The sequence below is a fragment of the Dermacentor albipictus genome, chromosome 8, assembly GCF_038994185.2.
Source record: "Dermacentor albipictus isolate Rhodes 1998 colony chromosome 8, USDA_Dalb.pri_finalv2, whole genome shotgun sequence".
Lineage (NCBI taxonomy): Eukaryota > Metazoa > Arthropoda > Arachnida > Ixodida > Ixodidae > Dermacentor > Dermacentor albipictus.
In genome coordinates this window covers 97,521,999-97,594,087 of record NC_091828.1, presented here as the reverse complement: position 1 = coordinate 97,594,087, position 72,089 = coordinate 97,521,999, and the positions used below count along the sequence as shown (strand labels likewise).

The window sequence follows — 72,089 nt, the reverse complement described above, 5'->3', positions numbered from 1 at the left end:
CCAAATTATTTTACAAACTGAATTGGTGAATTTTTAAATGGAAGAACATTTTACTGCAGTCTGAGAGGCGTTTCCTCGAGTATATATTGTTACGTAGGAAGACGCAGACGACAAGCTATGTACAAATATATTTACAAGGAAAATACGCTGCGCTTGGCCAAGAGGCAACAGCCCGCGCTAGCTTCTAAATCGTCGTCGTCGTCTTCACACTGCTGGCCTTTCGTGATCGCACATATTGTGCCGTAGCACTACCCCCGGCTGCAAAAGCGCCGTCCCGGAGCGACTAAAGATCGGACTCGGAAGCAGTGTAGTAGGCCTTGAGCCTACTGACGTGTACGACATCACTAGATGCCACAGGAGAGGACGAGCTTGAGCCCACAGGAGCAATTTCGTAAGTCACAGGCGTCACCTGGCGCAGCACGCGGTAGGGCCCTGTGTATCGCGAAAGAAGCTTCTCGAAAAGTCCGACGTGACGAGAGGGCGACCACAGGAGCACGAGCGCACCAGGTGAAAACTGTACGTCACGATGGCAGGCGTTGTACTGACACAGCTGCGTGGTCTGTGAGGCCGTAAGTCGAGCACGGGCAAGCTGGCGTGCATGGTCGGCGAGGGCGATGGCGTCGCGCGCATACTCGCTTGTTGAGACCGCAGCAGGAGGAAGTGCCGTGTCTAGGGGCAAGGTAGGTTCGCGACCGTACAGTAGATAAAAGGGAGAAAATCCGGCGGTGTCGTGCCGGGAAGAATTGTACGCAAATGTTACGTAAGGAAGGGCAATGTCCCAGTCGTGGTGGTCCTTGGAAACGTACTTGGCCAGCATATCGGTAAGAGTACGGTTTAACCGCTCTGTCAGGCCATTGGTTTGAGGATGGTATGAAGTAGTCAGTTTGTGTTGAATGGAGCAGGAATGCACAATGTCAGCGATAACTTTCGAGAGGAAGTTTCGACCACGGTCAGTAAGCAGCTGTCGCGGGGCGCCATGAAGCAAGATAATGTCACGCAAGAGAAAGTCCGCGACGTCAGTGGCGCAGCTGGTAGGGAGAGCCCGAGTGATAGCGTATCGGGTGGCGTAATCAGTCGCGACGGCTACCCATTTGTTCCCAGAGGATGACGTGGGAAAGGGACCGAGCAGGTCTAATCCAACACGAAAGAACGGTTCCACAGGGACGGTGATCGGCTGGAGATGACCGGCAGGTAGCACCTGAGGTGTCTTCCGACGCTGGCAGGGATCACAGGCAGCAACATAGCGTCGAACGGAGCGAGCGAGACCAGGCCAATAGAAGCGGCGGCGGACGCGGTCGTACGTGCGGGTTACCCCAAGATGTCCTGCAGTGGGTGCGTCATGCATCTCAAAGAGCGCAGTCTGTCGTAGATGTTTTGGCACGACAAGAAGAAGATCAGGGCCATCAGGGAGGAAGCTCCTTCGGTACAGAATGCCGCCCTGGAGGACATATCGGCGAACGGATGCGTCGGTAGGTGTAGAGCGCAGACGCTCGATGAGTACTCGCAGCGATAGGTCTCGGTACTGCTCATCGGCGATGTTAGCGAAGGCAGACACAGAGAAAATGCCGTCGGCGGTACTACTGTCGGCGTCGTCAGGCTCGTCTACCGGGTAGCGAGACAGGCAGTCAGCGTCCTTGTGTAGTCGGCCAGATTTGTAGGTGACAGAGAACGAATATTCTTGGAGGCGTAAGGCCCAGCGACCAAATCTTCCTGAAGGGTCTTTCAATGAGCATAACCAACAAAGCGCGTGATGGTCTGTGACAACGGAAAAGGATCGGCCATATAAGTATGGGCGGAATTTTGCAACCGCCCAAACTAGGGCCAGACGCTCACGCTGAGTGATGGAATAGTTGCGCTCCGCGGGTGAGAGGAGCCTGCTGGCGTAAGCGATAACACGGTCGTGGCCACGCTGGCGTTGTGCCAGTACTGCGCCAATTCCGTGACCGCTGGCATCAGTACGGACTTCGGTAGGCGCAGAAGGATCGAAATGGGCCAGAACGGGAGGCGTTGTGAGAATGTCGATTAGATGAAAGAATGCAGAGGCCTCGTTATCGCCCCACTGGAAAGGAGCGTCTTTTTTCAAAAGGTCGGTTAGTGGTCGTGCTATGGCGGCGAAATTCTTCACGAAACGGCGGAAGTACGAACAAAGGCCGATGAAGCTGCGCACATCCTTGACACACGTCGGAACAGGGAAGTGCGTAACAGCATGGATCTTGCCTGGGTCCGGTTGCACTCCGTTCGCGTCAACGAGATGTCCAAGGACGGTAATCTGGCGACGGCCGAATTTGCACTTCGATGCGTTGAGTTGCAGACCGGCTCGCCGAAAAACGTCCAGGACTGCTGAGAGGCGCTCGAGGTGCGTAGCGAACGTTGGGGAGAATACGATAACGTCGTCCAAGTAGCACAAGCACGTGGACCATTTGAAACCGTGAAGAAGGGAGTCCATCATGCGTTCAAAAGTGGCAGGAGCGTTACATAGGCCGAACGGCATCACCTTGAATTGATAAAGACCGTCGGGTGTCACAAAGGCAGTCTTCTCGCGGTCGAGATCGTCCACGGCAATCTGCCAATAGCCGGAGCGAAGGTCAATAGAGGAGAAATAGCGAGCACCGTGGAGGCAGTCAAGGGCGTCATCAATCCGAGGTAGGGGATACACGTCCTTTTTGGTAACCCTGTTAAGGTGCCGATAATCCACGCAAAAGCGCCATGAGCCATCCTTCTTTTTTACCAGCACAACCGGTGACGCCCAAGGACTACATGACGGTTCAATAATGTTCTTGGCAAGCATTTTGCGAACTTCTGCGTGAATAACTTGACGCTCAGCTGGTGACACTCGATACGGGCGGCGATGAATAGGAGGGGCATCGCCGGTATTAATGCGATGTTTGACAGCTGTATTTGGGCTAAAGGACGATCGTTAAAGTCAAAAATATCGTGGTAGGAAAACAGAACGCGGTAGAGTTCACGAGCGTGCTCGGAGGGCAAGTCGGGGGCAATCATTTTCCGTAAGTCAGCGATGGTACAATTTGTCAACTGCGATGGGAGAGGAGTATCGGATGAAGTGTCGTCTACTGCAATGGATGCTACTGAGTGATCCTCGAATGAACAAAGCTGGGCCAAAGACATCCCACGTGGCAGCACTTGTGTCGTCAAGCCAAAGTTGACCACTGGCAGGCAGACGCAATTCGCCGTTATAGATAAAACTGTATGGGGTACTGTGATCCCGTGTGTAAGGAGGACGTCTGGCATAGAAGCCGCGATGTAGTGACCGTCGGGGACTGGTGGGGATGACACTAGGTCAACGTAGGTCAGTGCCGAAGGTGGCAAGCGAACGAAGTCGGCGGAACTGAGGCGACTGGGGTGTGGTTCAGCAGGGTCCAGAACAGGCAGGTCAAGGCGGAGAGTACTGGCGGAACAATCGATGAGAGCAGAATGTGCGGAGAGGAAGTCTAAGCCGAGGATGATGTCGTGGGGACAGTGGGCGATGACTGTGAATAGCACGATTGCTGAGCGATCGGCGAAGGAGACGCGGGCGGTACACATACCAATGACGGGGGCTGTTCCGCCATCGGCGACACGGACAACAGGCGTCGTGGCGGGCGTGATAATTTTCCGGAGCCGGTTACGAAGGTCAGCGCTCATTACGGACAAATGCGCCCCAGTGTTTATGAGAGCAGACACAGAAACACCGTCGACTTGCACGGCAAGAAGGTTCAGATGAGTGGGCAAAGTCAGTAGAGGATTTGGCGGCGTAGGGGGCAATGCAGCGCCACCTCGAGGCGCTGCATCGTCTAGTTTTCCGGCTGGGAGCGGTGTCCGAAGGGAGTCGGCGAATAGGAGCGACGGGGCTGGGGAGAGCGAGATTGTCGTCGTTGGGGCGAAGGCGAACGAGAATAGGGGCGGTTCGTTGCAGGAGAATCAGTAGCGGCATTATCGGAGCGTGCGGCATAGGTACGAGAAGGGCCACCTGAGGGGCGAGAGTAGGCAGTATAAGTAGACCGGATCGGGGAACTCCAGCGACTACGACAGTGCCGAGAAATGTGCCCGATGCGATGGCAGTGGAAACAAATAGGCTTGTCGTCAGCAGTGCGCCATTCAGATGGGTTGCGGAAACGTGGTGGGTAAGAAGACGCGGGACGGGGCGAAATCGAAGAAGCCGGGCGGGTATCAGGGCGATGGGCCGAGCAGATGGTGTGAAGACCCATGTTTTCAAACTCCTGGCGGACAACTGCCTGGATCAGTGAGACCGTGACTGCAGATGTGGTGGTGGGACTGGAGTCGAAGGCAGCCGGATAGGCGGCCTCGATCTCACGCCGGACGATCCTGGTAACATCGGCAGTGTTGTTGGGACGAGGAGCGTCGGCACAGGAAGATGTCGCTGGGGTGTTGGGCAGACGGGCAAACTGCTGGTCAATACGTCGGCTTTTGTCGAGTTCCAGGCGGCGGCACTCTTTTATAACAGCATCCACCGTGGCTACGTTGTTGCAAACGAGCAAGTTGAAGGCGTCATCGGCAATGCCTTTGAGGATGTGGGAAACCTTGTCTGATTCAGTCATGTGGGTGTCAACTTTGCGGCATAGAGCCAAGACGTCCTGAATGTATGTGACGTAGGGCTCCGTTGACGTCTGCACACGACCGGAAAGCGCCTTCTGCGCGGCAAGTTGGTGACCGTAGGGGTTGCCGAACAAGTCTCGAAGCTTTTGCTTAAGCGAATCCCAACTGGTCAGCTCATCTTCGTGCGTCCGATACCAAACTCGAGGTGTGCCACCGAGGTAAAAGACGACGTTGGCGAGCATGATAGTTGGGTCCCACCGGTTATTGCGGCTGACGTGTTCGTAAAGGCTGATCCAGTCCTCGACGTCTTCCCCATCTTTTGCCGAGAATACGCCAGGATCACGGGGAGCGGAGAGGGTGATGTAGGTCGTCGAAGTGGCAGCAGGTGTCGGAGCCGGTGGAGTCGGGTTGGCGTCGCCGGGAGCCATGAAGGTAGGCTCGACGTATCGTCCACTGCGAAGCTCCGTGACGAGGTGCAGGGAACGTCCACCTCCACCAAATATGTTACGTAGGAAGACGCAGACGACAAGCTATGTACAAATATATTTACAAGGAAAATACGCTGCGCTTGGCCAAGAGGCAACAGCCCGCGCTAGCTTCTAAATCGTCGTCGTCGTCTTCACACTGCTGGCCTTTCGTGATCGCACATATTGTGCCGTAGCAATATAATCAATCACGAGGTGTTCCTCAAGGAGCTGTCACTTCACCATTACTATTTAATATTCTGATGTGTTCCATTCCTCTTCATCAAGATGTACAAGCATACGTATACGCGGATGACATTGCTTTCTTCGCATCAGAAGGTGATATTCACTCTCTATATTACCGACTACAAAACTACCTCAACGCCATAGAAACCTGGTTAAACAAAATTCGCCTTTCACTTAACGTTAGAAAATCCTCGATATTGGTTTTCCCTCTTAATAATCCCGTTAATATATCGATATCCTATCGCCTCGAGACTATACCCCAAGTGGAGTCGGTGAAATACTTAGGTGTAGTATATGACGGTTCCCTGGCGGTGTAGTATATGACGGCACGGGGGTCAGGCGAGGGAGGAGGGGAGTTCTCCGGCAGCTACCACACTCCGTTTCAATCAGGGGGGTATTCTGTAAGAGTCTACCTAGTGGACTGTCCATTTCGGTCGCTTCTGATTGCGTAGGGCCGTTTGTCTCCTCCGCGCTCGTACCACTGCATCCAATCAGCAATGGCAGAAATGGATAGTCCTCTAGGTGGACTCTTACAGAATACCCCCCCCCCCCTACAAGGTGCAACGCTCTGGAAGGTACGGAAGAAGTTCGGTGACCAAAATGTATCACTACGCGCGTTCTGTCCATGCCTCGCTGGACGCCAAAGGCGTATGCTCGAGCGAGCGTGCACATGAGGGTGCCGCATGGGGTTGGCAATAAAAAAACCCGAAAAGAAACGCAGTTAAAGACAAATTGATCTAGAACAATGCATTAGATAACCGTATACCACGGTTTTTTTTTGTAAGTATTAAAACGTTTTTCATTCAATGCTGAGCCACATTAAAGAACAGTTTCGCAGAATTACAATCAAGAACGTCAAATTATTTCTCAGTGGGCCTCCACAGCATTGCACGTGATGTCTCAAACGGAGTAGAGTGTGCCTTGCCGGCACTCCGTACAGAGTGGAGACAACCACGGCGTTTACAGCGGTGTTGGCCACGCGAATCGCGGATGCCGTAGGGACGCGTCGCCGGGGCCCGGGTGTCTTATGTTTGGTTTGGCACTACTTTACTGGCCTTCGCCCAGCTCCGCTCGTCTCTGGTGCCTGCAATAGCACAGCCACATAATTTTTTTTTTGCAAATCTAAAGAAAGACCATTGGGGGGGATAAAATGGTAGTTTTCCCAGAAGCGCGTTGCACCACGCATCGCCTTTGCTATTATGTCGGCCGGAAGGTTATGGCACGTTGCAACCGTTATCATACGTTGCACATATTTTTGATAAGTGAGCGAAACACTTATCCATTAGGAATAGTTAGGAATAAAGAAAAGAACGCAATAGGCAGTTCGCCGCTTTGATTTAGCGCGCTAGAAGACTTCTGAATTGGCTAGGCTTCGCTAGGGTGGATTTCGATGACAAACCGGCGACGTGTCAATGCAAGGACATCGCTCTTAGGGCTCGACTCGGTGGCTGAATCAGCACGAGGTCGTAATGGTGGAGCCGAAATTATCGAACGGCGCACTGTGAGGTGTCCGAAATTTCAGCCTTTGTTATTTTGGGCTGCATAAGATAGTAGCGGTGTTGCCAAGCTATCGGCACTGCACGAACGTTCTGTGCATTAAATATTTACGAACTTCTTGCTTGCTCGAATCTTTCCCGCTGCTTTTTAGAGGCGGTTTCCTGCTTACAATACAGGTGATATAAAATGAAAAATCAAAGTTTAGCCTTCCCTGAAAAAAAGACAAAAAACTTGAGCTTCCTTTTGTTGTTCCTCTTACTGAGAGATCCCACCTTTTTGGTTCTCATTAACGGGAACTTCTTTTTCAAATTGTTTGCATTATCCAAATACAAAAGCAAACAATATAAAAACTGCCGTTCCGTTTAACCGGCAATTCAGTTTGAGTTATTTCCGCTTACTTATATTCTACTTACGTGGAACGAATGTCATTAAGCCTTGTCTCTTCCTCGTTCGTAGTATCTTGCTTCTGCTGTTATAGTATAGTATCTTGCCCATATACCATCTCAGATCGCATTCCATATAGGTTCCACTGTATGTGTAGTATACTCCTCCAAAAATGTGCCACCCACATAGCCGCACCTATGTGTACCTAGGACAGCAGTGTTTTACGAGGCTTACGCCAAGGTTAAAGTGGCTAGAGACCTGAAGAATTAATTTTTTTCATTTGAATCCATAATTACAAAGACATGCAGGATGCCGTAAACAGATACTTGTGACAAAACAGCTCACAGTCTACGCTTACTTCACCTAAATATAATCAATCAGGGGGGGGGGAGGGGGGCACGGCGGTGCACTGAGACGATGTCGCTGCAATAACCACTAACATCATCTAATGTTTTGTAACCTAACTGCCGTAGTAGGAACGCACGCACGACGGTGTATTGCAGAATTTGCAGTATGCACAACTTTGTAACAGTGCGGAAAGCGGACCATTCACGTGTTTTCTTGCGATTGGTCAGAATATGGTTTTTGTCATCAAGAACGCGATTTTGACCAATCACGTGAGGGCAAACAAACGTTTCGGCTTCTGAACCATCACAAGATCGAACCGCACGTTTCTTCGCCTACTGATGTCAACAGCGTCGTGTTGCTTTGTTTTAGACTGGAGCTTTGCTCGCTCATCTCTAGACTTAATAAGCACGCACTCGGCAGTCCTCTCAACAAACGTTCGCCATTAGTAGCATCGCCCTTCACTTTGGACATCTGATCTTGTGGTTATAGGCAAGGGTGCTTGTTTGTAAGCTGTAAACTGAGTTTCCCACTTAATAGTTCTTTCTGACTGTAACTCAGACCATTACACCCTTTACGGGAGTAAGAGCGGGATATATAGGCCGAATTGCCCCCTTGAGGACCCTTAAAGATGAGAATAGGTGTGCCAGTGTAGTCTTCCATTTGTCTCCTCCTACCTCATGACATCGTACCTGACTTGAGTCGCTGTCCGCTGTCAATAATGCTTGGAGCGTATACACATACATCCTTCAGGCATAATAACGGTTCACGTTGCATTGCGAACGGTTTGTCGAATTGCGAGTATTGATTGTTTACCTAACCACTTCCGTGGCAACTCATACATAAATTCTGGGTCCCAGTGCTAGACCTGGTAGCTTCGCAAAAGCTGCCAAAATATTCCTTATTCCACTGTGGCAGATAAGACAATTCCAGTCCTGGAGCTGCATTTTTCGTAGAGGTGGACATTACTTGCACCCGAAGTCGAAATACATATTGCACGGATTAGCACAGTTTCACTAACTAAGCTTTTGACTAATTACTTTACGGTGCATATTGGGATTTACGAAAGGTATCAGGTGATATCGCAAGGCGTACAAACTTGGAATGAATTCCGACGATGATACCTGCTTCTGTATATGCCCCACTGCTGGGAATTTCGCATTCCTTATTAAAGCGCCACTTATACCCGCCGCGGTTGCTCAATGGCAATGGTGTTGGGCTGCTGAGCACGAGGTCGCGGGATCGAATCCCGACCACGGCGGCCGCATTTCGATGGGCGCGAAATGCGAAAGCACCCGCGTACTTAAACACCCGCTGCACGTTAAAGAACCCCAGGTGGTCAAAATTTCCGGAGTCCTCAACTACGGCATGCCTCATAATCATGAGGTGGTTTTGGCACTTAAAACCCCATAATTCAGAGCGCCACTTAGGCATTGAAGCACAAAGAAAGAAATATTCAGGTGAACCCATCTCACGATCGCTGTCGACACTATTCAGTTTAGCATTGAAGCAACCTAGCAATACACTGTATTGGCAGATTCGTCCCATCAATGTCACCGTTTGGTTCGGTTTTCTGTCACCACCATTTTTTTTTTGTTCACACTCTTTAGCAGCTCTACACAGTCCGATCCCACTTCAATCCGCTTCGTTCACCACACTTGGCTGCTGCTTGTCGTGTACGCTTTCATAGTCTTTTGGAACCCTCCCGCATTTTCGTGGCTGCCGTCGCTGTCTTGACGAATAGCTAGCTCACGCTTAAAACAAACTGAACTGAGGCAATTACGTGCGCAGAAGTGGTTTTGAACATCTGCCGCAATCGCTCGTATACTTCTGTCCTGCCAAGGCCAACCAGATCCTATAAGGTGATCGCCGCATGCGTCACATGCGCCGCATGGGTCCGCGAGAAAACATACGCGAGAGTTTTCTTAACGCCTTCGACACCGGAATGAAATGGGCATATTTGTGACATTCAATTACCCGTTTTACGAAAGCGTTGGTTCACGTAGATTTCACGACTGAATGTTTTGACATTGCTGCCTTGGTTCGTCGTACTCCAAATTGGTTCCTATAGTGGATACGACTCGCGAACTTGCCAGGAACAATTGGTTAATTGCAATATATGCCATGCAGTGTTTAGCTAAAACCGTATATTATACAAATGAGCAGTGCTTTCTTCTCGTGCAATTTCCGCCTTTCTTTTCGAGTATAACCAAGCACAAGGAGTAAACTTCTGTTACACAGGAGATAAACAAGTACTGACTTCATCTCATGTTTTCCCTACATACAAAGGGTCACGGAAAGCGACTTTCTGCGTCCATGGGCCCCGGGCAAGTTGCGCACTTTCGCTGTTTTCTAATTACGACAACAACAACAACAACAACAACAACAACAACAACAATGACGACGACGACGACTACTACTACTACTACTACTACTACTACTACTACTACTACTACTACTACTACTACTACTGCCACTACTACTACCACTACTACTTTACTACTACTACTACTACTACTACTACTACTACTACTACTACTACTACTACTACTACTACTACTACCACCACTACTACTTTACTACTACTACTACTACTACTACTACTACCACTACCACTACCACTACTTTACTACTACTACTACTACTACTACCACTACTACTTTACTACTACTACTACTACTACTACTACCACTACTACTTTACTACTACTACTACTACTACTACTACTACTACTACTACTACTACTACTACTACTACTGCTACTTTACTACTACTACTACTACTACTACTACTAATACTACTACTACAACAACAACAACGCGTGCAACTCCTGCAGGTACTGCGCCGGAGCCCTGGAACGCGTGCACAGCCACCCCGCGCTGCTCGGACAGGTCGCCCAGCTGTCGTCCGTCGGCGAGGTCGACGCAGCCGCCTTGGTGCGCGAGGCCCTCGAGAGCATCCAGGACATGCACACGTTCATGAGGCTCGCCGGTGTGGTCAAGGAGCGGGTGCGCTGCCGCCCCGGCACGGAAGCCGGCGGCGCACAGCTGGACGGCCTCGACGACAGCTGCTGGAGGCTCGTGAGGCGATACCTGAGGCTGGACGACGTCGTGGACTCTGCGCCGTTGCCGTCGAGTTCGCAGGCTATCGTTCAAAGCCCTGCGGCGAGCGTCCGAGCTGGCAGGTCAACCGGGCGCGTATATTCTATTGGCTTACAGCTCTCACGCCCCTTCGTGTCTTTGTTTGTTGGTTTGTAATGAAAGGTAGACGCTTTGATCGACATTTACGAGTGTTATGTGTGTCGCGTACGGAGAACGCCTCGGCTAATGAAGGCCTGTAGTCTCCGATTGTAGGGAACCCTTTAAATATGACACCCAAGGGGCACGCAACCCGCAATCCGCCCCATTTCAAAGGAGATGCCAAGCAACCGCCATCATCATCATCGCTGTGGAGAGCATACGAGGAATTGCGGGTCTGTGTGACAGACGCGGGAGCCTGCACCATCTCGCACCCTTTTCATCATGCCACCAGTGAATGGCCACATCTTCACGGCAGATTGAAAAATCCTGATAAAAATCGTCGACCCTTCCAGACCAGAAAGATGATCGAGCAGCGAAGCTGTGTTAGTTACACCGAGTGTTACACCCTGCAAGTCAAACTTCGCAAGCAGTCTACGTTGTAAATCTTTTGTTTCACCATTCTTTCACCTCATTTTCGCTTCTGCGGTAGGCAGATTCTTTGTCAGGAGCATGCACTACTCGAGGTGTGCACATAGTTGTAGCTTCGATGAAATGTTCGGATGCATTATTATTCAAAGCTCCATATTTTGGGTGCAAGGCCCACCACTACCACCGTATATGCGGGGTGCTGCAATCGTTTTGACGATTGGTTGGATTGGTTTGACGATTGACGTGGCTACCAGGGCTTCTTCGGCCAGCAAAAAGTGCCGTTCCATGCAGAGAACAGACGTCACAAGCACAGAACAGACGTCACAAGCAAAGAACAGACGTCACAAGCAAAGAACAGACGTCGCGAACCTGCACGGTATGCAGCGAGGCATCGAACACAAAAGTAAAGGACGCGAACGCGGTCGCGGACGCTGATTTGATCTCGATCGTGCAACGGCGCTGTTTTTTGCCTGTTCATCAATATGCGCTTTCCCTGTGGCACACCAGGCGTCGCATCATCGATTCCAACGTATATATATGTGCTTACAAGTTGACATAGGCGGCTTTACGCTCCCGGCACCGCTGAGTCCGCTACCTTGTATTTTAGTACACTGTAGCTTGCTGCTAGCAACAAACAAATTTCGCCGCCGTCTATAATTTCTGCACCGCCAAAGCATCCGGACGCTTTGACGAAAATCAAAGCATGCATCACCTGCTTCCTCGTGCTGCGTTACTTCACCAGCTTGGAGCAAGCCTAGGTGTCATCGTTTTTATTCCGACCAACATTGTAGGAACAAGCAATGGCGCCGCTTCAAGCCAAGTTTTGTCAAGAGGAACTGCCTTCGATGCTCTGAAGAAAGCAAGTACAACTTGGAACCAGACTGCGGCTTCCCTCTGACGTCCTGTGTTGATCGATTCGAGTATGTAGTGCCTGTGACACCTTGGTCTTGTGAGTAAGTGTTGACCTTTCTTCTGATTCTTCTTGCCTTGGTTTCAGTGACAGGAATACTGCTCCTGTAAAGAACTTTCTACGTAAAGCGACAAGTAGCTCATGTAACCATTTTTTCTTTTGCGGGTAACTTTTATAAAGAAAACGGTCACAGGTTGTCGCTCGCGAAAAAACAATGTCACGAAAACGTGTCATAGCATTATTCGCGCATATCTTTGCAATCGTACTGCCCACGTACCTTTCTTAGGTCGGTACCTAAGATATTTACCTTTTCGATCCTTTATTTATGATTTAAGATTTATTTAGGTATAAGATCTTTACCTTGAGACCTTTTCGATCCTTTATTTCCATCTCGCCGCCCATACCGCAAATCACGCGATGCGGCTGCATGCATCGTATATGTTGGTCACGGGGCGGTCCCGTTCGAAGAAATAGCGTATCATCAGCAGGAAGCGCAACCGAGTCCAACGACCGCTTATCCACCTGGAGTGGCACATTGAGGACCTTCGGTCGTAGTTGACGTCGTACACGGCCAGGCTCAATCTAATATCCCTAGCTTCGGGAGTCCAGGTGTGGCAGATCTGCGCAAGGTATGTGCACGTGGTTCTCTTGAAGCACTTTTATCCCTCATACGTCGCCAATGATGCTGTCAGAGCTGATTGCTCTGTACGCAGATGGCTGCGTGCTCCTGTTGCGCTTCTGTGAAGAGCAATATTTAATCATGCACAGACTTCTCCTTCGCTTCTGTTGGATAGTTTTGTTATTATTATTATTATTTTGTTGGCGTCGCCGACAGCACTGTTCCCTAGTTTCAATATGATTGAACCGGTTCAACGTCACAAATCAACACAGGAGCTGTCAGCGACGCCCTCCATTTATATAGCAGCTTTCCGCTTTATAGCCAAAAAGTGCTTATGGTTGTTGACCTGGCCTAGCTTCTTAACAAGCACTGAAATAATAATGAAGGGAAAATCAGACATCCACCCATTCGTAGGATTTGCTACAAGGGAAACCCATACAAGTTCCTCGAAAGAAAAGCCTCGCAAGAAAAATTCGTCCTGGTCAGGGACTCGAACCCGGGACAACCGCCTTTCCGGGGCAGCCGCTCTAGCATCTTAGCTAACCAGGCGGTTAGCAGACAGCAGGGCCAAGTCGAATTTTTCAACAACTCGACGAAAAGGCAAGAGTTTGACGTAATAGTTCTGCGGAAGCCCGCAAGGTGGAGTCCAGGACCAGGACGAATTTCTCTTCAACTGCGAGACTTTCTTTCAAGGAACCCGTATAGGTTTACTTTGTAGCAATTGCTACGAAGGGGTGGATGTCTGGTTTTCCCTTTAATAATTACTTCCCTCCACCTTGCGGGTTTCCGCAGAACTATTATTACGTCAACCACTGAAATATCTGCGCGTATGTCCTTTTACTTCAAGTTGTACTCAGTGTTCGCGCTGGTGCCTCAAGTTGCTTTTGCCTGTCGTTTGTACACTCGATAAATCTATGGTCAGGGAAAACTTTACGTACAGCAGGAAGTCGTATTTAGTGTTGGTACTCGCTTCATAACCTAACCATTTCTGACGCCTCTCATGTACGACATACTATGGAGGCTTCGGAAACAGACGTTGCCAGCGAGAGCTCTCACAAAGTACAACTTCCTGTCTAATCTGCACAAATGGCTTAATCAGTGAAAAAATAAAAGCCGAATACATGCCAACTGAAATATCGGAGGCAACAGCCGTCATTCACCGACTGTGTACGAGATGGCCCTACAGTGCAGGCTCTCTAAATGCAGCATATATTAGCCTGCACAGTAACCCTAAAGCCGCGGTAATCACAGAAGCATTAAGGTCAACTGTAACAAAGTTGCGGACCGTGTAAGAAGCGAAACTTAATACCGATACTGAATAAAACTCCGCCATCACTGCTCGCCGGAAGTGACGCACGACCGAGAAGGTTGAGAACCAGCGCGGCTTCTCTCTACGACTTCGGAGGTTGGTTTGACCGTGGTGCTCTGACAAAAAATTTCGGTGGGGTGGGGACACTGGGTGGGGAGGGCACTCGCTGGGGCTAACGTAACATTCACTAACCACCAGGTGCACGGGCCGTTCGCTTAGGCGTTGTTTAAAGGTAGTTAGTAAAGAATTTGACAATAACCACGCCCTGCAGATTTGGCAAGATCTCTTTAACACGCTATACTGCTCCACTCATTCATAACCAATTTAGTGACGTGCAATTGGCTTCGCCGTCTAACACAAGTTCGTAAACTTGCACATACCGCGGTTACTGATGAGCAAGAGCAATTGCGTTCGGCGGTATCGTGTGCAAAAAGGTACCTCAACTTCCTTAGACGTGAACTTTCTTTCTGATAAGAGTTCGGTTTTTGCTCCTCTGCACTAAGTTTTTTTTATCGAATATAACTTGGGCATTTAGTGTTACGTGACCGTTGTGTAACGCAAAGCGAGATAAAGGGATTTACTTCCTGTTCAGTAGTCGTAAAGATTGATCTTCGTTGAATTTCTCAAAGCTTGTAGTAATTGCAAATTTCATTCCAAGTTTATCTGCTTCGGAAACTCCTCCTGGCCTAACCAGTGCAGAAATTCACATTCAAACAAGAACGCAAAGAAAACGTACAAAGGACGATTTTTAAGTCCTCATATGAATGTGAATTTCCGCCCTGATTAGCTGATTTTGAAAATTCCATCTCACACTGCTCAATACTTGATAACCCACCGGCATGAATTCGTTAGTCCCAACAGATGTGTCATGAGGCGATTAGCCGAAGGCTAATGGAATACTTCTTATTAGCTAAACCTTAAGAGCTACTTTTTCGTGCAAGCGATATCCGCTTTCTCTTTGCGTCCACATCATGCGCTAGAATTGCGCTGTCTGCCACAGGCTAGATTTAAAATTATGCGGGTGACGTCGCCTACGACTGCTGAGCTGACTACAGGCTGGCTGTGATAAATCCTGCGTAAGTCATAACATCCAACTCGGTGGGAAATTAAAAGTAAGCAACTGTCATTCTCAAACATCCAGATGTAGGGCGTGCCGTGAATGCCCCGTGAACCATACCACAGAGCAGAAGAACATATAGGGTGAGAGCGCGGAATAGCCTGCACACTTTTGACACGACTAGCATATATCGGTGCCAATCTTCGACGATGTGTAGCGCATTCTAGATGGTCCACTACACATGGCGTCGCTGTACTCACCTTCTCACGTAAGGACAGTCGGTCCTCAAACGTTACGGCGAAACCACCAGCATGGTCGTAAGCGATCGCGGACTGGAACTTGTCGTCGTGGTTTATGTTCGTAATGTACCCAGAATTCGGGTTGTCGCACATCTAGATTTAAGAATGAAAAGAAAGTATGTGGACAAGATAAGTAGTCACCCATAGACCTGAAATGATTAAAGTCAAGCATTGTTCTACTCGCGCATTGCATAATTGTTACTCAACTCTGTGGATGAGTCACGCGCTATTACACGCCGGCACTTGTTTTGCCTGACTGGGGTCGACGGGACATTGAGTGAATGAGAGTGAATGTTGACTTGGTGCTGGCGGTTACAGCATCGCGTATCGCTGGTAGTTAAGTGTTGCGAGGGATTCCTTCGCGGTATACTATGGTCTAACAAGTGACGAATTAACCCGAAGCCTAGCACGTGACAAGTGATGAGTCTCCTTCTCGAAACGTTGGTTCCGAGCTGCCTATTGCGTGTGGTACAGACTATATATATATATATTGCGAGCATTATATTCCCCTTCATCTTCTTAATCTATATATATTCATCATCACGGCCAGCGTCATCGTCTTCAGCGCGCGAGCTGCGAAATAAGCCGTCCAGGCTTAACAGCTGTCTCGCAAGTGGAGGAGGCTGCTTTCGATCCCCTTGGTCCTCTACGCCTTCGAGTTTCCCTGGAGCTTAGTTCAGGCCGCCGCTTGCTCAGCCTTTCCGCCAGCATGCCCCAAGAGGATCCTCCAGGAGCCTCCGGCGTCATCGTCTCTTCCCCACCGGCCGTTCCTTCATGGACCGTTAGCACGCGGCAGCGCGATCCCACCATGTTTGCTGGCCTTCGAAGTGACGACGTTGATGACTGGCTGGATAATTATGACCGCGTGAGTGAGTCGAACCGGTAGGATGACACGCACAAGCTTCGCAACGTCGCATTCCACCTCACTTACGTTGCCAGGACATGGTTTCTCAACCACGAGAGCACCTTGCCTGACTGGGCGGCATTCAAACACCAGCTTCGGCAGATTTTTGGCGCTCCCAACGTTCGCTCTGAGGTCGCCAAGAAAAAGCTTGATGGACTCACGCAACTTCCCGGGGAAACATACACCTCTTATATCGAGGACGTCCTCGCCCTTTGTCGCCGTGTTGACACCACAATGACAGAATTTGATCGTGTTCATGACATGCTAAAGGGCATTGCCTACGTCGCGTTCAACGTACTGGCGATCAAGAATCCAAATACCGTAAACGATGTGATCGCGACTTGTCAACACCTGGACGCATGGCAGGCCATCCATTTACAACCTCTCGCCGGTGACGCGCCTCCTTCATCGGATACCGACCTGCGTCTACTGATTCAGACTCTCATACGCAAAGAGTTCCAAGCGTGTGGCCTTTCTCAGTCCTCCCGTTCTCCAGTCTCAGCCTTCGGTTGCTGGCCTGCGCGACATCATCAAAGAGGAGATGTCCTCCATGACCTGCGCTGCGAGCTGTGGCCCTCCTTCGCCATCCACCTCGTATGCTCAGATTGCGGCTATGCAACCAGCGTCCGTTCGGACAGCGCCTCCTGCTCCTTTTACTGGCCCCAACCATCTGGTGACGCTACCACCCCGTCCGCCTGCCACATGATTTTGCACTACCCGGCCTACGCCCTTCCCCATTTGTTGTTGCAGTATCCGGGGGCACATATCGCGTTTTTGCCGAAGACGACAAGACGAACGCCGTGGCTACGATATTTATGAGAGAGACCCTTTGCTTAATCCGAGTCCTTACCAGCACCGGCTCTCCCCACGCTCACTTTCTACACCTCGCGAGCCGCCTCGCCACTACTGTCCAGGTCGCCCCAGCTCGCCCTCCCCTCTACGACGCTCGACATCAGCCCTGCAACTAGCCACCCGCACTCCTGACTACCGTTCGGAAAACTGCAGGTTTTCCCGCTCAATTTAATCCAAACGCCATTGAAAATAATCCAGGTGCCAGCCAATTTAATCTGAGCGCCAGCATTTTTACTCCAAGTGCCAATAATTTATACCAGGCGCCACCACATTTAATCCCAGTGTCATCCGAATTAATCCACGTGCCAACTCATTTAATCCTTGCGCCAGTCATTTTAATCCAAGTGCCACACATTTTAATCCCAGTGCCAGTCAATTTAATCCTGTTGGAAATTGATTGAGAAACAAACAATTCTTGCAGAATTGGTCGTAATAGGCGTCATGGATGCCGTCTATTCATTGATGTGATCACTATATAGGAGTCAGCACTATAGGAGCACAGTTTCCTCGCTACCGGTGTCGTCAGGGCTGCTTAAGAAACACTTCCGTGTCTTACACCGCTCGCTCATTTCCTCATTTTCGAGTCGCATTTCCGAGTGACAAGAGTGACTCACATAAGTGGGTCAGAATCGTGACGGATATTATGCGACCTGGGTTGCAATCACGACATGCGATTTCCTTCCCTATTGTCTTGCATATCGATCGACATCGTTCGCAAGGGTAAAAACTTTCTCACCATTACTCAGGCACTTGACATAATCACTAAGCGATTCAATATAGCTCACTAAGCTTGTATCTTTCATGCACTCTTATGCTTCCAACATGCATATCAAACAAAATGGTTCTGAGACTAACAGCTTATTCTTGAGGGACATGATTAGGTCACTAGTGACCTACTTGCCATCGCACCTCTCCTAACCTGCCAACATATTGACACGTGTACTTATCTTTATCTTTATAACAAATGTTATCGTGCAGCGCAGGACGCGCCTGCATGTAAAAGAAATTTCTGGAATGTTATCGATGGTTCCGTCCACTGTCTTTCACCGCAACTTGTGTAATCTGATTGCATGTATGCGCGACGCGAATAGTGTAGAACTTTGTGGAAGACACGTGGGTCCCATCGGTTAATCTAGAACATTCGACGACTGCTCTGTAAAAGCCGACGCGCTTGACCCGCTGATCAGATTTTCGACGATCGCCGAGCGTGTTCGCCGCTATCGTTGTGCTATAAGTGTAGCCTTTTCTGTTGGCACAGCTTCGCCCAATAAAAGTTAGTTTTGTCGTTCACAGTACTGCTACTGTGTTATTCAACGTCACGACCACGTGACATCTGGTGGAGGTGCTTGTGTGTTCATGTACCGAACGCCCCCGCAAAGTCGCGATCCAAGCCCGAAGCCCGAGGACAAAACCAACGTCGCCCAAGACCAGCGAGCTAGCCGCCGGCTGCAAGGACTGCCCCCAGAGCACGGACTCCTACCTGAGACGAGCAGGAAGATTGCCACCAAGTCCTCCCCAATGGCAGCCCCAGCATCCCCCATCGTGCTGCAGCAGCCCAGGGAGCCCCCCACGTTCCGCGGTTCAACATTCGAGGACCCAGAAACCTGGCTCGAGACGTACGAGAGGGTCGCTGCATTTAACAGCTGTAACAGCGACGACAAACTGCGACATGTCTTCTTCGCATTGGAAGACGCTGCCAGGACGTGGTTCGAGAACAAAGAAGCCACGTTAACGACCTGGGACCTTTTCCGAAGCGGCTTCCTGCAGACATTCACAAGCGTCGTACGCCGAGAACGAGCCCAAGCACTACTGGAAACCCGAGTGCAGCTACCCAACGAGACCACCGCGATTTTTACAGAAGAAATGAGCCGCCTAATTCGCCACGCCGACCCGGAAATGTCAGAGGAAAAGAAAGTCCAGCTACTAATGCGTGGTGTTAAGGAGCAACTTTTCGCCGGTATGGTACGAAACCCAACGAAGACTGTCGACGAGTTTCTTCGCGAGGCCACTAGCATCGAGAAGACTCTCGAGATGCGGAACCGGCAATTCGACCGCCGCTCCAACGCTACAAACTATGCCGGAGTTCAATCACTGGCCTCCGAAGACCTGCGCGAGGCTATCAGGGCAGTCGTACGAGAGGAGCTTCAGAAGATCTTCCCGTCGTCGCAGCCTCAAGTGGCCTCGATCGCTGACATCGTCAAAGATGAGGTTCAGCGGTCGCTTGGAGTTCCGGAGGTGCAACCTCAATTACCGCAACCCCAATCCGCAGCGATGACCTACGCCGCCGTCGTACGCCGTCAAGGCCCTCCTCCGCGACCGCGCCAGGGCCCTGTAACGCCGCAATTCCGTCGACCACCGCCGCAGCCGCCGACAGTGCGCCCACCCATCGCCCAGCGGAGCTACCCGAGGAAGACCGACGTTTGGCGCGCTCCTGACCACCGCCCGCTCTGCTACCACAGCGGGGAAGCGGGTCACGTCTACCGACGATGTCCATACCGGGAAATGGGACTGCGAGGTTTCGCCGTCAACGCTCCGCGCCCGCAGCAAGGTGAACGCCCTCGCGATATCGCTGACTACCTCGCGGCTACTCAGTGGAGCTCTCGACGACCGTCGCATTCACCATCACCAGGCCGCTACCTCTCGCCGCAGCGCCGACCATACACTGGCCCAGCTCGGGGCCGGTCAGCGAGCCCATATCCGGAAAAATAAAAGCAGCAACCGATAGAGGTGCGGTTGCTGTCCGTCGAACTGTCGAAGATCCTCCGCCGCCGACGAAGACGCCGAAGAAACTACCTCGACGACATAACGACACGCCGCCGTCCCGATGAAGTCTGGAAGGAAAGAATGCGACGACGAAAGACGACCTGACGACGTCACATACCAGCCACAGGTCAACGCGACGCAGTCGTGATCCGACGCCAAGACCGAACTGTAATGCAAGACAAAGAGCCACCGACCTCGACGTGCTTCTCGACGGCCACGCAGTCACCGCCTTAGTCGACACAGGAGCTGATTACTCCGTCATGAGTGGACACATCGCCGCCCAGTTGAAAAAAGTTAAGACTACGTGGGAAGGCCCTCAAATTCGTACCGCCGGAGGACACCTCATAACGCCGACTGGAATGTGCACGGCAAGAATTACCATTCACGACCGGACTTACCCTGTCACCTTCGTTATCCTCCAACAGTGTTCACGAGACGTCATTCTCGGCATGGACTTCCTCAACCAACACGGCGCAGTCATCGACCTGAAGTCGAAGTCAATAACTCTGTCGGAAGACCATGCGATACCGTCGGAGAACCCTCGAAGTCACCACGCCTTGAGTGTGCTCGAAGATCAAGTGAGCATCCCGCCTCGCTCCAGCATTGTTATTTCGGTCGGCACCGAAACACCCGCTGACGTAGAATGTGTCATCGAAGGCGACCAATGTCTCCTGCTATACCGTGAAATTTGCGTCGCAAGAGGGATCGCTCGACTGCACGGAGGAAACACGAAAGTGTTGCTGACAAACTTCAGCCAGGAGTTCAAGCACATCAACAAGGGCACGACGATCGCATACATCGAGGAAATTCTGGAAAACAGCAATGCGTTTGTCCTCTCGGATTCCGCCGCATCTACCCCGACGACCATGGTTGTCGAACCAGACTACGACATTAATCCAAGTCTCCCCGTGATTAAGCAACAGCAGCTCAGAAGTCTGCTCCGGCGATACAAAGGCTGCTTTTCGACGTCATCGAGGATTCGACAAACACCAGTCGCCAAGCATCGCATAATAACCTAGGAGTACGCTCGACCACTTCGCCAGAGCCCTTACCGAGTTTCGCCGCGAGAACGTGAAGCTATAAGAGAACAAGTCGACGAAATGCTGCGCGATGACATCATCCAGCCGTCGAAAAGCCCGTGGGCATCTCCTGTTGTGCTGGTGAAGAAAAAGGACGGAACCCTTCGTTTCTGCGTCGATTATCGTCTTCTGAGCAAGATCACGAAGAAGGACGTATACCCTCTCCCACGGATAGACGACGTATTGGATCCGCTCTGCAACGCTAAATACTTCTCCTCGATGGACCTCAAGTCGGGCTTTTGGCAAATAGAAGTCGACGAAAGAGATCGTGAAAAGACCGCCTTCATCACCCCAGACGGCCTCTACGAGTTCAAGGTTATGCCATTTGGACTGTGCTCGGCGCCTGCAACGTTCCAGCGCGTGATGGACACGGTTTTAGCAGGATTGAAGTGGCAGACCTGTCTCGTTTACTTGGATGACGTCGTTGTATTCGCCGAAAGTTTTGACGATCACCTTAGGCGGCTTGCCACAGTACTAGAGGCCATCAAGTCATCAGGCCTCACTCTGAAGCCAGAAAAGTGCCGCTTCGCTTACGATGAGCTTCTATTCCTAGGCCACGTCATCAGCAAATCCGGAGTACGCCCCGACCCGCAGAAAACAGCTGCCATCGCAAAGTTCCCGCAGCCCACCGACAAGAAGGCAGTGCGTAGATTTCTTGGCATGTGTGCCTACTACAGGCGATTTGTCAAGGACTTTTCGCGCATCGCTGAGCCGCTGACACAGCTAACTAAATGTGACGTCGAGTTCAAGTGGGAAACGCCGCAGGCCGACGCATTTCAAGAACTAAAACGACGTATGCAGTCGCCGCCCGTACTTGCGCACTTCGACGAGCACGCCGATACCAAAATACACACTGACGCCAGTAGCCTAGGCCTCGGTGCCGTCCTAGTCCAGAGAAAAGATGGACATGAACACGTGATAGCTTACGCTAGCCGATCATTGTCAAAAGCAGAAGGCAATTATTCTACAACCGAAAAGGAATGCCTCGCCATCGTTTGGACCACAGCGAAATTTCGCCCTTATTTATATGGCAGGCCATTCAAGGTGGTCAGCGATCATTACGCGTTGTGTTGGCTAGCTAACCTAAAAGACCCTTCAGGACGGCTGGCACGGTGGAGCCTCAGGCTACAAGAATACGACATCACTGTAACCTAAAAGTCCGGACGAAAACACTCAGATGCCGATTGCCTATCCCGCGCCCCCATTGACCCGCCGCCGCAAGATGACGAGGATGACGACGCCTTCCTTGGAATAATAAGCGCGGAAGACTTCGCCGAACAACAACGAGGAGACTCGGAGCTAAAAGCCGTAATCGAGTATTTGGAAGGGCACACCGACGTTGTCCCAAGGGCATTTAAGCGTGGATTATCTTCGTTCACGCTTCAAAACAACCTACTCGTGAAGAAGAACTTCTCACCAGTCCGCGCCAACTACCTTCTTGTTGTTCTGTCGGCGCTACGTCCAGAAGTACTGCACGCTCTACATGACGATCCGACCGCTGGGCACCTCGGTTTCTCCCGGACGCTATCGAGGATACAAGAAAGGTATTACTGGCCGCGCCTAACCGCCGATGTCGCCCGTTACGTCAAGACATGCCGCGACTGTCAGCGACGCAAGGCACCACCGACAAGACCAGCGGGATTACTACAGCCGATCCAGCCTCCTTACCGACCTTTTCAGCAGATCGGGATAGACTTGTTGGGTCGGTTTCCGACATCAGCTTCCGGAAATAGGTGGATTGTCGTGGGGATGGACTATCTCACCCGCTTCGCTGAAACTAAAGCTCTACCGAAAGGCAGCGCAGCCGAAGTGGCTAATTTTTTCGTCGAGAACATCCTGTTGCGACATGGTGCTCCAGAAGTCCTCATCACCGACAGAGGAACGGCCTTTACAGCGGAGCTCACTCAAGCCATGCTGAACTACAGTCTGACAAGGCACAGGAGGACAACGGCCTACCACCCGCAGACGAATGGTCTTACGGAGCGGCTGAATAAGACCCTCGCCGACATGCTAGCGATGTACGTCGACGTCGAACACAAGACGTGGGATGCCTCCTGCCATACGTAACACTCGGTTACTACACGGCGGTGAAAGAAACAACACAGATCACGCCGTTCAAGTTGGTTTACGGCAGGAACCCGACGACGACGCTCGACGCCATGCTGCCCCACGTCACTGACGAAGAGAATGTTGACGTCGCTAGCTATCTCCAGCGCGCCGAAGAAGCCCGACAGCTCGCCCGCCTGCGGATCAAGAGCCAGCAGCGTACCGACAGCCGACACTACAACCTCCGACGACGCTTCGTCGAGTACCAGCCCGGCAACCGTGTTTGGGTATGGACCCCGATACGCCGACGAGGACTGAGTGAGAAACTACTGCGACGCTATTTCGGACCCTACAAGGTCATCCGACGTATTGGCGCACTGGACTATGAGGTCGTGCCAGATGGCATTTCGCATTCACAGCGGCGCTGCGCACGACCTGAAGTAGTCCACGTGGTGCGTCTTAAACCGTTTTACGGACGCTAACGAACTTCCCTTATTTTGTTATTTTCTTTGCTACGAGTGCTTATTTATTACTTTCGTTTGTTTGCAGCATCGGGTCGATGCTTTTTAAGAGGGGGGTAATGACACGTGTACTTATCTTTATCTTTATAACAAATGTTATCGTGCAGCGCAGGACGCGCCTGCATGTAAAAGAAGTTTCTGGAATGTTATCGATGGTTCCGTCCACTGTCTTTCACCGCAACTTGTGTAATCTGATTGCATGTATGCGCAACGCGAATAGTGTAGAACTTTGTGGAAGACACGTGGGTCCCATCGGTTAATCTGGAACATTCGACGACTGCTCTATAAAAGCCGACGCGCTTGACCCGCTGATCAGATTTTCGACGATCGCCGAGCGTGTTCGCCGCTATCTTTGTGCTATAAGTGTAGCCTTTTTTGTGGGCACAGCTTCGCCCATTAAAGTTAGTTTTGTTGTTCACAGTACTGCTACTGTGTTATTCAACGTCACGACCACGTGACAATATATCAAAAGAAATCGCTTTCAAAGCTTAAAAACCTGCTCACTATCACTGACTCAAGTGACGTGATCACTAGTGACTCTCGTAACGTCACCACGCTTCTCACGCATGCACTATCCTAAACTGCCGGTATGCATGTAAACCGACGTGGCTTATAAAGGGTAATAACCGGCTTACTATCACCCAGCAAATGAGGTGATCACTAGTGACTCACATTACGTCATCACGTTTCCATCACAGTAGAGTGCATGGTTGGGTGAAAAACCTTGGTAACGTCACGTGAGTCACTCGTAATCACTTCATTCTACTTTGTGATAGTGAGCAGGTTGTTTCTCTTTGAGAGCCATTTCGTTTGATATGCATGTCGGCAGGTTATGAGAGTACATGTTTGTTTTAGAACCCTGATGACGTCACGTGAGTCGCTCGTCATTACCTCATTCGACTTTGTGATAATGAACAGGTTGTTGCTATTCAAAAGCCACTTCATTTGATATGCATTTCGACAGGCTAGGAGAGTGCATGGTTGGATGAGAAACTAAGTCGGATGTGATAGTTGTGAAAATTTCACCTTCTAGAGCTGCTGAATCCGAGAAATTAATTTACAAGTTGACCACTTCATTTATGTGATGTTGTTACGATGCTTACATATGTTCAGCAAATGTCCCACTCCGGAATCAGTTGTTTATTTCATGATGGTGTATAGTCCGTCAATTTACTTCGCTCTAATGCCTCAATAGGAGCTTTCTGTAAAATAGTCATACTATTCAATTAATTATTGGGAATCTAAAGCAAAAAGCATCAACTCGGACTATGTCGATACATTACACCTCCATAAGGCTCTATAGTCTACATTCCTTTGTCATTTTTCTTTCGGGTATATGAAGCCTGTGATGCGTAGAAAATTGCCGCCGAAAGTGCCACTGTTGCCCCTTAATTTGAACTACCCGCGCCAAGATGAACGAGTTGACGTAATTAACCCCCCACGAAACATTCCTCATTTGCCGCACTCAATTAATGGGCCAGTGTCGACGTCGCACGAGAGTTACCATAGTTAAACAACAGGTGGCGCCACATCCGGATTTTTCTTGTTCAGTTTGGTCGTTTTCTCCCTCAGAAGAGCTCTGTTCAAGGCCACGAATGGGAATTCGTCATAACAGAAGCCTATATTATTTTGATCTAGTTCGTCCTAATATATTCTGTTAGCGTCCCTTTATTTACAAAGGTACTAACTTAATTATTCAGTTTTCAGAATATTTACAATACTCAACAATTCTGTAAAAAAAGTATTCATGACCAATAATTAATATCCGCCCACAGATAAAGGTAGACCTGATTTTCTTTTGCACTCTCACAAGAAACACCTTCAAATTAGGCGCAGTGGATGCCGAGGAAAACGATGCCGCCTTTCACGCGTAATTCAGATGGGAACTCCCGAGGTTGCGCGACCAATTAAAGCACACTTTTTTCTTTCTGGATTGCGTCGATCGCACTGAGGGTGGACGCTGATTGCCTACGCTACGAGAGCTATCGCCGTAGACGCAGAAACACAATGCGCGCCTACCTCTTGAGCCGTGATGCGTTGTTCGTAGGCGTCGGTTTCGCAGTCGCTGTAGAACTGCGGCTGTCCCTGGCTGCCGCTTTTAAGCTTGTACCGACGCGCTTGCATGGTGACGGACAGGAACATACTGGTGCGGACGTTGTGTTTCCAGAGGCAGGCCACAGCCTTCATGGCGTCGCGCTGTGCAACGAAAACAGCGCGCGTGTTGATCAAAAAAGTTATAAAGACTACAGAGAACCGACTCAAAACTTATTTCCGCCACTGAGTAAAGACAGTTCACCTTTCTTTTTTAAAAAAAAAAGAGAGGGAATATCTTAGCAGCCCTTATAAATGAACGAATGAAGTTTTCTTTTTTTTAAGGAGGGGAAGTTATTCGTGGTTTTCTAACGTGGAAAAACGAAAATTTCTTTAAGGTATTCGCAGCACTAACGTACCCTCGAGTAGATGACAACTTATTTTTTCTCCCTTTTTGTAATTTCGTTCTCCTGCCCTTGGCGCAGATGAAGAAGGATGTTTTCGTGAAATTTATTTAAACATTTCGATAAACTTGATATTTAGGAACGTATTGGGTTAAGCGATCAAGTGGCAGTTTGTGTTACAGTTCTTTACCAGTAAGCACGTCGCCTCCGTGATGAGACTGCGATGTTGGTATGCCACAAACAAGGCAAGAGCGAAAGGCTGCTAACGATATCCCACCCCATATTTCGCGCGCTATCTGTCTTCCACGCTACGAATTTTGGGAGCGCGGTATCGGTACTGTAGTCGGGCGTTTGTCAATGGGAGAGGAAACCCTGGATTCTAAACCGTGCGAGCTCTCAACCATAACCTGTGGCTAGCTTTTCCCGTATGAAAAAAGGGAGTGCCGAGCTATATACCAAGATGTACAAATAAATCGCTGACGTCAATAACATCACAGCGGTCGTTGTTTGGGCGGAAAACCGAAACGTATCTCTAGGCGTTTTTCCTTTCATTTTCAACTTCATTAAATCAATTAAATGTTAATGAAGTTCTGAAAGAATACGTTCTTAAGCCGCATAACCATATATAAATATGTGAAAAGAAAATATTTTACCGGTGTTTCTAGAAAGATTGTGTGCTTTCGTAAGCTCTCGCTTTGAAACAGATGCTCAGAATTTAACACTGTATACAGATAAGGCTATGGCTTAGAAATCGCCGTTTACAGATGCTGGAACGCGAGAAATGGAAGCATCAGCGGTCGTAGCGATATCTTGTGGCACTGCCTCACGTATTTTTCTCTGAATGTGCAGTTATCATGGCCAGCTTCCTATCAACCTTCGCACCGCACGTGGAAATCAAGCACTCGGATCCGTGGACGACAGCTTCCTGCAAGCCCAACAGCTGTCGTCGGCTTCGTTGAGCACCGCTCATAAGAAGCAGGACCAACACCGAGTCTTCACTGGTGGCAGCGACGGCGCAGCAAGCCTCACATATTTTTCTCTGAATGTGCAGTTATCATGGCCAGCTTCCTATCAACCTTCGCACCGCACGTGGAAATCAAGCACTCGGATCCGTGGACGACAGCTTCCTGCAAGCCCAACAGCTGTCGTCGGCTTCGTTGAGCACCGCTCATAAGAAGCAGGACCAACACCGAGTCTTCACTGGTGGCAGCGACGGCGCAGCAAGCACTGCCTCACGTATTTTTCTCTGAATGTGCAGTTATCTTGGCCAGCTTTCTATCAACCTTCGCACCGCCTGTGGAAATCAAGCACTCGGACCCGTCGACTGGAGCTTCCTGCAAGCCCAACAGCTGTCGTCGGCTTTGTTGAGCACCGCTCATAAGAAACAGGACCATCACCTAGGCTTCACTGGTGGCAGCGACGGCGCAGCAAGCACTGCCTCACGTATTTTTCTCTGAATGTGCAGGTTAGTGTCCTTAAATCTTGCCTAATTTTTGTGTGTGACCTGTACGCTGTCGCTGCTGCCACAGTTACTTTTTTTCCTTCTGTGCTCTTATGTGTGAAGCTGTTTGGTTCGTGCTTTGTTGCGAAAACAAAATGCCGACAAATTCAGAGCTTGCCAAGAGGATTGAAGCAATTCAGACTAAACTGGAAACTGAATGCACCCAATTCGCTGACGACATTCTCGGTAAATTTCTGTTAACGTTCCAGTCCACTGGGCTTGATGCTGTTGAACTCAAAAAGCAGGTTGAAAGCCTGGAAGCAAGTATCGGTGTCAAATAACATCGTTGAAAAAATGCGCGACGAAAAACTCAAGCTTAGAGCTGACAACAACAAGCTCATCTCAGCGAACAAAGCACTGTCTGAAAGGGTGGCTGAGATGGAACAATACTCTAGAATGAACAATGTTGAGGTAAGGGGCGTCCCCTGCACCCAAGTGGAGGACTGCATCGCAGTCATGCAAACCATTGGCTCTAAAATTTAGTGCCCGGCAATGGCTGCTGACATCGATGTCGCTCATCGGGTCCCTACAAAAGTACAACACAAGAAAAACATCGTGGCTAGATTCTGTTCCCGCAAAAGGATGAATTTGCCAGCAAGGCACATAAGGCTAAGCTTCACCTAAGTGTCATCGGGGTGAAAGCTTCTGTTGACAGTGCGGTCTACGTCAATGAGCACTTGACAGCACGAAATAAAGCGCTCTTTTCAAAGGCGCTTGCTTTGAAGAAACAATACAAATGGCAATTTCTCTGGATCAGCAACTGCCAAATCAAGATTGGAAAAGCCGAGAAAACCAGAGTGTACCGCATTGCTGATGATTCAGGCCTAATGGTCATTAACTAATCGGCTTAAAGTTTGTGCCTTCCTTAACCCCTTATCTTCCATCATGTCGTCATATTACACAACGAGCGAGTTAAATTACTTCCTTCAGAATAGTAATCACTTTCTTATTCATTTTAAAGCGCGCAGCCTCCGTAAACATCTCAATGACTTCCAGAATCTGCTTTCAACACTTTCTTTCACGTTTTCAATCATTGCAGTATGAGAGACCTGGCTTAGCGAAGATGTTAGGAACTTGTACTGTTTCCCTTCTTATAAATCAGAGTTTACACACAGACAGTCCAGCGACTACGGCGGTGTGGCTGCATATCTCGTTTGGAATCCCGTACAAAAGAAGACTCGACCTTACGTTAAATATTCAAAACTGCGAATCAGTGTGGTTGGAATTCGATCCTAACTTTCTTAACACCGATGATCGAAACTTCATCTTTGGTTGTGTTTACCATAGACCTTCCTCTTCAATTCCAGACTTTTGTATTTCTCTCGAAAAAACAATGGCAAAGTGATCGGCTGAGACAAAAAATGTCATATATGGGTGATATGAACATAAATTTAATGGAATCATCCCCGAGCTCTGTCAATTATTCGTCTTGTTTGCAAAGTTTTGGTTACGAATGTGTTATTGATATCCCTACTCGTTCAGTTCTTGGGGTTCTAACACTCTAATCGATCATGCATTGTCTAATCTTTTGAATCCACCTGATGCAGGAGTACTTGAAAGTGACATTACTGACCATTTTCCCCTTTTTCTGCGCGCTACATCTGCACATTGTTCCTATTCAAATTCTTACACCAAACTTCTTTTTGATAAAAAAATTGTTCTCAGCAGCAGTATCTCACACTAACTGGTCTTTCGTTCTTGACACAAATGATCCGCAGGTAGCCTTCTCGCGATTTATAACAAAGTTGATATCATACTATCATACCTACTCTCAGATAAGTAAATGCAGAAAGAAAGTGGCTGCACCTCAAAATCCCTGGGTCACCGATAGTTGGTGACCCAGGGATAAAAATACTAAAAGCTATATAAAAAAACCTATATAAAAGCTATATAAAAAAACCTATATAAAAGCTATATAAACCTATATAAAAGCTATACTAAAACCTATATAAAAATACTAAAAGGCAACCATTCAATTTAAACCTACATGCGCGGTACAAGAAATTTTGCAACACACTTTCTTCACGGCTTAAAAAAGCTAAAACCAAATATTACGAAGAAAAAATACTTAGATGCGATTCTGACGTAAAGAAAAAAATGGCTAATAGTGAACTCTTTTTTGAATAGGAAACAAGGAGCGGATAGCATCACTAAAACATCCCACGATGGTAATACTTATTTCGAACCTCTTAAGATTGCGGATGCTTTCAGTTTTTCTTTTTTACTAATAACTCCACTGAAACTCAACACAACTTATACGCATCAAAGCGCCTTCCACATTAATTTCATATGTTTCCAACCACTCCTGGTGAGGTGGTATCAGTAATCAACAATTTAAAAATAACTAGTGCTGGACTGGACAACATTCATCCTGGTCACGTTAAAATAATTTCTTAATATCATTTGTACTGTCTGAAATTATTAACCTCATTTTAAAACAGGCACATTATCTCGCCAGCTTAAACGTGGTAGGGTTATTCCAGTTTTTAAGAAAGGCGATCGCTCATCACTATCTAATTACAGGCCAATCTGTGTTTTACCCTTTTTAGCAAGGTCATCGAGAAAATAATCGAAAAACGATTGATCAAATACATAACCAAATTTAATATTGTCACGTGGTGGTGACGTTAAGAACACAGTAGCAATACTGTGAAAAACAAAACTAGATTTTATTCGCCGAACCTGTGCCCACAAAACAGGCTACACTTATAGCACAACGAGAACTGCGAACACAGTCGGCGATCGTCGAAAAATCTGGTCAGCGGGTCAAGCGTGTCGGCTTTTATACAGCAGTCGTCGAATGTACCAGACTAACCGTTGGGACCCACGTGCCTTCCGCAAAGTTTTACACCATTCGCGGCAGGCGATGAAATCAGATAACATAAGGGTCGGTGACAACATACAGCGAATAGAAGCATCGATAACTTTCCAGAAACTTCGGATACATGCAGGCGCGTCCCGCGCTGTGCGATAACACTTGTTAGGCGGCGAAACGGGGTCGCCCGATAAAGATAAGTACACGTGTCAATATTCTTTCACCTGACCAATTTGGATTTAGATCCGGTTACTCTACTGACCTAGCACTTGCATCTGTTACTGATCAATTAAAGAAAGCCATTGACAACGGTAAATTCGCAGCATCCTTATTTGTAGACTTTTCAAAGGCATTTGACAGCATTGACCATGAAATTCTTTATCTGAAACTAGGTTCAAGTGGTATCACAGGTCCTCCTATACTACTATTACGCAGCTACTTACGAGACAGATACCAGGTTTTTAGTGTGTGCGACGCTCATTCTAAACCTAAAATTATTAATTTAGGTGTACCACAAGGATCCATATTTGGCCCGTTGCTCTTCTTACTTTATAATAATGATCTACCTAACTGCCTCACATCTTCTAAATGTATACTATATGCCGATGATACAACAATTACTAATTCTGGCGAATGTCTGTCAACGGTAATAACCAAGCTTAATAGTGATCTTTATAACTTGTTAGAATTAATGGTGCAAAATGAATAGACTTACCATTAATCCTGCTAAGAGTAAACTTATTTTATTCTCATCCCAGAAAAAATAATCACTATGCATTCCGCCCATTTCCATTGGTGACCATTTATTACAAGCAAGTGAAGAATGCACGTACTTAGGTGTTATTATTGACTGTAACCTAAAATTTCATCGCCATATAACGCATATTAAAAAGAAGTTATCACATGGAATACGCATTCTCTTCAGGGCGCGCCCATTTTCTTTTCACGACCTGTGTTGCTCTCACTCTATTTCGCGTTTGTACACTCTCACATTAACTGCTGCATAACCTCCTGGGGTAACACGTACACTGCTCACCTAAAGCCCATACAAACCATCCAAAACCAGGCAATTAGAATAATCACGTCGAATCCACACACCGCCAATGCTAAACAGTTACTACAAGCCAATAAAATTCTAGACGTTGAAGCTCTTGTCAAGTACAGCCTTGCCACTCTTCTTTTCAAAATAATAAATGACGAAATATCATTATCGCTAATTCCTATATCATCTCTAACAAGCACTAACTCAACTCGTTTTGCGCTGCATAATAACTTCATTCTGGCCAAAGCGCGTGCTAATTATGGGAAACAGACAGTTCACTTTGCAGCCATATCATCGTGGAATACATTATCATTTATAATAAAACTCCTGAAACCCCATCGACTTTATGATGAACTGAAAAATTTTCTGTTATGTGATATGTAAGTGACACTATGCATTATATAATCTGATTTTGGTTTTATACCTGTCAGTGTTATGTACTGCAACAAGTAATTAGTTTCTTTTTCTTTAATTTTTTTTCTCTTTCTTCCTTTTTACTTTCGTTTTATCTAGTTTCGAAATATTGCTTACTGTCGTTATATTGTATATTAATGACTTCATCTACTTAGATTTGTATGTCATTATTTATTATTACTGGAATTGTACGAATTGAGCTGTTGTTGCTTACTAAATGAACTTTTATGTTAACGATGAACAGGAGGTCCCAATTCAGTTTTAACTATGGGACCTCCTTCTGTATATTTCTATCTGTATATTATTTTTATGTAATAAAAATTGATTGATTGATTGATTGATTGATTGATTGATTGATTGATTGATTGATTGATTGATTGATTGTGATGCTAAGATGCGAAAACACCGCGTGTCCCGCTGCTTGGTGCGCGGCTTACCATGCGGTGACCGTAGCCGATGCCGGGTTTCTGAGCGCGTGGGTCGACAAAGTTCACAGGTGGCATGATGACGCAATCGGACCTGGTGTTGTCGCTGTAAGACAGGTGCCCCAAGACAACAACACCAGTCGGAGTGAAGATGTTCCTGCGAAGCGGAAGAGAGTGGCGGAGGGGGGGGGGGCGGATGTTGCGGATATGTATATGGATAGACAGCCTATATGTGCTATTGTATCCTATCAGTAGACTGCTCGCAAAACGCTGCGCCTTTTCGCAAAACTTTTTTTCTGTAGATTTATCAAGCTTATAGGATGTGTATAAGGGAAGTCGCTGACAACATTATATTGTGTGGGCTGTTGCGATTCATAAATTTATTAGTTGGATTCCAGCGTGAATTCAGTAGACACATTCATTAAAAAAATAGAAGACAAAGAGGGAAAGTGGCAGGCCAGATGCTTCTTACGGTCAGTACACTAATAAGCCTTCTAAACAAATTTGCACAGAGATATTCAATAGAATCGTAGAGTACCAGATCTCTGTCGTTTCTATAAAATATCCAAACAACTTGGAAAGGCTACGTGCGTGATACATTTAGTAGAGACAGAGCTCGTTGTCGCAATACATTTCTTAGTTTACGACACGAAAATTGAGCTTTGGAAGGGACGCTCACTTTTTGTTTAGGACAATGACACAACGAACAAGCACAAATACAAACAACAAACTTGTACGAGATGCAAGTTGAAAACACTGTTGCATTGCATGACCGCATGCATTAAGCGGTGTCGAATACACATGTAAGCGACCTGGTTTCTGTTCCTTTATCGCGGACTAGAGACTTGTAAAGAAATTTCGAACATCATTTGGTCCTGCCTTTTTCTTTTTTCCCGAATTCTTTTGTAAGGTTTTTAAGGTGTAAGAAAACCATCCAGTATATGTAATAACTTCTGCTTCCTTATACTTTACTGGAAATGCATGCAGGTAAACTTGCGTCAACTGCGACGAACGATACGTTCGTCTAAGTTTATAGCACACGAGGCAGAAAAAGCCTCATAACTCACACAATCGCAGAGGACGCACTGGAGTTGTGCAGCCGGAAAGTGCGCCTCCACTTTCCGGGCATCTTATGTTGAGTTCGATAAGAAGCCAAGCGCAGTGAGTGACAACATTCAAGTGCCCGAAAACTCTTGTCATTACGCTTCCGGCCCGCGTATCCATAGTCGCGTACAAGATGGCAGCCACCCTTACTTGATATAATCCGAAACTTCGGCGCAGACTCGCTCCTGCCTCGGGTAGATTCCCAAAAACGTGCAGGGCCGCTGGACATTCTTTGACACTGCGTATTCTTGCATCTCCTGAGGTGAAACGAAGCAAAAAAAAAAACAATGAAAGTTTAGCACATCTGCGCAAAACTCCAGGTAAGCATTCAACGAGCAGATCGTCATGCGAGAGCAAGCTCCTGAATACATTGAAATATTTCCAAATAGAAACGCCGGTATCAAAGCAATATTTGTGAACTAACCGATGCTCTGAACACTAATGAACGTCCATAGAAAGTCGTAAGAAACTAATCTAAGTCAATAGAAAAAAGAGAGATGAAAAGAGAGCTCGAGGGATTTTCTAAAAAAAATGTTTCAACTATGGCGCTGCTAGCATGCTTTATTTACTCAAACGATTATTATTCGCGCATTTACAGGGCAGCCATCGCGTTCTCATTATATATTTATATTTTCTTAAGCTTGTATACGTGACCTGCACTCTACAACCGTTTTCTTTTATTGCATTTGCATATGTTCCTGTTTATGTAATTGGTAAATGACTGTTGTCTTGCATCGTCTGCTGAACGGAAATAACTACTATGGTAGAGAAAGCCTAGCAAGGCACTGCCTTTTTTTTTCTGTCCACCTATAAGCGCAATTTTTCCGCGCACGTATCTAGACTTGAATTTGAAGCTTTTTAAGGCTGCTGAGGTGTCCACAGAGGTTACTCAAGTCGGTACAAGCCTTCACGAGTGCCTCTAATTACACGCACAGAGAAGACATTCCTCACGGTAGGAAGCAGGGCTGAAATCTTCTGGCAGAAAAAAAATGCGTTTTCATTCACTTGGTCGAAAAGGATCGATTTTTTACAGAAGTAGAGACCAAACGTTTCCTGAATTTCGCACCGATCCCCAGCGCCGCTATTTTGTATTTTCTCTATGTTGGTCGTTTTGGCGCCGAAAGTCGCAACTATAGTGTACTAGAATAATGTACACATTCTATGTGTACATGAATGAAAAGTGTACATTATTCTAGTACACTACAGTCGCAACTTATCCGCTTGGGTTGCAGTCCTCCTCAAATGAAAGCCGACCAAGCGGACCCGACCGGAAGCTTCCAAAGTTCCCAACATTGTCACAACGTTACCTCAGAGATTGGGGGCCGCTCGGTGCAGGAAGCTGACGGTATCGTCGCCACTAGCATTTCGCTTGTGCGCTTCTTTCTTTTAATTCTTCTTTGGGGGGGAAGGGGGGGGGGGGCTGGCCCACGTAGCTGTATTGGTTTTCCAAGATGGCAATTTACTAGCGAAAGCCGATGTTATACTCGTGTTTATTGTTCCTGTAGCACAGGTGACGCTACCACGTCTCACACTCGACAAGTTAGGCGCGAAATATAAATAGCGTGGCTCGAAGATGCTTTCTGCCTTAGTTTTGGCTCTTTTATATGGCAGCCTGTATTTTGCAACGTTTTTGTATTGAGCAGTATTTTCTGTTATGTATCGTTGGTTTCATCGTAGGCTACTTATAGTTTACCGGTATGTATGTATGTACTTTGTGTGTGTGTTTTTAATTTGCGTTATGCTTGAGGCAGAAACTGCTCTAACGAACGCGTTCCCTGCGGGGCTTGCTTTTTTCCATACAGCCACTGGCTACGTGTCTGAATATAGCGATGCATGTTTTATATATTGTCCTAGAAAGCAACATGCAGTCAAAAGCTTTGTGACAGTAAACATGGGAGCTCGTGTGGCACTGTAGAGGCACAGCGCTGTAGCGCTAAAGAAAGAAAGGAAGGAACAAAGGGCGAAAACGTGAGAAAAGAGAAGCTAGAGAAACAATAAAATCGGTAGAAACAACAGACGTCAGGATAGGAAAAGGTATGTCGATAAATAGATGAAATATTGTTTGTTCTTTTGCCACAAAGGTGACAAAAGAACAGACAGACAGACAGACAGACAGACAGACAGACAGACAGACAGACAGACAGACAGACAGACAGACAGACAGACAGACAGACAGACAGACAGACAGACAGACAGACAGACAGACAGACAGACAGACAGACAGACAGACAGACAGACAGACAGACAGACAGACAGACAGACAGACAGACAGACAGACAGACAGACAGACAGACAGACAGACAGACAGACAGACAGACAGACAGACAGACAGACAGACAGACAGACAGACAGACAGACAGACAGACAGACAGACAGACAGACAGACAGACAGACAGACAGACAGACAGACAGACAGACAGACAGACAGACAGACAGACAGACAGACAGACAGACAGACAGACAGACAGACAGACAGACAGACAGACAGACAGACAGACAGACAGACAGACAGACAGACAGACAGACAGACAGACAGACAGACAGACAGACAGACAGACAGACAGACAGACAGACAGACAGACAGACAGACAGACAGACAGACAGACAGACAGACAGACAGACAGACAGACAGACAGACAGACAGACAGACAGACAGACAGACAGACAGACAGACAGACAGACAGACAGACAGACAGACAGACAGACAGACAGACAGACAGACAGACAGACAGACAGACAGACAGACAGACAGACAGACAGACAGACAGACAGACAGACAGACAGACAGACAGACAGACAGACAGACAGACAGACAGACAGACAGACAGACAGACAGACAGACAGACAGACAGACAGACAGACAGACAGACAGACAGACAGACAGACAGACAGACAGACAGACAGACAGACAGACAGACAGACAGACAGACAGACAGACAGACAGACAGACAGACAGACAGACAGACAGACAGACAGACAGACAGACAGACAGACAGACAGACAGACAGACAGACAGACAGACAGACAGACAGACAGACAGACAGACAGACAGACAGACAGACAGACAGACAGACAGACAGACAGACAGACAGACAGACAGACAGACAGACAGACAGACAGACAGACAGACAGACAGACAGACAGACAGACAGACAGACAGACAGACAGACAGACAGACAGACAGACAGACAGACAGACAGACAGACAGACAGACAGACAGACAGACAGACAGACAGACAGACAGACAGACAGACAGACAGACAGACAGACAGACAGACAGACAGACAGACAGACAGACAGACAGACAGACAGACAGACAGACAGACAGACAGACAGACAGACAGACAGACAGACAGACAGACAGACAGACAGACAGACAGACAGACAGACAGACAGACAGACAGACAGACAGACAGACAGACAGACAGACAGACAGACAGACAGACAGACAGACAGACAGACAGACAGACAGACAGACAGACAGACAGACAGACAGACAGACAGACAGACAGACAGACAGACAGACAGACAGACAGACAGACAGACAGACAGACAGACAGACAGACAGACAGACAGACAGACAGACAGACAGACAGACAGACAGACAGACAGCAAAATAAATGAAAAGCTTTTCACCTAAGCGCTCACCTTGAGGGTGGTCAACGCTAAGATGATATCGGCGGACGGCCTCGCTTCGACCTGGAGCTCGTCGATGGAGAGAAAGCCCCAGTCGTAGACGCTGTATGTCCAGTAGCTCTCGTAATCCGCCTTACCCTTGGGTGTGCGGAAGGCATCACTGAAGTTGTGAGCATCGCTGCGATAGAAGGGGATGTTCTTCCTTAAATTTACATTATTACACTCATCGCGTAGATAGGAGCACGTAGTTATTACTGCAAGCACCTAGAAAAGTGTGTCTGCAGAACTCGCTACAACGCACAGGATCGAATTCCGCGAGAATGTTTGCAGGTGAAATCCGGCAACCATGGCTGTACGTGACGTAAAGCGTAGGCCACTGTTGAGGGAAAGAGTATTCTGGTGCCGATTATCGCCAAGATAAGCTACAGCAACCTGTTGAAATTCGTCTTCTTTACGGATTACGCATAATGTATCAGAACAGCGAGCTTTTACCCCTTGCGTTCGAAGAAATGCTGCAGTTATGTGGGCTTTATTACCGGTTTATTGCCGTAACACTGGGACATACAGATCGAGAATTGACACATACGCACCGCTGAAAAAAAACCACCGTCCTCGGCTCTTCCTCGCACTCTTTCAGTCGTACCTTCAGCATACGACGCATGGCTACGGTGTTATCGCATTTCAACTTTATACCGAACATCACGGGCGACGGCGACGGCAGAAATGCGCCTAGAGTGTCGATGCAATTGGCTATCGCAATAAAAGCGCGGAATTCGCTCATTAGCAAATGACCGTGCTTGTGTGATAAATATGAGATGAAACACCGAGTTTCTTTTTACGAAGCGATCACACGTCACAGTCGAAGTTGACACGCGAGTGTAACGCACCCTACATATTGAATGCTGCGTTTAATGCTGAATGACAGGTATACGTGACACGCCCTACTCCAGCGCTGGCTCGTTCGCTCTCAAATTTCGCACGGAGGTGCAATATCGCGACGCATGAAGTTTAAGGAAAGTTTGGAGGCAGAAGTTAGCCGTCTCGTCAAGGAATAAACCACAGTACCGTGTCGCGTACGGCAATGCTAGGACAAGGAGTTATGATTTTGCTTTAGCCAAAGCCACCCTTCCCCGCCGGCCAAACTTCGTAAAAGAACAACGCCCTCAAAAAAGAAAAGAAAGAGACATCTCGGTGAAAAGTCTGTCTACACTCCATATTTTTCCCTTCTCCACGATCCGTGGCACCCCTATTGGCCAGCTGGCGTCACGTGGGAAGGGCGCGCGGTCTTCGCTTGTTCACTCTCTCGCTGCGTCGCCATTTTCGCGGCGAAATTGTGAACGGGCAGGTGTGGTGTGTTCATTAGTGTTTTGCACGGCGCTGGTTGCGCCCGTCGTGGCTTTAATATTTCATGACGATAACAACCGTGGTCGTTCTTGCCGCGGTGTTAATGTGTTCGTGATGTTCCTACAGTCGTCGTGACCTGCACTCTACCTTCACATGCCAGAACCGATTCGGCGGAAACAGGAAGCTCTTCGCGATACCACTCAGCAAGCGTGATACTGCGAGAATGATTACCTCGGATACACCAAACTGACCGGAAAAAACATCAAGCTCTGACACACGTCGCGAGTGTGCGAAGTAATCGTGCGAAGTAATCGTGCGAAGTAATCGTGCGATTACTATGAAGTAACAGTATATTTGTCGGTTGGAATTTTTAGCTGTGCGTTATTACCTTTTGGTTGTCATGCCGTTGTACGTTTAGCATGTTCCTTACAACGATACCATCTGCGCGTTCACAGGAAGAAAGCGTGTGAGCATGTTACAGCGTACGCCGAACAAGGCGACGAGAACCTGCCCAGTGAAGGGACATTTCAGTGAGAATATCGTACCGCCGGTGCTGCCATATATGTGCACGTACACAATGTGTATAGTGCGAGCTGCTCACCTGAAGGACACGGACATGCCGTATCGTGTTCGTTGGCCAGCTTGTCCCTGTTTGACGAAGCTATGCACGGCGGAACTCTGTCGCTCGACCGCGAAATCGTTGTTTTCGGGAGACACTCCCAGCGAGTCGAAAAACACGAAGTCGCAGAGGCCGTCGTCCGGGAAGTACAAAGGTTCTGGACCATCCACCACGGTGCACACCGCCAATGATCGGCCGTCAACTGTAACAGCCGACGTTGATGACAAGTCAGGTGAATCCGCTCTGCGGAAATCAGGAAAGCCGATCTATGGTTTACAAAAGCGAAAAAGGGAATGGGCCCAGATCATAGGAGGACAGTGGCCGAAGTGAAGCGATAGCTTTCCGGCAAAGCTGCTCATGCTCCACCGATGCCTGGTTACTCTATCGCTACTCTTGAAATAAATTTACGCATTAGATGCTTGTGCCACGAAAACTTATATAACATCCTGATTTTACAAAAATAATTGTTCGTTGTAAATAAACAAAACCAGTAGTATGTTACATTTCATATTTCTGTCATCAGCGATGCTGAAATTTACTACGCAATCATCCAACGGAGGTTTCTCTCAAATCGTCATTGAGTCTCGTGAGGTAAGGTTCCGTTCCCGATCACAGCTCGGCTACATTATTGACTATATTATGTTTTCTGCGCGCTTGTCTGCCTTGATCATGGCCACTTCAAGGAATCTTGCGAGTTTTTTTTTTCATTTTTTTGGGTACGTGAAAACCCTCGTGCGATGACACTGGGGGCAGAGAAGATGTGCCTACCGGTTGTGGTCGACGGTGTCTTCGCTGTGTAGATGACCTCAGTGACGACGTCTCCTTGACCACTGCCGCCGCTGCCACCACTTAGCACTTCGTCGTCGTAGCCGTTTCCACCACCCGTTGCTGCAATAACGACCGCGAGAGAACGAATCCAACGTCCAAGTTCGATTTGATTTGATTTATTGATTTCCATTTACACCACACATGTACAGAGTAGTGGTAAATGGAGGTGGGTGAGGGAAAAAAGCCGCACGGACACGGCTTGAGGTAACCTCATCCCCTTAGGTACAGTATGGCTGCATGGGGTAACACATCAAGCGCCATATAAATTACATTTATGTAGTGGCCATAAAACATTGCAGTTATACAATATATGAAAGAACAGTGAAATATTTCCACAATAACAATGCAAAACACACTGCGGCATTGAAATAAATAAATGACATACACTTGGTAACATAAACAAAAAATAGGAACACAACACACATTACTGATCATTAACAAACGTGCTCTAGAGAGGTGAAAGCAATAGAGTTTTAAATTCTGACACTGATAAATCCTGTAAATTGAAGCCTGCTCTGTCGTATAAATTCAGTAATCTTGGAACGTTGTTACACAACATTTGACAACCATAGCTAGTTCTAGAGCGCGGAACCTTCCAGACTTCAGGTGTACAAGTTGAATAACGGTATGAATTGACGGATAGATTTGCAAGTTCTAGAAGTATTGTTACGTTCGGTATTACAGTAATACTCGCGTAATAAGCTGCAGTTATAGATGTTATGGGCTGTCGCAATGCTGTATTTCTTGAACAGGTTTTCAGTATGGGCGGCAAGTGGTACATTTAGCGATGACACGTATTTTCTTCTGCATACGAAATCATTTACTCAAGTTACATTCAGTTGTGGTGCCCCATACAAGATGCCCATAATGTATGTGAGACACGAATAAGGCATTAAAAATTAATAATATCACAGAGACGGGTAAGGTATATCTGTAGCGATTTAAAACACCAGTTATGCGGCTAAGTTTTTGGAGTACAAAGCTTACATGGTCGTCCCATTGCATGGTACTCGTGAAGTGTATCCCTAACACCTTAGCAGAAAGAGTGAGTTCTATATTTGTGGATCTATACGCTAATGTTAGATCTGCAGGAAGAAGACTCACGCCTTTGGTATGAAAAATTACCGCCTTTGTTTTCGCCGTATTTACATTTAGACAGTTCTCAGTGGACCAATAGGATAGGCTGCGCAAGAATTCATTTGCCATACTAATTAAATTGGTACAAAAACCGGACGAGATGAGAACACTTGGGTCATCTGCGTAAATTATAAATTTCGCTTTTTCGTAGATGGGAGTAATATCGTTAGCATATAAGTTAAACAGCAACGGGCCCAAAATGCTACCTTGTGGGACGCCACAAAGTATTTCTTTGGTTAACGATGTATTGTGGCCTACAGAAACAAACTGGCGTCTGTTATTAAGATAGGATTTTAATAATTGAAGTGGAATGCCTCTAATCCCATATTTCTCTAGATTGTAGAATAAAATGTTGTGAATAATATGATCAAACGCCTGTGTAAAGTCGACAAATATGCCTATTGTTAATAGCTTATGTTCGAAGTAATGCAATATAAGTTCCTTTTGATCGAGAAGAGCTAATTCAGTCGACCTGTTTTTACGGAAACCGTATTGAGCATTTGAAAATATCTTGTACTTTTCACAGAACGAAGAGAACTGACTTAGAATAATTTTTTCAAGACCTTTTGAAAAAACAGGGAGGATCGAGATCGGGCGATAATTTTTTATATCTAGTTTATTACCCTTTTTAAATAATATTACTACCTAAGCAACCTTCATATATTCTGGAAATACGCCTGTGGAAATGCACAAATTATAAGTATGTGTCAAAACAGGGGCTATATTATATATACACGGCGGCCGCATTTCGATGGGGGCGAAATGCGAAAACACCCGTGTGCTTAGATTTAGGTGCACGTTAAAGAACCCCAGGTGGTCAAAATTTCCGGAGTCCTCCACTACGGCGTGCCTCATAATCAGAAAGTGGTTTTGGCACGTAAAACCCCAAATATTATTATTATTATTATATTATATATAACAAATTTTATAGGTAGAATCGGAAGACCATCGGCATCGCAGCTGCGAGATGTCTTGAGTCTTAGGTACACAGAACATACATCCGAAGGCATGAGTGGCTGAAAAAATATTGTGTTTCCGTTTGGAGTAATGTGCACATTGTGCGGCATGGGATGATTGAGGTCAACGTCTCTGTGTGCAAAATAATCATTGAAAGCGTTTGCCAAATCCTCCTTTACCAACAATCTTTACCAACAATAACGACCGCGAGGGAACGAATCCAACGTCCAAGTTCGCATTCACCAAAGGAACCTTAATGACCGCTCGAAACCACCCTCATAAAAAGTGATCAAGAGAAACGCTCAATAAATGAAGCTTTGATAGATGTTCACCGCTCTGAAAACCTCGAAGCGTTCTTATTTCTTCTCCTTCGTTTCTTTTACTGCCAGGAACCACTCGGTCTAAGAAACGTTTGTACTAATACACGCTCACTTTTTTTTTGCCTTTCGGCAATGTTGTCTTAACTATTGAGAGCCGTCAGTTGTAGGCAACAAACCATCGAATCTCTGAAGGCTTAAATACAGTAAGTTCAAATAGTATGGATCGCGGTGTTAATTTACTGTGAATTTGTCATTTCTTTCAGCTCGATAGCTTTCCGGCAAAGCTGCTCAGATACGGTGCTGCTCCATCAATGCCTGGTTACTCCATCGCTACTCTTGAAATCAATTTACGCGTTAGATGCTTGTGCTACGAAAACTTATATACCATCCCGATTTTGCAAAAATAATTGTTCGTTGTAAATAAACAAAACCAGTAGTATGTTACATTTCATATTTCTGTCATCAGACCCGCCGTGGTTGCTCAGTGGCTATGGTGTTCGGCTGCTGAGCACGAGGTCGCGGGATCGAATCCCGGCCACGGCGGCCGCATTTCGATGGGGGCGAAATGCGAAAACACCCGTGTGCTTAGATTTAGGTGCACGATAAAGAACCCCAGGTGGTCAAAATTTCCGGAGTCCTCCACTACGGCGTGCCTCATAATCAGAAAGTGGTTTTGGCACGTAAAACCCCAAATATTATTATTTTTATTCTGTCATCAGCGATGCTAAAATTTAATGCGCAGTGATCCAACGGACGTCTGTCTCAAATCGCCGTTGAGTCTCGTGAGGTAAGGTTCCGTTCCCGATCACTTAATCATAGCTCGGCTACATTCTTGACTATATTATGTTTTCTGCGCGCTTGTCTGCCTAGATCATGGCCACTTCAAGGAATCTTGCGAGTTTTTTTTTTTCATTCTTTTGGGATTTTCATTCTTTTGGGAGCAGAGAAGATGCGCTTACCGGTTGGGGTCGACGGTGTGTTCACTCTGTAGACGACCTGAGTGACGACGTCTCCTTGGCCACTGCGAACGCTGCCGCCACTTAGCACCTCGTCGTCGTAGTCGGTTCCATCACCCGTTACTGCAATAACGACCGCGAGAGAACGAATCCAACGTTCAAGTTCACATTCACCAAATGAACCTTAATGGCCACTCGAAACCGCCCTTAGCAAAAGTGATCAACAGAAACGCTCAATAAATGAAGCTTTGATATTATTCACCGTTCTCAAAAACTCGACCCGTTCTTCTTTTTTCTCCTTCGGTTCTTTTTCTGCCAGGATACCACTTGGTCGAAGAAACATTTGCAGTAATACAGGCTAACTTTTTTGTTGCCTTTCGGCAATGTTGTCCTAACTATTGAGAGCCGCCAGTTAAAGGCAACAAACCACTGAATCTCTGAAGGCATAAATACATTAAGCTGAAGCGGCCCGGATCGCGGTGTTATTTTACTGTGCATTTCTCCCTCCTTTGAGCTGCGATTCCAGCAGAGTCATCTCAATAGTCATCGTACAGGAAGTCTCGAGATTTCGCCAGCTGCCCCGTAAACAGCTATCGCTCTAACAACTATCTCTGTAACAGCTATCGCTGTAACATCTGTCTCTGTGAAACGCTTTCCGCGATGTTCCCGCAGGTAGCGCATACTCACGCACCCAATATGTTGCTACACTATGGCTGGGCACCGCGTCAAGTTCCGAGCGTGGAACAACGGAGACGTTCGCAATAGCGAACGAGGAGCCTTGCAAGCACTTCGCGGGACCCAAACATTCGCGTGATCTGAAGAATCTTGGCTTACCATACGGGAACACCAGCGCGAAGAGAACGTAACTGGACCTTGTGCCATCTGGTGTTTGTATCGTTTATGTCCAAGCCGAGGCAATCCATTGGAACCTAATGCATCGCTTTCATAGCAGCTTGCCAAACAATGTTGGAAATTGGCTTAGGGACTTGCCCAAAAATTGTGGCTCAATGGAATTGCGAGGAAGCGAAGGACTACAACGCTATTCATTCACGATCCGTGATAGCATGAGTGCAGCTATAATAGGTAAATAGAGAAATAAGTGATACTGCACCGAAGGCAACAGACGACGCTATCCGTGCAAGTCATTTTTTATCTCCTGCGGCAAGTTATCCCTAGGGTTTTTACTGGTTTGTGAAGAATCTTGTCTGAAGCTGTTTGTGTGTCATATGAGCCTTAGAGATGTGCCATCAGTTGGAATTTTATTTGCGATAAAAATAAATATGTAATGATAGCACTCGCTCACGTCTTGTTATCCGAAGGATCTTTGGCTCCTTCACCAATTATTTATGTGCATAAGCACGTGTGCCAGGGGTACCACGTGCAACAATATTATTTCAATCGCACTTTTATGAGAAGAGTCCACTTTCGTATAGCGTGGATCCTGTTAAATTACGGACGATATACAGTGCATCCAATGTCTCTACATAAGCAAATACGTATTTGTTTGCAAATTTTGTTTGCGTATGATATCCTAAATCTGTTTAATAATTAGCGTAGCACCGAGTAATTAAAATGTCGTCTTATATAGTTCTTGTGAGCCTAGCGCAAAATGTGTTTGCTCTCAACTTTTTTTTGTGGCTGAATAAATTCTTACAATAGCTCACACGGTTTCACGAATATTCAACACGACAGCAAAGCAAGGCATTGTGGTGTGCGTTTATTCAACATGTCTACTTTAACTGTCAAACCTACCCATGGTTTCAAGGCCGTTGAAGACAAAACAATTCATTAGGCCCAATGTGGCGTTTGCATGCCAAGGCGCCTCTTGAGGCTTGTGGAAGCCAGGATTGCTGCGAACGATCTTGGAAATTGGGTCTGCCAGCCATTCGTAACTTGCGACTCAAGTACGTTGAGGGAAGGTGGAAGATTTATTCACAATATTCGGCGATGAGCGACAACCAGCGCGTAGCAACATCGTGTATTCCCACTGAAGAGGCAGCCATGGATGACGACATGTTTCACAACGCTGCTTCTTGGCTTACGTTAACAATAAGTACGTACGCCGAACTCGGCAAATATTGTTACACGCTCGTTACAGATATCGTTTTATCCGAACTATTGCTTTATTCAAACATTTCTGGTTTTCATACCAGGGGCATGCACTTCACTTCGGATTACTCGATGTGCATTGGCGGTGGACTGCGCTTAATTGAGAGTTGTACAAAAGCATTTCCAACCCAACGTAAGTGCATTACGTATGTAAAGAAATAGTTTTGGCCTCACTGCGCATGTTCCGTACGCGTTATTGATTTCTGCGAAGTACGCACGTTGTGCTAACCTACGTCGTTTGACTAGTTTAACCAAATTGGCTTAAGTTATGCTTGACAACATAAGAACTAGTGTTGTCGAACATGGAGGACACCCATGGCTCCCACTACTGCGTGAATTCCCGTGATGGTTGCGCTTTCGTTACCGTTTCTCATTAGTAAAAGTTCAAATGAGCTTTCTTTTCCTCTAAACTCACCCTAAAAGTTTTGAGTGCATAGTGCATCCTATTTCCGAGATCATTTGACCATTCCGGCATCTGTAGGATTAATGATATGCGCCGACAAGAAAGGGCTAATGGATTGTCTTGCCTTAGAGATGTCTAGCACGAGACACCAGTTGGCGGCCCGCATTTTAGGGCCTTCCTTATAATTTCGCTCCTGTACCTTAAACTAAGTGTCTTGAAGGGACGCGAAGCCCTGAGGTATAGCAAAGGCACTACCGTTTATCGTACCAGGCGACAAACGCTAATCTGAAACTGTCAAAATACGAAGTGCGAAGCCGCAAAACACGCACGACAGTGCACGGGGCAGCACACACGGTAATTCTTCGCGTTGTTTCGTTATCCACTCGGAGAGGCAAAAACCGCTGTGATGCCTACACCAAATCTTGCAAGATATTTTTTATTCATGAAGTCCCCCGCGGGGATTTATCGCTCACGGCCAACGCCGCCGACGACACCGGCTTTTCTACGACACGAGCTCCTTAACACTGTCGCGTTAAAACGGGACGGCAGCTCCTTGAACCTATCTTACACGTGACGAGCCCCGACAGACAAGGAAGCTGCGCTCACGGGCGTAATCAGAAGTTTCGCTGATATCCTAACTGCCGAGCGCGATGCGTTTCCAACATGCGTCTTGCGAACTCCCACACTCTCGGAGTGCCCTCTGCCCTACTTTGGTTCCTGTGAACCCATGCGAGTTCAGCAATACACCACCTATGACGATGTAGTTCATTTCAGGTCCCGATGACTTTTTTATGACGAGCGTTTACTGTACGGGTTGGTACGACACAGTCGCTGATGTCACAAAAGAGTAGCGAATCACGTGACACAAGATAACACGAACCCACACCGCGCAGCTCGGCGTGTGTGCCTCTCTTCTTTTGCCTTAGTGTAGTACGTTCGTTTAGCATATGTGGTCCAGGGAAAGGAAGCAAGCCCGACGCATGCGCGTTGAGGTCGAACGCGCTACTTCTGCACGCAAGAAAAACATTTGTGTTTGCTTGCCTATAAGCGCTATTTTTAAAGAAGGAAAGCCCACTAATCGGCAGTGTTGCTGCTTACGTTCAATGCTGAAGATCACCATGGAGAAAATGGCGGCTATCAGCGTGCACATGGCGAGGGTACCAATGACTGCAATCAGCCACCACTTGCGGTTGTTCTGCTTGGAGCTGGAGGAACACGAATTGAAGGGGGTGTGTTCTGAAGGCCTCTCGTTATACCACGTGAGAGAAACATATAAGATAAACCAAGAGCTTGCAGCAAAAAGTGCGTCGCAACAGAAGTGAATGCAGGTTTACTTACTCCGAATCTGCGCAGCGTAGAGGAAAAAGGAAACGTCATTAGTGATGCGGTTTCTGCGAGCTACACTGTACGCTCGATTCCGTTTCTCTGCAAGCTATCAACGCTCGTAGAAGCGGTCGTCAGGACATTCACGGCTTGTATGTTGTCGAGCATTCTGTCGATCAATTTCAGTCCCGTGAAGACGGGCTGCCATTTTCATGAAGCTTGACGCTTCTTAGGAGCCTTGTTTAGGCGCGTCTCGAGTGCGCGTAATCGAAGACGACTGTAGCGACTATGCGGCCCACGGGACGCCAGGTTTTCCTACTTCGCTCCAATGTGGCTACATTTGAGATCTCTCAGATTAACTGCCTTTTTGACTTCAGTAACCGATTACTGATTGGCATGCTTCTGGTATCAGCAACGAGTACCTTCGGTTGCGACTGCGGGTCCGAAGATGCTGTATATTCTTTCCGGTCCGCGGAGGAATAAGGGAACGTGGGGCTGGGCCCGGATATCCTGGGCGCTTTACGCACAAGTTTATGTCACATATTTAGAAGTTTCAGAGAAGTGCAGAAAGATAAGTACACGATGAAGTTGCAGCAGCCGATGACTCCAGCAGGCCGTCGCTGTTTTTATGCCCTGCGTGGTGATTGTTCAGTCGCCTCCCCCAATCCGGCGTCAGGAGACCGATCACCTCAAGGTACTCCGAAGGGAGCTTTGTCGGAAACATACGCACAACACTGGCCACAAACAAGGGATGGAGGATAGCACACTGACTCCGTCTCCGGCATGGACGCGCCAATTCGGGTGGCTGAGAGGTGAAGAACCGTCGCCTCACTAATTGCCTAAACCTCTCCTGACACGGTGTTAGGTATGGCCGGACGCCACGGGCCCAGTGGGTGCTACGTCAGCCCCTTCCCCTCTCATGGTCGGGGCCCGTGGGTGCTGCGTCATCCCCACGCTACCGGAGAGGTCACTCACCCGACGCTCTCCCCGGATTCGTCGAAAAGAGGATCGACATCCCCTTCACCAGTCTCTTCGGGGGCGTGGGTTCGAATCCCACCGCTGCCACCAGTTTGTTGCACCTCAGGGCGATCCCTCCGTCAGCAACCAGTTTGTTGCATTTGTAGGCGATACCACTGCTAGCGACCTGTCTCTAAGCTCCACCGACATTACTTATTGGGTAGCGTGGCGTTGTCGGCGAGCGAGCTGCAGGCATCCGGTGGATCATGGCTCACTAGCGAAACGTCGTCTCGCCCTTGCTCGGTCGCCATGATCCACCGGAGCGATTGCGATACGAAGTAAGGATAGCTGTTTTATCTGCTGTATAAACTTGTGAACAGAAACACACTAACTAAATTAACAGGCATGGTGTCACGCGCGCACGAGCAGACAAGAACAAATCTCACTCGATGACCGCGGAAATTCGCCTCGAAAACGCCGGAGAGAGCAAGTGCGGCAGCAGCAGCGAGCGAACGGACCTTCGTGCCGCGTCTCACATCGACGCGAACTAAGCCGCGGAAACACAGCACGCGCCGGTCTCTATGCACGTCGCAGATGGCTTTCATGATGCATCGGTACGGGTGTCGAAGTAGAATGCGCCTCCCCCTCCCGGCGCTCGCCGTGGGGCCTCGCGCGCGACGGAAGACGGCGCGCTTGCTCGCCGCGTCCCTCCCTTGCGTGTGCGAGGTTGAGCCCCGAACGCCGGCTAACCCTCGCATGCTTTCCATCGCACACAGAGCAGACGGCGCGCGGCGACGATTGTATCGCCCTTGGACTTAATACGGAACCTCACGGCGACGGCAACGGCAGAAATTCGCCTAGTGTCGCCATATAATTGCTATCGCAATAAAAAACATCTCTAAGCGAAAGCTGTCTTACAACAAATTCTTCGCAAATCTTTTGGTTCTTGGCTTACTTGCTGTCGAAATAAATGGGTGCGAGGACGCGTGAGAGAATAATTGGAGTCCGTGGTCGTGTAAATCCGACACGCTTTTTCAACAAATTTTAGAAGAGCACAACGTTCTTGCCACTTACTCTCTATTGGGGTCGGTCCTGTCGTGGGATCTGAAAGATGAACAGTATGTTGCAGATCGAAGCAAGCAACTTCCAGTAGAGTCGGTCAAATAAGGCTTACGTGGAACCAGAACACATGGCTAAATACACTGATAAAAGTGCCCAAGCGTGGGTGAAATCATCGGAAAAAAACCTAGATTAAGCTTGACACGACAGACTGGACAAATATAAAAATGAAAACAAGAAAGCCGGTAGAGATGCTATTTTCTAGCTGCCACGCCAAAACACCTTCATCTTCCCGACGCCGCAGCTTTGGGAGCATCGGTGCATGTGGACGAAATGAAAAACGATCGTGATGAATTCAAAACTAAGTAATAGATTGCGCCGGAACCTTTTCTTCCGAAACTGCCGGCATGAAGGATGTTCAAATTTCCGAAAAATACTGCTGATTCCGCCACACGGGCTCGGTGTCATCAGCATTTCGGTTTATGCACGATAACAAGAAAAAAAGGTGAGACCTTCGTCCCAAATTCTCTCCCTTGAAACACGCCTAAATATTTGCAAATATCACCATGATCGAATCGTCTTTAGGTTTACGATCACTATGCTTTCACGTGAGAATCCGTATGGAGGCCCAATATACCCCCAATATGGATACCCCAATAAAATCTTAGAAATGAACACCGCGCTGTTGCCATTTACACATCGAACTGGTCGCTCCGCCACACTGAGCTGAAAATTCAAAAAGAGAAAATAGAGGCGGCACAGTTGGTCACAGTGGAGAAATCATGATGTGCGTCAAGCCTGCGTTTGAATGCGACTCTACAGCTCTACGCTACGCAACCATAAAATATCCCTGCAGTTAAACGCCTCTGCCCCAGTGTGCATTTCTGTAGTTGCTCGTAATTACACTGCTGCACTACAAGTATTGAACGATTTACTTACTCGGGAACCCAGTGGGAGCGTAGGGGGCATCTGTAAACGAAAAGGCGGGGCGAATAGTTAAGGACATGCGTCATAGAAATGTATTCCCTTTTCCTAACTTCTGCGAACCTGGTTTGCAGCATGTATATATAGATCGTAAGTCCACACTCATAAAAAACAGTGTGTTGTTAGCTTACCTCTCACAGGCTACATTTGATGTTGTTACATCGAAAATATTCAGCCCTCTTTCTTCAAAAACTCAGTGTGTTTTGGGACGAAAGGAAAGGACAGGTGAGGAAATTGGTAACTTTTGAGGACTTCCTATACGGGGCGGAGGGGGGGAGGGGAGGTCGTACTATTATGGTCTAACTTTCATCCTGCCGTCGACCTGCTGCGGTGGCGGCTCTGTGAAAAACCACGTTCTACTTCGGAACACAAAGTCGGTGGTTCGATTCCAGACGGTGGTAGGCAGTTGTCCGACGACAAACAGTTTTATAACTGTGCAAACAAACGACTACGGAGAAAGGGCTCACAGGGACAGACGCAGTGTCTTTCAAGGACTGCGTCTGCCCTTGTGTGCTATCTCTCTCTCTCTGTAGGAGGGTCCCCTCTTTTTTGCTGATTTTTTTGTTTCTTTGCCGTGGCGGCTACGCCTTTCGGGCCACAATGGCGGCTTCGTTTTGGGTCTCTGCGCTCACACGTGTTGCTCCGTAGGTTTCGTACAGAGGCAAAGGCACTGTGCGGGCAGGTTCGCGTTGGTCTCCGTGTTTTGTTTTGCTGCATTAGCTGGACCGTGCTCTCCCGAATTTCTATGTGGCCAGGTGGGACACGAGGAACTAAAGATCGTGAAATGAACGCGCATGCAACGCTGTACGCAACGTACCGCCCCACGGCAATGGCAACGGACGAAGTAATATCCGCGGGAAATACTTCCCTCTTTGGCGGAATCATGCTAACGTGCTAACGATTGTTTAGTACTGCTGCGGAGCGCGCGCGTCCGAGCACCGCGGTTTCGCGCAGCGTGGCGTGGTTTCGCGAGAAATGTAAACAAGAGAGGAGAGCTGGCCCGATAGGCGGAGCAACGCCATGAGCAACGCCAACTTCCGGCTTCACTTTAGCTTCACAAAGAGTGACGTCAGGGCCTCTCCCGAGTTTCCGTTCTCCGTGGGTACGGGTGTCGAAGTAGAATGCCCCTCCCCCTCCCGGCGCTCACCGTGGGGCCTTGCGCGCGACGGAAGACGGCGCGCTTGCTCGCCGCTTCCCTCCCTTGCGTGTGCGGGGTCGAGCAAAGAACGCCTGCTCACGCTCGTAAGCTTTCCATCGCACACAGAGCAGACGGCCCGCGGCGACGACTGTATCGCCCTTGGACTTAATACGGAACCTCATGGCGACGGCAGCGGCAGAAATTCGCCTGGTGTTGCCATATAATTGCTATCGCTATAAAAAGACAGCTCTAAGCGAAAGCTGTCTTACAACAAATTCTTCGCAAATCTTTTGGTTCTTGGCTTACTTGCTGTCGAAATAAATAGGTGCGAGGACGCGTGAGAGAATAATTGGAGTCCGTAGTCCTGTAAACCCCGACACACTTTTTCAACAAATCTTAGAACAGGACAACATTCTTGCCACTTACTCTCTATTGGGGGCAGTCCTGCCGTGGGATCTGAAAGATGAAAAGTATTTTGCAGATCGAAGCAAGCAACTTCCAGTACAGTCGGTCAAATAAAGCTTACGTGGAACCGGAACACACGGCTAAATGCACTGATAAGAGTGCCCAAGCGTCGGTGAAATCATCGGAACAAAACCTAGCTTGTGCTTGACACGACAGACTGGACAAATATAAAAATGAAAACAAGAAAGCCGGTAGAGAAGCTATTTTCAAGCTGCCACGCCAACACACCTTCACCTTCGCGACGCCGCAGCTTTGGGAGCGTCGGCGCTTGTGGACGAAATGAAAAACGATCGCGATGAATTCAAAACTAAGTAATAGATTGCGCCAGAAGCTTTTCTTCTGAAACTGCCGGCATTAAGAATGTTCAAATTTCCGAAAAATACTGCTAATTCCGCGACACTGGGTCGGTGTCATCAGCACTTTGGTTTATGCACGATATCAAGAAAAAATAGGTGAGACCTTTGTCCCTATATTCTCTCCCTTGAAAAACACCTAACGATGTTCAAATATCACCATGATCGAATCGTCTTTCGGTTTACGATCAGTATGCTTTCACATGAGGTCGTATGGAGGCCCACAATACCCGCAATATGGATATCCCAATAAAATCTTAGAAATGAACACCGCGCTGTTGCCATTTACACATCGAACTGGCCGCTCCGCCATACTGAGCTGAGTATTGAAAAAAGAGAAAACAGAGGCGGCACAGTTGGTCACAGTGAAAAGATCGTGATGTGCGTCAAGCCTGCGTTTGAATGCGACTGCATAGTTCTACGCCACGCAAGCACAAAAGATCCCTGCGGGTAAACGCCTCTGCCCCAGTGTGCATTTCTATAGTTGCTCGTAATAACACTGCTGCACTACAAGTATTGAACTATTTACTTACTCGGGAACCCAGTGGGAGCGTAGTAGGGATCTGTAAACGAAAAGGCGGGGCGAATAGTTAAGGACATGCGTCATAGACATGTATTCCTTTTTCCTAACTTCTGTGATCCTGGTTTGCAGCATGTATATATACATGGTACAGTAGCCCAAATCTTTAACTGGTGTGCGGGAGCGGCGACTTTTCCGTGCGTCAGCGCCGTTTGACGGGGCGAGGCTGGAAACAGTCCGAGGCTAAGCGCATGCGGACAAAGCGCGCTCAGCTGGGCCCATCGTCTACTAGGCTGTTTCCAGCCTCGCCGCGTCATACGGCGCTGACGCCCGGAAACGTCGCCGCTCCCGCATACCAGTTAAAGATTTGGGCGACTGTACGTCCACTCTTATAGGAAACAGTGTGTTGTTAGCTTACCTCCCACAGGCTACAATTGATGTTGTTACATGGAAAATCTTCAACCCTGTTTCTTCAAAAACTCAGTGTGTTTTAGGACGAAAGGAAAGGACAGGTGAGGAAATTTGTGATATTTAATGACTTCCAATAGGGGGCGGGGGGCATTATGGTCTAACTTTAATCCTGGCGTCGACCTGCTGCGGTGGCGGCTCTGTGAAAACCACGTTCTACTTCGGAACACAAAGTCGTTGGTTCGATTCCCGACGGTGGTAGGCAGTTGTCCGATGCCAAACAGTTTTATAACTGCGCAAACAAACGACCACGGAGAGAGGGCTCACAGGGACAGATGCAGTGTCCTTCAAGGACTGCGTCTGTCCTTGTGTGCTATCTCTCTCTGTGGTCGTTCATTCGCGTGGTTATAAAACTGTTCAGTAATATGCGCCAGCTCACCGAACAATAGGTTATTCTAGGCCACATTTGTCCGATGACGTTGATTCGACTCACTGAGCGCGCGCCATCCTGACGTCGCAAGCTAAAGAAGCCCATCCCAGCATGTCGAAATGGATCAGGGACCTTCCAATTAGGCGTGTCTAAATATAGCCTACTGTCAGCTTGATACGTCACAATCCTACTCAACCTCCGATGAAATGAACGAACTAATCAACCAAAAGTGCCAACGCACGCCCTCAACCAAGTCCCAATGATAGCCGTCAAGAGGCGTCCCAGAATACGAGACGTGTGCGCTAAAACGGCGTAGGCTGATTCGAAAATTGGCCTTGAGTGACAAACGGCTAATATTGCGAAAACAGCACGTACCCATCTCGCTGGGAAAGAAAGGCGGTTGTAGCAGGCCTGGCTGACACGATAACAATGGCTTCCGCTTCTTGGCACTTCGTCTTCGTTATTGTCGTTGCGTTTCTTTGAAATTGGGCACGTGCCCACGAGCAATGGTTTTGCCAAACGTTCGCCATCGAAACAGCATAAAATTGTTTTTTTGCCCGCCAGCTTAAGCCTACATAATGCAATTGTGAAAAGAAAAAAATTGAAAATAAACCTATATGTAACGGACAGACGCTGCTATCTTGGGATGGCGATGGCTAGTTTCGTCGGTATGTTGAAAGTGAAACCAAATGCCGCCCACATTGAGGGGATGACCAGGACAGGGGATCGTATGCAATAATCTAAATCTCCGCCACTATTTCAAAAACTCTCGTTTACCGCACACCTTAATAGAAACAGAATGATTGGACGTGAAAGAAAACTGTACTCAACACATACCTAAATTGGGAGTCGCCTTAAATAGTCTCCAAAACAATTTTCTTTTCCGTACATAATAGAACTTATTTTTCTAAACGCGGGAAGTACTTCCGCAAGCAAAGCTTATTCGTAAAAAAAAAATAATGCCACAATCCGTAGCATTAAAGAAGGCTGAACCGGAAGACTGACAAGCGCGCGTGATCGCGAAACGTGACGTATACCCACGACGTAAGCTTACGTGTGACGTCTTTCTCATACGTGCAAGACTAAAGCGTTCCACATAAAAAAAAACGCCTGACAATTGCAGTTCAGTCCCCTTCTGTTTGCTTGAATTAGTGTCGAAACAGATTTTGCTCGAAGAGGGTCTCGGTCGAGCTTATACGCCGGCGCAGGTTGGCCCCGGCGTAAGAATGTGATTTCAGTCATTGTCTCACATTGTTATCACATTGTCGCACATTGTCATTTCAGTCATCATCTCACATTGTGACTGTTCTGCTTATTTGCTTTTGCGTTCTATTCAGTGTGCCTCTTGTCTTTGTTGTTGTTGTTGTTGTTTTAATGCGAATCCACAGGCTGTATTGTAAGAAATTGTAACCATATCTTTGTTTCTATCCTTATCTTCTGTCACCCCCCCCCCCCCTTAAGGACCCCCCGACAGGGGTCCTTAAGGAAAAATAAATGATGATGATAAGGGCACGCTCCTATTGCGCCTGCCGGCTCTGCCGGAGCCACCGCAGCAGTCTCTATCGCTTCAGCTGTTGGCACGGGCGTTGAACGCGCATACGACGGCGTTCCTGGGCCGCTATCTTGTACACGTTCGAAAAGCCTACGCGATTGTCCAGGCTCGCGGCCTAGGCCAATGTAGTCCAATCGCGTGAGGCGAAGTCGAACGTCGGCTTTTCGACCGTGTACAAGATAGCGGCCCTGCTGAGGAGATGTGAAGTACAGTGGTGCATGCACTGGTCTCAGCGGAAGGGACGGTTTAAACGGTCGAGCTAAATCCTTCCAATCATTTCATTGGTTGCCGACAAGCACCGGCATTCTTTTTTTTTCGTCTCTTTAGAAGCGCCGTCGTAGTGCGGCGCTTGTGACGTCACAGCCCGCTTTCAGCCCAATCCGTACGACACCACAGTAAGGCCGTGCACACGGCTTTATGACGTCATGTTACCTGGACCGAAACTTCCATTGCCAAGCCCCGCGTACAGGAATGCGGTGACGTCTAAAACTACCCTGGCATACTCGGCAGCGCCCCCGTTAGATTCTGTGGCACACGGGGTAGCATGACGTCATACGTAGCATGACGTGACGGATCAAAGTGCACCGGCCTTGTGCCATCTAGGAGGCGTCGACCACAAACCTGAGCTTTGGGAGTAGAGCACTATATCCAGCTCCAGCCTCGCAACGCCCGCCTCAGTTGGTACGTAGCCCCAGGGTCGTCGAAACCGGCGAAGTGGTCTCCTTTCCAGAAAACCGTTAAACGGTTTTCTGGAAAGGAGACCGCTCTGAGGACAACGCTTAAAGAATCCCCGAATAACGATGTTTATTCCCCTCTCACTCTCATCATCGCGCAAGCCATTTTATTCCTCTCATTTTACACCATTCTTAGGAGTCGAGTTGCAGGCCGTGGCTCGACACCATGGGTCGTCCTTTACCGTTTACTCTTCAAGCTTATTTTCAATCCGTCATTCTGAGGAGGGAGAGAAAGAGAGGGCGCGTTATTTGCGACGTTTGGTATAAGTTCACTGTCTATGTACGCCCCGGGTGCAAGTTGATAAACACACCTGCTTTTATTATCTTATCACTTACTTTCGTCTGCCGCATCAGCGACCACCGGACAAGGCAATATGTCCAGCTGCAACTAATGACACATGATGAGAGCAAGCCTATACAAGTTATAATAAAGGTTGTTCTTTTTTTAACATCAATCGCTAGTCTCAGCTTTCGAATGTTCCAGCAGACTCCTGATTGGTTGTTTGCCATCGGCGTCTGTTGAAGAATCGTTGAGTCTGTTTCCTAAATGTAAAATCCCGACGTTGCTGCAAGGCAATCGCGCCGAAAAAACACGCAGCTTTGCGTATGCACTTATCAATAGGGCTCGTTTCCTTCGCACAAATAGCGGTTCGCATCATCATCGTGCAGATTTGTACCAACGTACGTATACAGGATTGCCAGCATTATTTGAAACTTGGATTGGGCATTACTTGAAGACAATTGAGTCTTGTTGAGACTGCCGGATGCGCGAATAATTAATATGCTCATATGGATAAACAAACACTAAATCTTCGACAGCAGACGAAACTTGAGGTCAAAGGCGCAGGGTATGTCGATTGCCGTTGCAAAGTGGCATGCATGTCGGTAGGCAAAACATTGGACGACATAACGGAAACTAGTTTTAATGACGAAACTATTGACGATGCGACAGCGATACTTCGGACAAGTGTCAATATTTGCGTGCCACAAATTTCTCACGGTTTCTTTTATACCTTGTTCATAACTATGTTCAATAAAACCATCTACAGGCTCAACAGTTCTGTGCATTCGGCTCGTATATCTGCTCTACGCTCGTATCAGCTGATGTGCCTTGATGCTGACCAATGCTACCGCAACAAAAGCCTTTACTGAGTTTTTCAAAGTTATAATGCGGCTGTTTGTTATTCGCCATCTGAGTGACGGCCCTCATACAGAACAGCGTAGCCAGCATAAATATCGGTAAATAGGAGAGAGAGTGTTTGACCGTCAAAGATGAATGCTTGCTGACTGTATCGTTACTGTGCAGCGCGCGGTTGACTCTTGAACTTTCGTTGGCACTGCAAAAAAAGTAGGAAATAGGATAAAAAGATGATGCGGGAAAGAAGAGTCTGGTCGTTAATATAAGAACTCGCGTCTTATTAAGTATGACACGATCCAGTGAACCACGCGGTCAGCCGGGTCCCGCAGGTTCGATGGAAGAATGTATGTCTGTGACTGGTGGATGACGCCCAGTTTTTCTGCGCATCAAAAGCGTTGCCGTCGACTCCGACTCTCTAATCGGGTTGGCAATGACCATAGGGCTTTTTTTTTTTTTTTGAAGTTGTCACTCGTGATGACGATGCAAAGGGGTTTATTAACATACAAGAGGAGTAGGGTCAGTCCGGGCCTCTTATATGAAGTCTTCGGCTAAGTTTCGTGCCCGTTGGATCAGTGCCAGGCGGACCTCAGAGGTGCCATCGCGAAGGGCGCCTTCACACTGCTCTGGGATGCCGTAGGCAAGAAGGTAGCGGGGGAAGAGAAAGACGCACGAAGCGGTGCATTCTATACCGTAACGTAGGTGGAATAGGCACAGCCGTCAGCACGCTTAACACGAACGCTCCGCAGCGTGGCCTGGACCGGCTTGGACTGACTCCAGCGCCGCGAAGTGTTGTCGGTGTTGTGCTCTGTTATCTCGGCATGTTTGCGGCGGCTTACGACAGCTGGAGCGCAGCTCGATTTTACTGTTCGCCTTGTCTTTCGCTTGTGCCTGACCGGCGGGGAGAGTGCGCTCACTAGACATGTCCGTCTCGCCGCGTTTCGCTCGTGGCTGCGGTCTCACGCGCGTCCAGAAAACACGTTGCGGTTTCCTTATCTCGGCAAACCACAAACCATTCGTGGCGTTTGTAATGGTTGAACAATAAGTCAATCTGCAAGTCCGGTGGCACAGTTCATGTTCTTCATTTCTTATATTACCTGACAGCGCGCATTGGAGTGCTTTCGCAGGTGAATGTCTAGCTTCCTGCTTAGTCCACGCTGCACTGGAAATCCAATGTCCGGGCGTAAGAGCTGCGCGTGTCCTGGGCAAGAAAGACGCGTATATGCGATGCAACCTAACCTCTTAATGTCTAGTTATTGACCAAAAGGGCTAAGTGGCATCTTGTCGGATCAGAAACGGGCTTTTTTGGTAACTGGAAATACTCTGGCCATAGATACAATGTATCGAAATATCGCATCTTATAGCTTATAAGTGCACATAAGGTAACTGGATGCCCCCGTCGCATCTTGGTGACTTAAATAGCGGGTTCCTGATCTTATTCACAGTGTGATGCTTGACACTTTGCAATGCGTGTTTCCTATATGGTGTTTCGCTAGTTATCAAAAAGGCAAACTGCTGTTAATATATTAAATAGCTGTATGTTCCGACACTGGATCTTCAGTGCATCGTGGACTAAACAGGAAGCCAGACATTAACCTGCGAGAGCACTACGATGCACGCCGTCAGAGAATATAAGAAATGAAGAACATGAACAACTATGCCACCGTTTTTGCAGATTTATTTATTGTCCAACCTTTACATACGCCACAAACCTGCATTTGCTCTCCTTTTCCTATTTATCATTTCCTTAAAGCGCCAGCTTTGAGGCTCGCCAAACCCGAAAGGCGCGCGGGCTGGCGCCCGCCATACCGCTTTGCCTATATAAGCAAATAGCAACGTGTTTTCTGGACGCGTGTGAGACCGCAGCTACAGCCACTGTACCGCAGCCACGAGGGAAACGTGGCGAGACGGACATGTCTAGTGAGCGCACTCTCCCCGCCGGTCAGGCACAAGCGAAAGACAAGACGAGCAGCCAAATCGAGCTGCGCTCCAGCTATCATAAGCCGCCGCAAACATGCCGAGATAACAGAGCACAACACTTCGCCACATAAGAACTATACAAACTTGACTTCGCGGCGCTGGCGTCAGTCTAAGCCGGCCCGGGCCACTCTGCCGAGCGTTCGCGTAGTGACTTCTGGTAGCTCGGTTCCGAATGTCGCTTTTGACTGCCGTGGGTGAAGCTGATTCAGAGAAGAAAAGCCACAAAAAGGCCGGCCGCCGAACATGAAACGCGAAGGCCTGCGGTGGTCTCTTATGTACATAAGGTCACCCACCAACTCAAGAAAGTTGCTTGCAGGCATGGTGTTTCTTTGGCGTTCTCTGCGCTAACAAGCTTCCAAAGCTATGCTCCCGCACCTGTGGAGAGAGCAGAGGAGGATGCCAAATTCGGCATGGTGCCTCATACGTGTCGTGCGCTGTCGGCGTGGTTTATGTCATTCCACTCTCCTGTGGTAAGGCGTACGTGGGCCAGACATGGCGCTGCGTCAATGAGCGACTCAGGGAACATGCGCAAAAAGTAAGCAAAAATGTAGGTAGAGGAGTGCACCTTGTTGCGCATATAAACTCCTGCAGCAGTTGTGAGGCGCAACTTGATCTGACGTTGATTCTTTGCAAAAGCAAGAAGGAGCATGCGCGGCTTGCCTTAGAGGCCTATACCACATAAAAAGACAAGGTGATAATTGCTTCAGTGTCACATCTTTGTCTCTGCACCCATCTGAATTTGAATTTCTACGTTTGCGTACGAGATCATTTGGCAGATCTCAGTAATGTAATCTGTGCGCCTGCGCGATTGTGTGGCCTAGGGTTTATATATGCATCGACGACGAAGAAATGAAGTTGTTAGTCAGCGCCAGTGTGTGCCGTATCTTCGTTTTGTGGTTCGTCTGAGGTGTTTGCGCTGTAAGTTTAAGTTAGGAATTATGTACCAACTATAAGCCCAAATTAAGTTTTACTGCAAGAATATTGCAGCATGGTAAGCTATGTGCGGATGATACTTGCAGCTTCAAGTTATGCAGAACATAAAGCCGCATTTCAAGGACGCACACGATAACGAACCTTTTGATCCTAAGATGCATCGCACATTGTCCCCGAGAAAGCAATAACACAAAAACATGCTAATAGATTCTGATCGCCTACTAGAATACCTCTTCGCATGTCCTTGTCCTCACGCACTTTCTCTCGCGCTGAAAAGGTAAAAAAAGCGTGGCACTAATGCGCGAGTAGCATTTATGCAAAGCCCACGTAAGAACTTCAGCAATTTTTACGTAATTTCTAAACTTCTATATCACACGTGCCTGCTTCAGATGCTCTAACACATACAGTTTATGAAACGAACGTCCGAGTATCTTGCACAGTTACGGGTTCTACAAACAGTGTTTCAGTGTTTCTACAATCAGTGTTTCTTTTTTTCAACTGACCGGTATTCGTGGCAATACTTAAAGCTAATCTAAAAAGGATAACACAAAAGGCAGGAACGCCCGCGTAAGAAAGGTGCTCTAAAATCTTTATTCGTATATAGACTCACCAGCCGTCTTTAAAGAGCACTTGTGCGATTATTGTTTTGACACGCTGTGATGGCAAAGAACACAGTACCAAAAACTGAATTCCGAAACTAACTCTTTATTGGGCGAATTTGCGCCCATAAAAGCAAGTTGCGCTCAAAGTACAACGATAACGGCGAGCACAGTCAGCCGTTGTCGAAAATGTCAATAGCGTGTACAGCGCATCGTCTTTTATATATGACCAGTGAAAAGTTCAAGCGTAATCGCTGGCACAAAGGCAACAGACAGAATGGGCTACATTAATCGAGAATGTTGCGATACACTCAGACGCGTCTTGCACCAAGCGATAATGCTTAGGATTTGTCAGCAGTTGAAAGGTGGTCACTGTTAAAACATAAACGAATTACATGCAGTGCACGCGTCAATATATTTCAACAAGGAGTTCGGACATCACCCGCAGGTGACACTTCCTCTAAACGATCCAGCGGCAGCTTCACGCGCGTTGTACTCAAGCAAGATGTAGTGCACGAACACCAAAAATCTCAGCTCAATGCACAGACAGGCACCAGGGCGTGCTTGCCGTTCGCTAGAATGCTTCGTCGCACTGTAATTACGCGGGGTAGCCGCTATTGCCGTGAGGACTTGCCACTCTTTGCGAATGCCCACGACGTATTTACTGGAGCATCTCTTCGGTAGGGAATACCCAGAATGCTGTTGGACAGGAGCGGAGCACAGAGAGCGCGACCTCGTCAAAATAGATTCATGGTTCCACGACGTCCGCTAACCTCAGGTACCGGACAATGTGCGCGGAGCAGTAGTCATTCAGCTGGTCCAACTGCTTGCTACCGTCTTCCTGGACCTCGCACGCGACCCGTTCCTGGACGACGCCCGTCATCCTCATGTACGCGTGCAAGTCAGCTTTTCGCAGAACTTCTGTGGCTTTCCTGATCATGGAAACGGCTTCGTCCTTCTTGGTCCCGGTCTTTTTGCGCCGGACACTCTCGACGAGTTCTGGGTGGTCCGAGAGAAGTTCGAAGGGGCGTGCGCATTCTGGGCTTCGGTCTCCCGTCACGAACCTGGTCGCCCGCTGGAGGAGGCCGCAGTTACGCCGCGCGACGTCCTGGGCAGCGCACATCTCGTCGTTCTGCTGCAAGCAGAAGGGAATCTCCAGGTAAAGTAGACTGTAGTTCTCAGCTAATCGCGGCAGAAGACGACCCAGAAATACAGCGACAGAACTGCCTCTGACGGCTGGGAGAATGAGCTCGTAAAGCTGTCGGCTCTTCAAAGCGGCGTCGGCGAGCATTTGACAATCTGCGTCACGCAATTCGATCGTTGAGTCCAGATAGATATTGCCGATGCGGTCATTCGAAGACAGTGCTTCGCACAAGTTAGACAGCGACTGACGTAGAGACTCGTCGTCCTCCTGTTGTATTTCGTCCCCTTCATCGCCAGAGTCATAAATCTCGATAATCAGCCGAATTTCCTTGATGGAGGTTGATCCCGTAATGTACGCAGCTAACGATGCAATCGTGTCGTTGTCGAAGAAATGAAGAGACACGCCAACTGACGTTATGTGGTGGCAAGTAGCGATGACGTTAAACACGTTGCTCAAAGCAGCCACGTCTTCTAGGAAGTAAAAGGAACTGACCACGACGCCTGTCACTGCCTGACAAGCAGAAACTGTCGGAACGTCCTCGGGGTGTATGAAGTAGTCTTCGATACACACCCTTTCGCCAAGGCCACCATCCCGTATTACGCGGCAAACTTCTTGAAGACCACCATCGCTCGGAACGCTTTGCAAAGTCAAGCTTTCAAAGGGGTGGTCGTTTGCAAGTGCTTCGAGCAAAAGGCAGCAGTCTTCGCTGGTGGACCACGTCAAGTCAAGCTCTAAAAGCTGTAGCGTGCGGTTCTCTTGCAAAGCTGACACCCAAGTAGGAAAGCCGAGTGCGCCGACGTTTTCATCCGGTTGCGGATTAACGAAGTTTTCATCACTTACCTCGAGCAGCAAGCACACATTCCGCAGAGACGGGCTACGGGCTACGCCTTCCAAGAACATCGCGCAGTCCTCGCTTGCAGCCTGACCTTCCACGAACAGATCTTCCAAAGTCGTCATTGTGCGGATGCCTTGTGCCAGCGTCTGCAACGCCGCGGTTGCGAACACAAGCTGGTGTTCTGTCAGGTTGAGTTTTCGGAGCGTCCCGTTTTTCTTGACCAGATATTCCGCGAACCACACCGATGCGGCTTCGAGGGGGCCTGATGCAAAGAAGCAGCCTCCGACAGACAGTTCAGTGATGGTGTCATTCTTGAGAAGAGCATCGATGAGCTTCTTCGCCATGACAACGCTTAGCTTCAGCGCCGTTACGTCCAGTGAAACCAGTGCCGCGCCATCTTTTTCCAGCAAGTGGGCGGGAATTTCGATTAGGTCCACGGAACAGGCATGGCCATTTGGGAACAGGTGTTCATCACTGGAATCGGCCGACTGCTCGAAGACTTCCAGTTGGTCGCTTGCGTTGCCGAATAGGGTGAGCCTCTCGAGTCTCGACGAGGATTTCAGGGCTTCGGCCAGCTGGCTTGTGTTCGCGGCACCGTAGTTTGCCGCCACTGAGACAATACATCGGTGCCGTTTGAGGAGCCAGCGTAAGAGGGACAGCGCTGTTTCTTCGTCGTGGGTGCACAATTCGCAATGCGGGTATCCGAGGCAAACGCCTGGCACTATAACGACGCTTAGGTCTCCTAGCTCGTTGCGAGACTCTTCTCTGAGCTGAAGGCCGGCGTGCCACAACACTTTGTTGCAGGCTGTCAGTTGCCGCAAAAGGTGACAGACGCGACTGTGGTCCCGTGTGCACGTTGAGGGAATCATCCCCGAACCAGCGACTTCACCTTTGCAAGAAGATCAGGATCTCTGGGGAACTGCGGGGAATTCTTGAAGTGCTACGCACGTCCCCGTTGCCTCGACCGTCTGTCGTGCGTGTATGTATTTGCAGTGGCCGCTTGAATTTTGCGCCGCCCATTTACACCCCTCCGCTGAACGCGAATTTGAACCGCACATAAAGGCATGCGCTTAATCTGTTGATACGCAATCAAATTTATTAGGGTCACGTGGGTCAGCAAAGTGACACGCGCGTCATTCTTTGGGTATTTCATTGGCTGTCACGTCATTATCCACCTGCAGAATCTATATGCGACCGTGACTGTCTGATTTACGAGTTGCGGCACCTGGACGAGTGTAAAAAATGAAACGTGACTCGCAGATTGTTCGGTAACAGTGCATTTATGCGTTCTGGGCACCGTTTAGGGCCTACTAAACGTCATTGTGTACATGAAGGCGCACGATATTCTGCCTTCAACCGATAAAAAAGAATCAAAATGTAAAACGAACAAAATAAATTTTATCAATTTAGAGGGATAAATCGTTCCACTCTTGAAGAAAAGCTTAGCGACGTGTATCAGAAGTGAACGGCTACACTGCTGACGAGGCTTTCTTGTGGATCCCGTGGCGTCACCGACGACGACCAAGGGACGAGGGCCGGCAAAGTCGGTCGCTTTCTTGAGGATGGTCTTGAACTGCTGGCGCGATGTCCCTGGGGTTGCTGTAGATATTGAGGACGAACACGCTGTTTCTGCGCTGATTCCGCTGCGGAACGTCGAGCAGGATCTCAACCATGACATGTTCAATTCTACCACTTGCCAGCTTGAGGTCGTGGGTGAGATGAGTCAGCCTTTTATCAATCAAGGTGCAAATCCCTCGCCCCCCCCCCTCCCCCGGGTTGGCCCGACACGGCCCTGTAGCCCTGGAGCGAGGCGGTGGAGACTAATGTTTCCTGGAGAGCAATGACTTGAGGTTTGACAGCGAAAGACCTGAAGAACTGCTGCAGAGGGGCTTTTTTGTTAGAATACCCCCTGCAGTTCCATTGCCAAATGCGAAAACTCTCTTTGGACCTATCCATTATGGCGGACCGAATGGACTACCACCAAACGGGTAGTAGTCCAGTAGGGCTGCGCAAGGACTGGGACATCCTGTCACCGCACTGGTGGGATACTGAAGTCTAGCTTCCTTTAGTATGGCGGGAACGGTGAGCGGTTGTACGATGGAGGCGGATGAAACCATTCGCGCCTCAATCGTCGATGCGATCAGCGAGAGCTCCGAGGCCCCTGTTGGGGTCTCCGAGTGCAACCTGAATTTGACGAACGTTATCGGTGAGACAATTGACGCTAGCAGTGACCTGTTTGAGGCCATCTGCCAGCCCAATGACAGTTTGCTTAATCTCGCTGACTTCTGCCGACAACGCTCCCGATTCACCTGTTTGTTTTATTACTGCTCCGCGTTTGGAGGACGTCGCAGTAGCGTCTACTGGAGCTGGGATTGGAGTCTCTGTGGCCCTGCCTGGCGCACCGTTATCCGACACATTCGAAACGGTTAAGCTTCGCGCTACCAAACGATAGGCGACGGATCATCGTGGCATCACCTTGGCGGCAGGTCTTCTCCGCAGCCCAATCGCGCGGCTGGAGCAATAGTTGAATTTTCTTTCTCTGTGGCTGGAGCACGAAAGGTAAAAGCGCAGCTGAACGCCACACTAGCTAACGGGCCGCTTTATGATTACCGAGCATACGACAGCGATAAAGCGAGAGCGATGGTCCCTCTCCCTCTCTTTTATTTCCGCCACCAGCGAGCGTCCGCGAGAACCGTTGACGGCAGCGCCGCGATAACGGAGCGTCGCTGCTCCGGGAACGATCGCCGCTGCTTCGGAACTTTTGACCAACACTGTATACATCTCCCGTAACACGCCCAGGTCAGACATCGAGCGTTTCGTGCGAATGCACTTCGCGGCGATGGCAAATGACCACACCACACCGGTCATCGTCGTCGGTGACCTTAACGTTGACATTGCCAAGCCGCAAAGCAGGTGGTTTGTCCAGCTCGCCGTCGACAAATCATCCTTGATGAGCTTCACCGACGCCACTAAACCAACAGCCACACATGGAACATGTATCAAAATAAAATAAACGTCCAAAATCGCCGGAAAAAACCGCCCCGCGCGATCTCGCCGCAGCGATCGAAGCAATGTCACGTGATCCCACTTTCGACCAAATAACGACGACATCAGCGCTGGCGCTTCCAGTTTCGGCCCTTGCCCGCTGCACCTTTAGGCAATCTGTGGCGAGTGCAACATTCCAGGCGGAGCCGAGATTGCTGGTGGCTTCATGAGCTCTTTCTTTCAAGCTGCCGACACTGTTAAATAAACCACAGCATTAAAAGCAAGTGAGGGTACAAAGCAATCTATACACCCTTACACCCATTGTTGGCGTGAACGTGAAAGATATACACCAATGAAGGCCCCTATTCTACTTTTAAGGGTGTAAATTATTTAACAGTGTAGTGTTGAAAGGCGTGCAATCTGGCTTTCGAACACGTGACAAGAGTGTTGAGAACCCTCGAAGCCAGTGTTCCCTAAATCCGATAAAGTTTTACGTGTAGTATTTTCTAGATCGTGTTCAAAATGCGGTAGTTCACTTGCTAATATGATGTATGTAAGGATCAACTATGGCAACTGTTATGCTAATGAACAGCAATTTTTATCGCTTAAACATATTTTCCGCTCGCGTTAGGGTAATCAAATTGTGAAGTCACTGGACTCAAGCTAAACTTACGTCACAGTGCAAGTTATGCAGAGAACATAGTCACGGGCTTCGAGAAATATTCACAAAATATGACGCCAACACGTACATAACTTGTCGAAAATTGATTTGCACCTTAAGACCAAATTGCCATAATTACACCCAACCTTATTCGCATTGCAAGGACGATGGCCGCCGGACCTACCTTACCTAATGTAACAATGACAAAACAGTGCGCCACTTAACACAAATGTAAAGGGGTATATATATATATATATATATATATATATATATCGCATCATACACTGCAATGCACGACGACACGCCGCTAAGTTTCTATCTATGTATACTCCGAAACAAAACTCCCCCAAGCACATGAACACTGGTACGTTCGAGTTTCCTGCAAGAATTACTAGAGAGGAACTCTGGCGCTGCGATTCTTCAGCCACCATGGGAATGAGGGGTATTAGATGGATGTATCTGATCTTGGTGCTTGTTGATTCAGTGGGTGTTGCGGCTACGTTTATAACGCTTTATGTCCAGGCCTAAATGTATAGAACTATATTTCCAAGCAATTTATGCATTCTTTTCATGCAGAACGAAATAAGATTCTCGCTCGATCATGCGTCCGTGGCGCGATATATTTAATATAGCGCTTCTGTGCTAAGGGTCCCGACTTCTAACTGTGCCGTCGGACAGATTTATTATAGCTTACTTAATTATTTATACAGGAGTACTTAAACAGTGTTCCCATTGCAAAGTCAAGAAGCCGTTTGAAGCCAGAAGGACGAAGCATATAGCCAAATCCATATACTGGCCATCATTTCCACGCTTGCTGAACTGCCCTGCTTGCAGTTTCCGTAGACACTAGCGCCACAGTTCCCTCTGGTGGTGCTTGTACGAAGCTCTATGACCGTGACTCTAACCGACGTTTATCTGCCTATCGGCTGTTCTCGGTTACCTTTATTATATAGGCGTACGCAGTTGTTTGCTTAGCACCACGACCACATTGTCGTGCTCGGCGCTAGGTATGTGTGTCCGCTTGAAATCGAGAATGAGACGGATACCCGTCTGGTCGGGAACATGCATGACAACAATTAAAAAACGTGCACCGACCAACGAAGATTTATAAAAAGACGTTGTGGCTCCCCACACAGGAAGCCTTGTTCCCAATGAAGTTGAAGGGGGTCGTGGTCCACTTACGTTTGCTTTAAGATGTGACGTAATCACCTTTTTTTTTCTAGAATCCCTGACAATTCGGAGCACCCAGGACACACTTAAATGACAATGACGGCAAGTTTCCGCACGTGTACGTATGTACGTTGCTTAGGACAAATCTTAAAGTGAGCTTTAGCGTTATCGATGCCTCGCCTTTAACAAAAAACTCCAACTTAAGTTTTCTCTCTTTCCTTCTCTTTTGTGCTTTTTTTTTCATCCCCGCAATTGCCACAGTTCTTATGCGCAGAACGCATATTTTCTAGTTAATATCTAGTCCATACCAATATCTCAACGCCGTGCTAAAGATTTCGCCATCGCGAAAACCAAGCACGAAAACGATATACGTTATCGATTTCGTTACTTACCTCTTGACCACCAACGCTCCCCCTCCCTCTCTGACATTGTCGATGTATTAAAGGTCTTGTTACCTGTGCGCCTTACGATTGGCTGAAGATTAGGCTACGCACAACGGGTGTCTTTAAAGCAGCCGGCAAACACCTGTCACCACGACAGACGTTGGACGCAGTAGCCACGTCGGCACCGCGCCGATCACTTCGACAGCGTTGCCTGGAACGCGGATTCCCACATGGAGGGCGAGTTCGTTTCTGGCGAGCTACTTCGTCTGAACTGCACGAGAGGCCACAACCGCGTCTGTCAACTGCTGCGACACCTGACAGCCTGCAACGAAGTCTTGTGGCACGCGGGCCTTCAGCTCAGCGAAGACACGAGAGACGAGCTCGGAGAAGTGAGCGTCGCGATTGTGCCGAGCATTCGCCGCCGATTTCCGAGCCACACCGAGCGGGCCGCTATCGCCCTCCTATGCAGCCTGATCGGAGAGCACCGGTGCATTGTGTCTGCGGAGCTGAACTACTCAGTGGCAAACACAGGTCCACTGGACGGAGTCCTGGCGTCTTCATCGAGTCTGAGAAGGCTCAGAGTCATCGGAATCGCGAGCGACCACCCGGAAATTCACAATCCGCTCTCACACACATTGTGGTCCCTGCATTACACTGACGAATTCGTCTTCCACCCGGTCTGCGAACATTCTTATGCAAGAATGACGATCCCGAATCGCCTTCTCACGCGAGACGGTGCCGTTCTTACGTCTTTGGACGTGGCCGGAACGAGAATGAACCGAGCCACGGCCGGGATGCTCATCGACGCGCTCATGGAGAACTGCACTGTCACTGAACTCTCCGTCGGAGCCTGCGTCTTTTCGTGCGGCGCCCGGAACCGACCGTCAGAGCGGTTTGTGCACTATCTGACCAAGAAAGACGCGACGCTTCGTAAACTTACTCTGAGAGCGGTCTACTTCGATACCGCACCCGCGTGTCAGATCCTCGTGCAGGCCATCTCCGCAGTGACGACGCTGCAAGAGTTAGCGGCGCAGTTTCACGCCGGCAGCCGAGACTACGTGCTCTTCACGAGAGTGATCGCCGAGAGCCACAGTATTCGCACGTTAAGCCTACGATTCACGGGCTTCGGCGATGGACAGATGATTCCGTACCCAACTCAACGCGGGCACGTAGTCGACGTGCACGCTTGGGCCTCGGCGTTGGTAGAAAACAGCACTCTGGAGAAATTGGTCCTCGACATGTCGTGGTCCTCCAGCGAAGACTGCTGCGTCTTACTGCGAGCACTCGCGAGCAACTGCTCAATCCAGAAATTGACCTTGCACGGTCTTCCCCACGACGGTGGCTTGCGGAAGGTCTGTGGCACGATACGGGAGTACGAACTCGCCCAAAGAGTTTGCATCGAGGACCACCGCGTTGGGCCTCGAGATCTGCCAACGCTTTCGGACTGTCGTGAACTGACGGCCGTCATTCTCAGTTATGGATACCTTCCGCACACGACTGACCTTCTAAGCGCCTTGGATGTCCTGGCTACTTGCAACCACGTCACATTGCTTACCGTATGCCTCGACTTCTTCCACATCGGCACTTATGAATCATTGTCCGCTTACATAAGAAGCGCGTCCGCGTTGAGAGCAATTGACCTCACACTCCGGGTCGACCAATTTCACGCCGACTACTTTCACGCCCATTTTCCCGACGAGTCTCCCCTCGATCGTTCTATGTTTGCCTTGTGCGAAGCCTTGTCCTCGAACCTCGGCCTCACCAAGATCATGTTGGAGTGGACGGTGCAGTTACGAGATGACGTCTACCCGGCGCTCGCCCGTGCCGCTACGAATCCCCGTCTTCAGGAGCTCCGTCTGAGGGGCTTCGACGAAAACTTCTGCGCCGAATTTCTGCGGTGTCTAATGCCAGGAATGGCCCAGGAGTACAACCTTCTCCGCCTGGAAATCCACCCTTGTGCACCGGCCAACGCCGAGATGTTCGCTGCCCAAGACATCGCGCGACGTAACCGCAGTCTCGTCGAACGAGCGACCAGATTCGTGGTGGGAGACCGCGAGCCTTACTGCGCGCGGCCCTTCGAGCTCCTCTCGGAGCACCCGGTACTCGTCGACAGTGTTCGAGCCAGGGCGTCGCTACGAGGAGAGGCCGAAGCTGCGAACGCGATCAAGGGCGTCAAGCGGAGTCTCGGCCTTGCCGACGTTGACGAGTACATGCGCCTGACCGGCGTCGTCGAGACACGGGTCGAGTGCAATGTCCGGCACGGCGGCGGCAAGCAGTTGGACCAATTGAACTACGACTGCTGGACTCGCATTCAGAAATACCTGAAGGTAGCCGACGTATTAGAAACCTGAAGAGAGTTCACCAAGTCATTCTTTGTGTCGCACCTTCGCCGAACGCCCAATTTGCAGTCTGTTCCTCGTTGACCCCAATGCTGGCATACACCGAGCCTTCACAGAGCCCCATAGCCAACGGTCCACACACTGTCGTGCTTCAATTATGCCTCGAGTGGTTCTACATCCTGATGCAATGTGCCACGCCCTCACTAAATCGAGTGACTTGCACATAGGAAACGGTACCAATCGGCACTCGCTCCCGTGTTGACTGATATCACGGCCGTCAGCTGTGACCGGGGATGAGTTCCAGGCAAAGCGTGATTTCGGGACGTGGACAGTACGCGGCAATTGTTTGTGTGAACCATCCTGTTTCATTTTTCGGTGTCCATTGTCATGATAGCCATTTTATTCCTCTCATTTTACTCCTTTCTTAGCACGCCAAGTCGCAGGCCGTGGCTTGACACCCTGGGTCGTCGTTTACCATTTCCTCTTGAAGCTTATTTTCAATCCCTCATTCCGAGAGGAACAAAGAGAGGGGGAACATCATTTGCGATCTCTGGTATAAGTTCGCTGTTTATGTACGTCCTGGGTGCAAGCTGATAAACATAGCGTCTTTTAATATACGTATCACTCACTTTCGTCTCCTGACAAGGCGACATGTTCAGCCGCAAGTAATGACACATGGTGAGAGCAAACCTAGAGAAGTCTTAATAAAGATTCTTCTTGTTCAACATCAATCGTTTGTATGGCCTTCTGATTGCTTGTTCCGTTGTACTCCTGATTGGCTGTTCGCCATCGGCGTCTGTTGAAACAACGCTGAGTCGGTTTCCTAAATGTAAAATCCCGACGTTGCTGCAAGGCAATGGCCCCGAAGCAGACGCAGCTTGGCCTGTGTACATATGAATCGGGCACGTTTCCTGCGTACGAGTAGTGTTTCGCATGATCTCGAGTAGATTTGCGCCAGCGTACGTGCGATGGCGCGACATAAGTAGGATTCCCAGCATTATTTGAAACTAGGATTGGGCATCACTTGACGACAATTGACTATTATTTCTTGTCGTCACTGCCATAGCTAGAAGAATGAAAATAGCCAAGCGGATAAGCAAACGCGAAATCTTCGACAGCTGCTCACAAAAAAAAAAAAACATGAGGGGTGCGCAAAATATTGTACGGCATAGTGGCGACTAGTGCTAATGACGTCACTACTGACGACACAGCAGCGATGCGTCGGATGAGTTGCGATTGATACTCCTCACAATCTTTATACTGCTTTTTTTTTATCCCTGGGTTATAACCATGTTCAATAAGATCATCTTAAGCCTCCACAGTTAGCTGCATTCCGCTCGTATAACTGCTGTACGCTCGTATCAGCTGATGTGGTTTGATGCTGACCAAAGCTACCGCAACAAAAGCCTTTACTGAGTTTTTCAAAATTATCTAGTGGCTGTTTGTTAGTCTCAATCTCAGTGACGCCCCTGATACAGAAGAGCGTAGCGCCTGTAATTATCGGTAAATAGGATTGAGAGAGTTCTAATGTCAGAGGAAAGCTTGCTGGCTGCACCGTAACTGTCTACAGCGTGCGGCTGACCCCAGAACGTTGGTCAGCGCTGTAAAAAAAAAAGGAGCAAATGGGATAAAAAATTGTGGGGTTTTACGTGCCAAAACCACTTCCTGATTATGAGGGCCGCCGTAGTGGAGGACTTGGGAAATTTTGACCACCTGGGGTTCTTTAACGTGCACCTAAATCTAAGTACACGGGTGTTTTCGCATTTCGCCCCCATCGAAATGCGGCCGCCGTGGCCGGGATTCGATCCCGCGACCTCGTGCGCAGCAGCCCAACACCAAAGCCACTGAGCAACCACGGCGGATAACAAATGGGATAGAAAGATGATGGGGAAACAAGTGTGTGTTCGTGGGGGGGGGGGGGGGGGTGTAGATACTAGAACTCGCGTCACATTAAGGGTGGCACGATCCACTAAACCACACAGCCAGTCGGGTGGCGCAGGTCCGATGGAAACGTGTACGTCTTTGACGGGGGATGACGTCGAATTCTCCTGCGCACCGAAGGCCTGACCGTTGACACCGACACCTGAATCCGTTTAGCAATGACGATCGGGTTCTTCAAGCGGAGCTGGTATCGGCTCACAAGTTTCGTAGACGTTGTGTTCGCGCAAAAAAAAAAGCAATTTGCTTGCAGAGCATAGCAGTGGCGGGAAAGGGCTGTTTGAAGTGTTCGCAGCTCTGTCGGCGCCGGAGCGTGAATAATTAGCAAGGATCAAAGCGGCATATGCGAGCAATCGCGCCACGAGCGCAACAAAGTAAAGCCGTTTCGCTTATCCCGGGGAGGGTAAGGACAGGAAAGGAGCTTTCAACTTCACTTTCTGCTGGGTTCCTAGTAGTGTAGAAATCCCCGGTAACGATAGAGCAGATTTGGTGGCAGCCGGCA

At 48.4% G+C, this 72,089-nt stretch overlaps 1 protein-coding gene across 3 annotated transcripts; it reads right to left on the bottom strand.

The window, feature by feature from the left end:
- Positions 1-11,927: 11,927 nt before the first annotated feature.
- LOC135912932 (uncharacterized) lies at positions 11,928-53,668 on the bottom strand. Of its 3 annotated transcripts, XR_011508024.1 has the most exons (15): positions 53,575-53,668; positions 52,375-52,404; positions 51,450-51,479; positions 49,841-49,870; positions 48,917-48,946; positions 43,054-43,173; positions 39,621-39,740; positions 38,835-39,054; positions 36,902-37,067; positions 33,404-33,510; positions 32,162-32,306; positions 25,537-25,713; positions 15,314-15,445; positions 12,429-12,688; positions 11,928-12,172 (listed from the first exon to the last, which is right to left on the bottom strand). XR_011508024.1 is itself a non-coding variant. In XM_065445550.2 (14 exons), the coding sequence occupies exons 1-14, from the start codon at positions 53,576-53,578 to the stop codon at positions 12,152-12,154; spliced, it is 1,332 nt and encodes a 443-aa protein (XP_065301622.1). In that variant the 5' UTR covers positions 53,579-53,668; the 3' UTR covers positions 11,928-12,151. The 3 variants fall into 3 exon arrangements, 2 of the variants coding, with proteins under 2 accessions (XP_065301622.1, XP_065301621.1); XM_065445550.2 differs by lacking the exon at positions 12,429-12,688; XM_065445549.2 differs by lacking the exon at positions 11,928-12,172 and having other exon boundaries at positions 12,213-12,688.
- Between the last annotated feature and the right edge of the window lie 18,421 nt (positions 53,669-72,089).

What these genes read in the sequence shown, in the direction of transcription:
- LOC135912932 (XM_065445549.2), bottom strand. An exon ending in TAGCGTTGACCACCCTCAAG is followed by an intron (nt 33,511 to 36,901) that starts GTGAGCGCTTAG and finishes GTTTCACCTCAG; the next exon opens with GAGATGCAAGAATACGCAGT. An exon ending in GACTGTCCTTACGTGAGAAG is followed by an intron (nt 12,689 to 15,313) that starts GTGAGTACAGCG and finishes TACCTTGCGCAG; the next exon opens with ATCTGCCACACCTGGACTCC.